The sequence below is a fragment of the Prosopis cineraria genome, unplaced genomic scaffold (genome assembly GCF_029017545.1).
Source record: "Prosopis cineraria cultivar Desert tree isolate PC_DT_omini unplaced genomic scaffold, ASM2901754v1 PC8, whole genome shotgun sequence".
NCBI lineage: Eukaryota > Viridiplantae > Streptophyta > Magnoliopsida > Fabales > Fabaceae > Prosopis > Prosopis cineraria.
Window position 1 is genome coordinate 14,486,288 of NW_026555339.1, and position 72,089 is coordinate 14,558,376.

A 72,089-nucleotide genomic window follows, 5' to 3' on the forward strand; every position below is an offset into this window, starting at 1 on the left:
GTCTTCACCCTAGTCCCTACAAAATGAAAGGGGAAAAAATATTAGTTGTATTTTTAAAAAATATATATATAAACTTTAAATAGAAAATTAAAGAAAAGATGCATCTATAATTGATTACCAGGTAACCTTTGAGCCACTCATTGCATCTCTAGTCATATTTATCATGGTTAGAACAACCACACCATTTGTCAAATTGTATAGAAATCTGAAGTAGGCATGTCTCCAAGAGCGATTGAAAAGTATTGACCCAAAAATCCCACAAAATCCTGTGATAAATCCCAATGACATGCACCAATAGAACTCTTTGGAAAGAATTGATTCATGCTCGTCTTCTTTAAATTTAGTTGGCTCTTAAGGTTTCTCCTCCTCTGGACATATTTTCTCAAGTGGCTTTCCATAAAGGTCAAGATTTCCTTCATAACTTGAGCTATTGAAACTTTGCAGTTGTGTGCCAATTGGAATTTTTCCAGAAAGGTTGTTCTTTGACAAATCCAACACTGAGAGACCATAAATCTGAGTAAGGCTAGAAGGAATTGGACCATAGAAATGATTTCTTGATAAATCAATAGAGTCTAATGATGTTAAGTGTCCAATCTCTAAAGGAATGTCTCCAGTCAATTGATTTTTTGATAAGTTCAGAGATACCATTCGAACTAAGTTTCTTAATTTAGTTGGAATCCCTCCCATAAATTGATTGCTTGAAAGGTCAATGCCTTTTAAAAGAATTGTTTTTCTAAAGGTTTGTTCCATACCTTTCCACATTAGCAACACACTCATCTTAGATGAAAATTCCACATAATCATCAATGCCAAATAAATCATCAAAAGGATATAAACCATCATTTAAAGCCATTTGTGTAAAGTTTCCAAAGCATCTAAGTATCTTTCCTAAAAGATTGTTCCATGAGAGATCCAAGAAATTAAGGCTTGACAGATTGGTATGTTTCTAGAGAAGTTATTATTTCAAAGTGATAAAATTTTTAGCTCATGTAAACTAATTCCAATCTATGAAGGTATTTGTCTAAAGAAATTGTTTTCCCCTACATCTAGAAGCTCTAAATTTGTGCAATTCCTCAAGGTAATAGGCAATTGTCCAGTAAACTTATTATTTCTCAATATCAGTTTTTCAAGACTCTTTAGAGAGCCAATATAAGTAGGAAGTTCTCCTAAAAAATTGTTATCACGTATGTCCAAAAAGACTAATGATTTAAATTGATCCCAGCAATTAGGAAGCTCTCCAAATAGTTTATTGTTAGACAAATCTAACATCTGCATAGAAGATGCCTTTGTTGAACATAAAAAATGGTGAACATCTGAAAAATTTTATCCGATACATCAAGAATGCCCGCTCTATGTAGAAATTGTGGAATTTCACCCTCAAAATGATTGGAGGCCACAGATATCCAAGCATTAGAGATGGATTTCAAGGGAACACTTGGTATTGTACCAGCAAAGTTATTGCATAAAATATTCAAGTAAACTAGCTTTGGTGTTAACAATGCCCAAAACCACTTGGAATTGGACTTGAAATTTCAGAGTTGGAAATATTAAGGGCAATGAAATTATTTTGAGTTTGCAACCATTTGGGAAAACCAGGACCTAACTTATAAGACCCCACATACATGGCTTGCAATTGAAATGATAGAATCCAGTTGTGGCTAAAGTTCAAAGCCAATACGTTGAAAGATAGGACTAAATTTTTTAAGCTAGGCATATTAGCAAAATGGAATTCAGTGAAAGTACCTTTCAAAGAGTTGGACCTAATATTTAAAGTCTCTAATGAAGAGGGAAATTGAAGATCTTCAGGTATTGACCCATTTAGCAAATTCTTTGAAATGTCAAATGTCTCTAAAGATGTGAATGCAGAAAGGTTAACTAGTGTGCCACTGATTTGGTTGTCCTGTAGGTTCAACTCTTGTAAAGAATATCTAGCACATCTAGAAAGAGATTAAAGGATTGTCAGAAGGTCTTCACTCAAATGGTTATACTCCAGGGATAATGAACATAAGGTACATAGATTCCCTAAGGATTTAAATCCACCCTTGAGGTGATTATCACTAAGGTCCAAATTAACAAAATTGGAGCCAAGATATGAGATCTAATGGAATATTGAAGATGATATGAATTTATTGCCAGATAGATCAATCACATGAAGAGAAGAGGAATTAAATTTTAAAGAAGGTATTGAAAGGATATACTGATATGAAAGGTCATTGTTAGTAGCATCAATTCTTTCAACCTCGGTAGCTCTCCAATCATTTGCAGCCACTTGTAAGAAGATTTGACATTGGTTATGTTCACTAACTTAAGATGGGTCAAACTTGTCAGACCAGAGAGCCACTCACCTCCACCACCATTCTTTTCATCAATTTTGATAGCACCATCATATGAACCAAGGAAAAGCTTTTGCAAGTTTGAAAGGTTCCCAAGTTGAAAAGGTATTACTCCTCCAAGCTTGTTAGATGAGAGATCAAGATATTGCAATCTTGAAAGATTTCCCAATTGATAAGGTACTACTCCTTCAAGTGAGTTGGATGAGAGATCAAGATATTACAATCATGAGAGATTCCCAAGTTGATAAGGTACTTCTCCTTCAAGTCTGTTGGATGAGAGATCAAGGTGTTGCAATCGTGAGAGATTACCAAGTTGATAAGGTATTTCTCCTTTAAAAAAATTATTTCCAGAGAGATCAAGATACTACAGTTGTGAGAGATTTTCAAGTTGACTCAGAATATTTCCACTTCCTAAAAAACAGTATTTAAGATCAAGGTACTATAGGTTGCTTAGAGAGCCAAAGAATTTGAGGATATTACTGTCTTCAAAATAATTGAAACTAAGGTTGAGATACATTAAGTATTGCAACTCCATCAACGATGCACTAATGTGACCTTGCAAAGACAATTGGTTTGGATCATCACGAGGAAGGTGGAGCATCATGACATGCCCTGTTTGGTTGCTGCAATGAACTCCCTCCTATTGACAACAATCTCTCTTGTGCTTCTGACTACCCCATGAAGACCATGCGTATGGGCCTGAGTCATCTGCCCTAAGGCCATCCTTAAATTGAAGCAAGGCTTGCCTCTCCCTCTCTATGCAATGAACCATTGTACTTGTAGATCTCCATGAATTAAGAGCAAGGACCCCATACTCAAGCACTATTATGGGTAACAGTATGAATTTGAGAAACCCAATGAATATCCTCATTGTTCTTTTCTCTTAGCAAGTCAATCTATCAATTGGTGATATGAGTATAGGGACTTGTGGGGAATCTATTTATAGAGAGTACAATATGTTATTTTAAAATTTATTTAAAAGTTGGGATCTTTTTTTGCCTTTGCATGGCAGACAATGCATGTTATATCACAGGAAAAAAAATTATTAACACTAAGATTTTCCAGAGTAACAACCAGTTGTAATTAAATGAATATATAATTATTTGCGTATTATTTTGAATTATGATCAATATAATTCTTTTGTTACTAGCTAGTATGCCTAGTTCAAATATTATGATGATTTCCATTAAATGACTATCTCAAATTGGATAACATTTGAAAAATTATCTTGCATTTAATTTACAATATTTTATGATTTTATCAAATTATATTGTAAAGTTATAAACCTAAAAATATGACTATATATGTAAGTGTATGTTTTATGCTTGTTCTATTTTGAAATTATATAAGTCAAAGTCCAAGTTGTCCCCCCTCGAAGCAAGGCACCAGTGTCTATCGCTTTTACCCCAGCCTTCACGGCCAATATAATTACCGTTTTTTATTCTGGTGTCTAAAAAAGCAGTTAGAAAAATGGAAAAGCACTATCATTAAGGCCCAGGCACTATCATTTTTTTTTACTTTTCATTCTACTTTCCAAAAGCAACTAGAAAAATGGCAAAGAATTGACACCAACATGGCTTGATTCCTAGCAATTTCCGGCCATACTTTGTTCAATTCAAGTCTCTGCATCAATAATCAATTATCACTTGAGTGTATGTTATTTTTATACAATTGAAATGGACTGCATATTCTAAAATGTGTAATATTTTCTTTCAAAAGTGAGAATTAGCATCTTCAATTTGGCTTCGGATAGTTATAGGCTGCTTGTTGAGACAATTATTCTTTCTCATGATATATCAACAAACTTGTGATATATTTACCTACGTTTAATCCGTGATTAAACAGGTATGACAAAAATCTTACCAAAGTATTGTGTCACTAAATCTAGTACCTCAAGTTTTTTTTCATGTAATATTTTTTATTATTACATTATGCATGCAATTCATTTCAATTTCCTCTCTTAGGAAAGAATAGAGAGAAATCAAATACAGGAGAGAAATATTTAATAAATTTAACGCATTTTATCTTTTGTTTTCACATAACAATATAAAATAATTTTGTTGCGTATAATAATTCTCGTTTTGGACATAATTCTATTCAAGATAAGTTTACGCATTAAGTATGGATCAGCAAGAATTTAAATATTAATTCGTTACATTGTAAGAAATTAACCCATTTTATTACACCCAACTCTTGTTAATAATTTCTTATGATTTTAATATCATATAATATAATTATTCTATAATAAAATTTCAAATATATGTAAAACTATTTCAACTAAACTTATGGCAAATTTCTCCCAGAATCCAATTTTTGTCACAAATTGGTTAGCATTTAAATTGTCTATATTATTTTATGGTTTAATCAAATTATCTTGCAATGCAAAAAACACAAAAACATGACTGCACACTTCAGTGTGTCTTATATTTGTTCTAATGTATACTTAGTTATAAAAGTCATGTCCCTCCAAACAAGGCAAAGAAAAGTAAGTGATTGACTTTTGTCCCAAGGTTCACGTCTCATCATCATTTTTCATTTTTTATATAAAAAAAATCGGTTAATTTGATTAAAAAAAAACTCATCATTTTCATTCTAATTTTTAAGAACATAATCAAGGATGAGCAAGTGACACCCATCAAAAAAATATTAAAAACTCAATCAGTCATTGACCTGATTAAGGAAATGGCTTAAGAGTTTGAGATCTAACCAAAGATTAACCCTTAATCAGATTAATCATGATTAAAATAATATAATATAATTTAAATATATTAAATATTCATATTTGACTATGAAAAATAGTAATATTTAACTAAAAAATTCTTTAAGTCTCAAGAAAATAAAAAATTCATCCATAAAATCTTATTTTCATCTCATACAAATATTAATTATAAGTTTCTAATAATAATAAAATGCAAACATTTAGAATATTAATTTAGAGATTTATATTTGATTTAGAGTTTAATATTCAAAAGATAAAAGGAAAAAAAAGAAAAATAAAATAAAATTTAATCTAATCCAGATCAACCCATTAAACCTGCTAAGTTGACTTAAAATTTATATATATTTTATGTTTATTCTAATGTAAACTTCATTATCAAAGTCATGTCCCTCGAAACAAGGCAAAGAAAAATACAGTGATTCACTTTTGCCCCAAATTTCACGTCTCATCATCATTTTCAGTTTTTTAATAAAAAAATTGGTGAATTTGATTCAAAAAAATTATCATTTTCATTCTAATTTATAAGAAGATGAGCAAGGATTATATATGATACTTATCAAGAAAGTACTAAAAAAAGAACTGGTCATTGTAGAGACAATAGTTAAAGGGTTAAAGACCCAACAAAAGGTTAATCTTAAATCTCATGATTAAAATAATATAATATAATTTAAATATATTAAATATTCATATTTGACCATAAAAAATAATAATATTTAAATAAAAAAGTATTCAAGTCGAAAAATTCATCCATCTCTTAAGAAAATGAAAAATTCGTCCATCAAATCTTTTACGTATCTTACAGAAACATTAATTATAAGTTTCTGATAATAATAAAATGAAAACATTAAAAATATTAATTCAAAGATTCAAATTTAATTTAGGGTTCAATATTCAAAAGAGAAAAGAAATAAAATTAAATATAATCTAATTTAGGTCAACCTATTAAACCTGTCAAGTTAACTAGATTTCCTATGTTGAAGCTGGGTTCATTGGGCTGAAATCGGCTCACAAAGTGACCAGTTCGGCCGGTTCACCGGTCAACCCAGTGGTCACTAATGTAGGTCCATTAGGTGGTTTTCTCATTAGATGGCAACATCTTGTATGTGTTATGAGAAAAGTAAAAAATTCCAGCAAGACAAAATTGTACCAACACTGAGGCAGCACCCAACAAAACAAGGAGACTGCAGATAGTCATTAATTAATTGAGCACAAGGGGAAAAATTCATGAAGATACTCAACCATTTTACTGTTACAAACTACTTAATTTGATGCTTAAATGGCAAATGCTTTAGAAGGCCACCTTTCTCGGAGGAATGACCACATTTTTGTTTCCAGGAAAAGCAGTTCGAGAAATGTCTACCAAAGCCTTGAAGCTATAAGGCTCATGCATGGAAATCTCTGACAAAACCTTCCTGTTAAGCTTGATATTCTCCTTCATCAGCCCGTGCATGAAGTTCCCATAGTTAACCTGTTCAGTAAAACCAAGGAGACAAGTGACCAAGGGTCAGAACATTGATTGACCACTCTAGATGGTTACTAAACTTCTGCAGATATATCTAATCCTGCTTTAAAATTGAATGAAATTTTAAATAAAGAAGTCAAAATTCCTCCTTATCAATGCAAAACCATGTTATCATGATTTAAACCAAGCCATGAGATAAGAGCAAGTCTATGTTTGTTCAATGTGCAACTAGTGAAGGAAAAAAGTACCAAACCATGGGCCTAACTGGACTTCCCAACTCCTACTCATACACAGTATAGATTTCATATTGGTTTGTCCAAGTCCAGTAGATATATGGCACTACCATTGACAGGCACAGAAGTGGCTGCCCTGTTTGTTAACAAGGAGGTAAGGCTAAAAGGTAACCCAAAATCAAAAGCTTCAGTGAGAGAAAAAATAAACCGATTTTGTAGGTGAGTTGTTTAAATTGGCTGGCTCCACAAATGAATAAAATTAAGCATACCAGCCAATGGACAAACTGAAGTTTAAACATTATGCATGACATTTTCCTCAGATTCGAGTTCTATAGAAATGCAAAATCTCTATACAATACCAGAACTCATCTGACTTTAGACAAGGGACTCAAATGATATCATGATAGCAAAATTGTTTACATAGGAATGCAACTTTTTTATTTTAATTAAATTCTTAAATTTAATGTTAGTGTTACGAAAATTAGATAAAGGAGGATAGGGTAGGCTTTCACTAAAAAATAGACAGCAAAAAATTATGAAATAGAAAAAATGACAGTAAAAATAGACAAGACAAATATCTTCAGTAAATAGTTTTCCAAAAAAAAAATTTATGACTGAGACAAGAATATACATAGTGACACCAAGATAGAACCACACATGAACACGGATATTCAATTAAAAGAGCCTCTAGCAGAAATAGGAAAGAGAAAAAAAGTTCAAGATTTTCAATCAAGTAGTAATTTGATAGCTTTACCACGCACATCTCTCCAATTAATGAAGAAAAGAAAAAATGGATGCCGAAAGGCAGACATCAATAAAATCAAACAATTCAGAAAAATGTTCGATTCACGTAATGACTGCATGCAAGCCAGACCATTTCAACTACTAAAAGCCACGAACAATTCAAATTCCTTCTGAGCCAACCATATTAGTTCCAAGATCCACAAATTCATTTTTGCTTGGACCTCCTTATTCTGTCATATCCTCCTCTTCACATCCTTAACATTTTTAAATCCACTAAAGGAAAATCCTCTAAAAAGAAAATTCTTTATTCTTAACCAATAGATGATCATATTATTGATAATAAATGGCATGCTACTGATGAAGAACATCCCCCTACAATCATTCTTTTGATCGAGGTTCATGTATCACATGTCTATCTAATGGTTAGAAGCTTGACACATGCCAGTAAAAAATTAAAATTAAAATTAAAATTAGGTAAAAGTGCACTTCTCTTCCTCTAATTAAAATTGGAGCTAAGATTTGAGATCCAATGGAATATTGAGGATGAGGTGAATTTATTGTCAGATAGATCAATCACGTGAAGAGAAGAGAAATTAAATTTTAAAGAGGGTATTGAAAGGATATGCTGATCTAAAAGGTCATTGTTGGGTAGCATCAATTCTTTCAACCTCGGTAGCTCTCCAATCATTTGCAGCCACTTGTAAGAAGATTTGACATTGGTTATGTTCACTAACTTAAGATGGGTCAAACTTGTGAGACCAGAGAGTCACTCACCTCCACCACCATTCTTTTCGTCAATTTTGATAGCACCATCATTTGAACCAAGGAAAAGCTTTTGCAAGTTTGAAAGGTTCCCAAGTTGAAAACGTATTACTCCTCCAAGGTTGTTATATGAGAGATCAAGATATTGCAATCTTGAAAGATTTCCCAATTGATAAGGCACGACTCCTTCAAGTTCATTAGATGAGAGATCAAGATGTTGCAATTGTGAGAGATTCCCAAGTTGATAAGGTACTTCTCCTTCAAGTCTGTTAGATGAGAGATCAAGGTGTTGCAATTGTGAGAGATTCCCAAGTTGATAAGGTATTACTCCTTCAAGTTGATTGGTTGAGAGATCAAGGTGTTGCAATCGTGAGAGATTCCCAAGTTGATAAGGTATTTCTCCTCTAAAAAAATAATTTTTCGAGAGATCAAGATACAGCAATTGTGAGAGATTCTCTAGTTGACTTGGAATATTTCCCTTTTTTAAGTTACATCTTTGAAGATCAAGGTACTTTAGGTTTCTTAGAGAGCCAAAGAATTCAGGGATATAGCCATCTTCAAAAGAATTGAAACTAAGGTTGAAATACATCAAGTATTGCAACTCCATCAATGATGCACTGATGTTACCTTTCAAAAGCGATTGGTTTGAATCATCATCACCAGCAAGTTGGAGCATCAAGACATGCCCTGTTTGGTTGCTGCAATAAACTCCCTCCCATTGACAGCAATCTCTCTTGTGCTTCTGACTGCCCCATAAAGACCATGCGTAAATGCCTGAGTCATCCGCCCCAAGGCCATCCTTAAACTGAAGCAAGGCTTGCCTCTCCCTCTCTATGCAATGAACCACTGTGCTTGTAGCTCTCCATGAATTAGGAGCAAGGACCCCATACTCAAGCACTAGTATGGCTAACAGTATGAATTTGAGAAACCCAATGAATATCCTCATTGTTCTTTTCTCTTGGCAAGTCAATCTATCAATTGGTGATACAAGTATAGGGACTTGTGGGGAATCTATTTATAGAGATTACAATATGTTATTTTAAAAGTTATTTAAAAGTTGGGATCTTTTTTTCCTTCGCGTGGCAAACAACGCATGTTATATCACAAAAAAAATTATCATTAGCAGTAATATTTTCCAAAGTAACAACCAGTTGTAATGAAATGAATATATGGTGATTTACATATTATTTTAAATTATGATCGATATAATGCTTTTGTTTACTAGCTGGTATGTCTAGTTCAAATATTATGATTATTGCCATTAAATGACTATCTTAAATTGGATAACCTTTGAAAAACTATCTTCAATTATATTGCAAAATTATAAACCTAAAAATAAATATGACTGTATATGTAAGTATATGTTTTATGCTTGTTCTATTGTGAAACTATATTAGTCAAAGTCCACGTTATGCCCCCTCAAAGCAAGGCACTAGTGTCTACCATTTTTTCCCAACCTTCACGGCTAATATAATTATCATTTTTTATTATGGTGTCTCATTAGAAAAATGGAAAAGCACTATGATTAAGGCCCAAGCACTATCATTTTTTACTTTTCATTCTACTTTGTAAAAGCAGTTGGAAAAATGGCAAAGGATTGACAGCAACACAGCTTGATTCCTGGCAAATTCTGGGCATGTGCTTTATTCAACTCTTTGCATGAATAATCAATTATATATTGCTTAGAGTGTATGTTATTTCTATACAATCTAAATGAACTAGATGTTCTAAAATGTGTAATTTTTTATTTTGAAAGTGAGAATTAGTTTCTTCAATTTAGCTTCGCATAGTTTGTTGAATGCCTTTGTTGCCAATAGTATTTAAGAAAATACACAGCCTTGTAATAGTGCATCTCATATTATCTTTCAAAATGTCTCAAATAGCCAATAGCCAATGGTAATATATAGTTGTTGCATCAATGAATGATTGCATGACAATCATGAGATTTCAAAATTAATACCTTCAAATCTTTCATTGGCATTATCATTTTCACATTAGAAGAATCCCTTTTGTGACATCTTAATAACATACAAATAACCACATAAGCTTAATGTTTTATGCTATTCAAATAATGTGTGTACAGCTAGAGGTAAGTAAGTCCTCTTTTTCTCTTCAGGTCATACAAATAAGTGTTTTCTTATTCTCATTTTGGTAAAGTCTAGCCTAGCATTGATTTCATCCCGCTATCTTCCAATTTATGTGCATAAGAGTACCAACAAGACTATTATAAACATCTTTTTTCACACGCATCACCTACATCATGATTGCAGTTCACATCAAGACTTTGCCAATATGGAATATCAAAGATTGATCATTTTTTTCACAAATTCTTTTTACTTGAAAATTTTCAATTCTTACCTAAAATTACATCAATTCTTTCAACCCATTGTAAAATCAGTTACCAGTTAATGCTTTCAAAGTAAATTCATGCTGTGAATTGTTAAAAACCTTTTTTAATCTACAATAAGGGTAGTAAGGGTAATAATGACTTTGAAGCCTCCTATGGTTAAAGTAAATTGTTTTCCTCCCATACTTAAGTTGTTAGAATATGCAGTTATTATAGAAAGCATCTATTTTTTTTTTTAATACTCTATACCCACCAGATGCAAGATTTTCTTCATCGCAATTACATTTCAAAAGTCATTATCACTCGGAAACATTGAATTGAAACGATCGAGAAGGGTAGGGGGAGAGAGAGATCAGAGAGAGAAAAAGATAAAGGAGGAAGAGAGAGAAAAAAGGAAGGGAAAGGCCGATACCAAAAAAAAAAAAAGGCTTTGGAAAAGCACTATCATTTTCTACTTTTCATTCTACTTTCTAAAAGCAGTTGGAAAAATGGCAAAGAATTGACAGCAACATGGCATGATTCCTAGCAATTTCCGGGCATACTTTGTTCAATTCAAGTCTCTGCACGAATAATCAATTATTGCTTAGAGTATATGTTATTTTTATATAATTGAAATGAACTGCATATTCTAAAATATGTAATATTTTCTTTCAAAAATGAGAATTAGTTTTTTTCAATTGAGCTTCGCATAGTTATAGGCTGCTTGTTGAGAAAATTATTCTTTCTTACAATATATCAACAAACTCGTAATATATAATTGCCTACGTTTAATTCTGATTAAACAAGTTTGACAAAAATCTTACCAGAGTATTGTGTCACTAAATCAAGTACCTCAAGTTTTCTCATGTAATATTTTTTTATTATTACATTATGCATGCAATTCATTTCAATTTCCTCTCTTACGAGAGAAGAATAGAGAGAAATCAAATATCCAAGAGAGAAAGATTCAATAAATTTAATGTGTTTTTATCTTTTTTTTTTACATAACAATATAAAATAATTTTAGTACATACAATAATTTCTTATTAGAGATTTATTCAAAGTAAGATTGAACACTAAATATGGACCAATAAGAATTTAAACCTTAATTCATTACGTTGTAAAAAAATAATCCATTTTTATTAAACCCAACCCTTATTAACAGTTTCTTACAATTTTAACATCACTATAATATAATTATTCTATGGTAAAATTTCAAATATATGTAAAACTATTTCAACTAAACTTATGGTAAATTTCTCGCAGAATCGAATTATTATCACACATTGGTTAACATTTAAATTCTTTATATGATTTAATCAAATTATCTTGTAATGTAAAAAACTTAAAAACATGACTGTATATTTCAGTATGTTTTATGCTTGTTCTAACGTAAACTTCATCGTCAAAGCCGTGTCCCTCAAAACAAGGCAAAGTACAGTGATTCACTTTTGCCCCAAGTTTCACAGCCCATCATCATGTTATTTTTTTTATATAAAAAAAATTAAGTGAATTAAATGCCAGAAACTTATCATTTTCATTATAGTTTCGAAGAAGATAATCAAGGATGAAATATGATACTTATCAACAAGGTAATAATTTAAGGGTTAAAAGACCCAACAAAAAGTAACCTTAAATCAAATCAGTCATAATTAAAATAATATAACATATTATAAAAAATAGTAATATTTAAATAAAAAAATCATTCGAGTCCCAAGAAAATGAAAATTTCCATCAAACCTTATACATGTCTTATACAAACATTAATTAAAAGTTTCTGACAATAACAAAATGAAAATATTAAAAATATTAATTCAAGGATTCAAATTTGATTTAGGGTTCAATATTCAAAAGAGAAAAGGAATAAAAAAATAAAATCTAATCTAATCTAACACAGGTCAACCCATTAAACCTGCCAGCTTAACTAAATTTCCTAGGTTGAAGCCGGGTCGACTGAACTGAAATCGGGTCACACCGGTCAATCCAGTGGTCACTAATGTAGGTCCATTAGGTGGTTCTCTCTTTAGATGGCAACAACTTGTATGTGTTATGAGAAAAGTAAAAAATCCCAGCAAGGCCAAATTGTACCAACACTGAGGCAGCATCCAACAAAACGAGCAGATCACAGATAGTAATTAATTAATTAAGTACAAGAGGAAAAATGCATGAAGATACTCAACCATTCTACTGTTACAAGCTAATTAATCTGGTGCTTAAATGGCAAACGATTTAGAAGGCCACCTTTCTCGGAGGAATGACCACATTTTTGTTTCCAGGAAAAGCAGTTCGAGAAATGTCTACCAAAGCCTTGAAGCTATAAGGCTCATGCATGGAAATCTCTGACAAAACCTTCCTGTTAAGCTGGATATTCTCCTTCATCAGCCCGTGCATGAAGTTCCCATAGTTAACCTGTCCAGCAAAACCAAGGAGACAAGTGACCAAGGGTCAGAACATTGATTGACCACTCTAGATGGTTACTAAACTTCTGCAGATATATCTAATCCTGCTTTAAAATTGAATGAAATTTTAAATAAAGAAGTCAAAATTCCTCCTTATCAATGCAAAACCATGTTATCATGATTTAAACCAAGCCATAAGATAAGAGCAAGTCGATGTTTGTTCAATGTGCAACTAGTGAAGGAAAAAAGTACCAAACCATGAGCCTAACTGGACTTCCCAACTCCTACTCATACACAGTATAGAGTTCATACTGGTTTGTCCAAGTCCAGTAGATATATGGCACAACCATTGACAGGCACAGAAGTGGCTGCCCTGTTTGTTAACGAGGAGGTAAGGCTACAAGGTAACCCAAAATCAAAAGCTTCAGCGAGAGAAAAAATAAACCGATTTTGCAGGTGAGTTGTTTAAATTGGCTGGCTCCACACATGAATAGAATTAAGCATACCAGCCAATGGACAAACTGAAGTTTAAACATTACGCATGACATTTTCCTCAGATTCGAGTTCTATAGAAATGCAAAATCTCTATAAAATACCAGAACTCATCTGACTTTAGACAAGGGACTCAAATGATATCATGATAGCAAAATTGTTTACGTAGGAATGCAACTTTTTTATTTTAATTAAATTCAAAAATTTAATGTTAGTGTTATGGAAATTAGATAAAGGAGGATAGGGTAGGCTTTCACTAAAAAGTAGACAGCAAAAAATTATGAAATAGAAACAATGACAGTAAAAATAGACAAGACAAATATCTTCAGTAAATATAGTTTTCCATAATTTTTTTTATGACTAAGACGAGAATATACATAGTGACACCAAGATAGAACCACACATGAACACAGATATTCAATTAAAAGAGGCTCTAGCAGAAATAGAAAAGAGAAACAAAGTTCAAGATTTTCAATCAAGTAGTAATTTGATAGCTTTACCACGCACATCTCTCCAATTAATGAAGAAAAGAAAAAATGGATGCCGAAAGGCAGACATCAATAAAATCAAACAATTCAGAACAATGTTCGATTCACGTAATGACTGCATGCAAGCCAGACCATTTCAACTACTAAAAGCCACGAACAATTCAAATTCCTTCTGAGCCAACCATATTAGTTCCAAGATCCACAAATTCATTTTTGCTTGGACCTCCTTCTTCTCTCATATCCTCCTCTTCACATCCTTAACATTTTTAAATCCACTAAAGGAAAAATCCTCTAAAAAGAAAATTCTTTATTCTTAACCAATAGATGATCATATTATCGATAATAAATGGCATGCTACAGATGAAGAACATCCCCCTGCAATCATTCTTTTGATCGAGGTGCATGTATACATGTCTATCAAATGGTTAGAAGCTTGACACACGCCAGTAAAAAATTAAAATTAGGTAAAAGTGCACTTTTTTTCCTCTAACTTCACAAAAGGTTTCAATTTGACCCTTTAATTTTATAAAGTCTCTTTTTAATCCCCTAACCCTAGCACATTAATCTAATTAACAAAAAATGTTGATGAAAGTCAGCCAGAAATGCTGAAATTGATTTTAAAAACTATGAAGTGTCTTTTGTGGCTTATTTTAATTTAAAAACTTCAAATGATTTGATTAAAAAATCAACAATTGAGAATGCTTTGTGAGCGGTTAAAATTGCCATGTCAGCATTTTCTTCCAATTAGATTAATGATGGTAAGGTTAGGGGACTAAATAGACGATTTATAAAATGAAGGATCAATTGGAAACCTAGAATAAAGTTAGATGATCAAAGGTGCACTTTTGGCTTAAAATTGAAACAAAATAATTTTAAAAAAGAAAACCCTGACTGAAGAGAAGAATGCACCACACAAGGTGGAATGCATTGATTTTACAAAACAAGTTGAAAACAGAAACTTAACTGCTACAAGTCTTGATATCAATCATTGGGATAAATCTAGTGGCTAATATGTGATGACTGCACCCTGCAAATACTGCAGGGGATCCACTCTACATTACAGAGTAGAGAATCCTTTTCTGATTCACCAACAACTAATGCTGGTAAATACATTTTCTGAAGAAACTAAGGTTCCAGATGAAGCAATCAAGAAGCAAGGAAAAATCGAGATCACTCAAGAGCAAATGATACTTTGAAATGGTTGGAACTTGGGAAACCATGGTCATTTCCTATCACGAAAAACCAAAGAAAAATTGATGACTAGAATAGTCTGTGGACAATAATCTGAGATGTGAAAAGGAGAAAATTGGCATAAATAAAAGAAAAGGGAGGCCAGTCCAGTAATATCAAAAAAAAAAAAAGTGGTGTGGAAACCCGAAAGGGGGGAACAAAGAAAGGGGAAAATGTCTTAAAACAACAAGATGAGAAAGATGGAAAAATCAATTAAACTAGCACTCCTACATGACCTTAAGGTACCCATGCAGCCTATTTAAAGGAGCCGTGCATTTAAAGTAAGACAGCAGTCAACTACCATGTGATACAATAACATTGAGAAGGAAGTCCCAAAGGCAATTATGATACTTAAAAAATCAATCCTTAACCTAGATTCATGAGATTATTCGATATATGCAAACACATTTTTGCAAGTCATAAGATATAAAAATAAAATGAATAAAGAAGACAACTAGATTAAGGAGTTACAGAAAGCTTCAAATTTTCATAATAACAACCCATTTGGATAAAATATTATACAGAAATCTGGTGCGTGGATATAGGGCAGAGACTAGTCTCTAATATGAGTAATAACTAAGAGGACTAATCCTCTGCAAACTAATAATTAGTAAGCGGGAAAAGAGGGAGTGATACATACACCATGAATGCGGGTGCCAGCATTAATCCGTTGGATCCAAAGGGAGCGCATGTCCCTCTTTTTGTTACGGCGATCTCTGTAGGAATATTGCAAGGCCTTCTCTACCCTTTCCCTAGCTATCCTTATGCAATTCTTGGCTCTTCCACGGAAGCCCTTTGCTAGCTTGAAGATTTTATCCTTGTTCATTTTCTTGTGTTAATCTAATCTGCAATCATAATTCCACTCATTCAACAGAAGATTATCAAAACGACAGTCCCAATTACCATAGTTGTATGATAGTTTTTAATACATCTGCACTTGGAATCAATAAATTAAGAACTGCTTTTAAAAACTTTTATTTCTCGAATCCATTATTAATTCTCAGAGACCACAAGCGGAATATGAGATATCTTCATATCAAAACAAATGAAAACAGTCACAATATGCTCAGAAGTCGAAGTGAGTGACCATAGGCGGACCTGTATTACACTCAGTGGGGGCATCTGCCGCCACTGAAATCTTTGGAATGTGCATAGTTGATATAATACCCGTTTAATTTTCAAGCCAAGTTATTTACAAGATCATACATCACAAATACCTCGAGAATTTTCTAAATTGATGATACTATAAAAAGATTAATAAACAGAAAGTTAATACACAACAAACCAACACTGCAACAACCAAAAAAAAAAAAATCCAAATCATACAAGTCGCTAGTAATCAAAATGAAGAGGGCAGAGGTATAATAGCCAATTGCACACCATGCAAGCAAAAAACTAGTACACAAAAAATAATAATAATAACAACAAATAAATAAACAATAAAAAATAAACTCAATCAGTACATATTCCCAATTCAAAAGCCTCAATATTCAAACGATTACACGACCAGATTCAAAGCCAAATTAAAATGAAAAAATTAAAACAAAGCAAGAAGAACAACGCCGGCAACAGATGACGCGGGGAACAAATTGGCTATTATAGACTCAAAGCCAGATTGAACAAATCAATCTCACCGGACCGAGAACAACCACGCAGGGTTCACAACGGTGGACGGCGTCCGACGGAGTGTGGAATGCTCGTCCCTCGGCGAAGCGAAGTGGATCGGCTACTCAAGAGATTCGGTTTTGTCGGGGTTTAGGCATAGGCCGAAAGTTTATTACTCAAATAACAAAAATAATTATCTCATCCATACAAAATTTAAAATAGTACTCTTTCAATTTTATTTATAAATTATTTTATATTAATTTTATTAATATCAATAAAAAAATATAAAAAATAAAAGTACTTGAAATTTTAAATATAAATTTTAAATAAAAAATAAAAAAAATAAATAATATAATATTTTTCTGTCTTCTTTCTCTTATATTTTAAGAATAATTTGTATATTTTAGTTTGAAACAAAATAATTACATCAACTGATGACTTATAAAATAGGTTAAATTTTATTTTTAAAAGGTGACTAATATATAAGGTCGGAGGAGTATTAAAAACAGTTTTCATTTTGATTCTTTTTCCTATTTCCATTCCTTTAAAAAAAATATTCAAACAATTAAAATGATTCTTAACCTTTTATCATATTGAAAAAAATAAAGTTTACTTAAAAAAAAGATGTAAAGTGGGTGGAAACATATTCTGCTACACAATTTTATGCTAATGCAAAATATATATGAATTGTGAAGATACTAATTTAAATTCTGTGTGTGTAAATATCTATTATCTTTGTATATTTTTATATCATATGTAAATATATTAAACATTTAATTTTTTATAAATATACAAACATAATAATTACACAAAACCAGAGAAGTTAATACTTAATACTCCCCCATTTAAAAATGTAAGATATTTTTAATCAAATCTCACCCCTAAATAAAGTACTCCTTCCATTTAAAAATATAAGATATTTTTGAGAAGTTGAAAGTTTAAAAATGTAAGAAATTTTTAGTTTTTCGATGTGTAATCATTATTTTTTTTCAAAAGTGCCCCTATTGATAATGACTTTATATTTATTGTAGGGTATTTAATAGGGATAAATATGAAAAAATAGGGTTAATTTAAAAGTAGGTAACTACTTTATTAAAGAGTAAAATTCAGTTAAAAATGCCTTACATTTTTAAATGGAGGGAGTAGTTATTTCTCTTTAAATAACCCTATCTTTATATATTTACTCCTATTTAAAAATATTTTACTCTCAAATAATATAAAAAAATTTATTCAATAAGGTTATCTTTTAGAAAATGATAATGATTATACCTTAAAAATTAAAAATGTCTTATATTTTTTAATATCTAACCCTTAAAAAATTGACTTATATTTTTTTAACAAAGAGAGTGAAAATTTTATATTTTACATTGTTATTTATTAAATTATATTAAATTAAATTCATTTTGAATTTAAATTTATAGTAATTTAAATAAAATTAAATTTAAAGATTAAAAAAACATGATAACACTAATTATTATAAAAAAGACTATATTTTTTATTTGCTACATGAAAAGAACTACGGCCAGTATTTGCTAAATCTGCCAAAACAACAAAATTTGACAAAACAAACTGCATGATTCCCCTAAGCCAAACTAATCATCTAACTTGCACCATCACCAAAAAGAATAATATAAATTTCATTAATATCACTTGAATATCAAGAATTCGTCGCACTCACATTAATTTTAGTTGATCAATCATATTTAAATTGTAAAATGTAATGTTTCCTCATCAAAACTCTCGTCCTCCAAACTCACTGTTCTTGGCAATTTTGTAAATTATCGTGGCCTCTATCTCATCATTTATCTCCTTCACATTATATAGGAAAAGATCTTTTTCCTTTTTTCTTTTTTGTTTTTTTACATACAAAAGCCAAGCCCAACTTTTTCATAAATTCAGACCCATGAAAAATTGACATATCAACATGCTAATCCCTTGGATTCAAGTTCCAATTTGGTCCCCGCTTCAAAACAGTTTGTTGGATATTATTGACACCTCAATGTTAAAAAAAAAAAATTGCAAATCTAAAAAAAAAAAATTCAATTTATGCATTCCATATTTTCGTTTTTGTTTTATCTCTTCATAAATATACTATTTAATAATTTATTTAGCCAGAGTAAATTCCCTTTTTTTCCCAGAGCTTTATAAATACAATAAAAACATTTATTTTTATAAACATAAAAAATCAGATTGGAATTTTTTGCCTTTTCCAAGAAAACAACGATTTCACAGCAAAAGGAAAATTGAACTGAGATGCCACCCAAAAAAAAATCAGAGATACAGCATTGAGAAAAAGCAATGGAGAACAAGGCAATACTGAAAACTACACAAAAATATAAAGAAATCTAGCACTTAAGTTTAACTAACAAAATTCCCCCAGGGAAAGCATTACACAGTTCACTTTTTCTCCTCGCTTAACTAGAAAGCCATTTCTACAGTTCCCTTCTCAATTTTGTTCTCTGATCCTCACTTTTCCTGCTCCAATAAATATTGAAAAAAGCAAATACACATTTCCCACCAGAATGTTGCTGAAAATAATCTTACCTTCCCTTTCCTTTCTTTCCATGTCCACCACCACCCTTTCCTTTTTTCCCATCTTTACCAAATTTCTTACCCTTCTTAGTAGACTGGCTCTTCAGATATGAAAGTCTGTTGGCTTTCTTCTGCCTTTCCTTTCGAATTTGATCAAGATCTTTGATCTCTGAACGCACATGAGCATTTGGCACTGAATGCTGCTTCTTGCCGCCTTTAAATTTCCGAGGACTGCCTCGGAAGTGCCCTGAATGAAGGAAAGAAACAAGAGTCAAATGACAAGAATTCTCTCTCTCAACATTCAACTTGTCAGCCTCAGCACTTCATAATACATGTGAATGAATGGACAGACAAGATCTAATGACACCAGCATAAAATTGATTATGGCAGTACTTTGTTTTTTGACATTTACAAAATAACAATCATTGATGGAGACTTGGTAGTATGAGATACTAAGCCCCACATTGAATAGTATGGGATGCTCAATAAAGTATATAAGTAAGTTGGTTCTTCCATTTCAATAGCCAGCTTTTGGGGTAGAGTTCCCTATCCCACTTAAGTACCCATCAATTGATATCAGAGCCTTGTTGTCGGCGGTTCCGGAAAGGAATACCCATAGAGGGTTTTGACTGGAAGAAGACCGAGTTAAGTGCTGTGGAGTGCAACCGTCAGGACATCGGCTTTTCATGGGGAGCCAATTGATGGAGACTTGGTAGTATGGGATACCAAACCCCACATTGAGTAGTATGGGATGCTCAATGGAATATATAAGTGAGTTAGTTCTTCCACTTCAACAGCTAGCTTTTGGAATAAGATTCTCCATCCTACTTAGGTATCCATCACATTACCAGCATGGAATGAATGAGATGTTCATTGGGTGAATAAAGTCTTCAAATAGACCTATTCGATCAAACCAACCATGATCGAACATAGAACAGAAGCACGTGAAACATGAAATCCACAGAAATCTAATAATGTGCTGACAAGTTTACTTATGATTTTATTGGTCACCTAATATTTCCTTGACAGGATCTATGTTAAGAATATTACAAAAATAACTTGCAAAAAATGCACCAATTGTAAAAAAAACTTCAGGATTTTACTGAAATAAATCTGAAACTAAGCAATAAGTCCAATTCATTCCAAAAATAATTATGCCCTCTTGCAGTGCCCCCCCCCCACCCAAACAGACGGAATAGCCAGTAAGTACAGGTATGATTGACATACAATTTGTGGTTGACCTATATTTAATGTAAATATTATTTATTAATAAAGGGGATACTGTGAGGAGTAAAAATAGGGATTTTGTAGATATCCTATTCCCGAATATCCTCTCCTGATTCCATCTCCTGATTTCTTGGAGATTTGATCATCTTCTCACATGTATAAATCAGTGTACATACTCTGGGATTCAATAATAAGAGTTTTTCGGTCTATTTGCTACATGGTATCAGAGCAACTAGCAGATATCGACGCCGAAAACTCTGAGACAGAAAGCACCGAAGACGAGACACAAGAGTTGCACCCGATTCACACTTCTCCAATGTCGAAGAGTGATGGGTCCTCGCAAATCGATCCAGATAAGGCCGGTAGTCCCCTCGGGTCGATCACTGGTCATGACGGATCATCGGTGCTCGTGGTTACCATGAAACTCAATGGCTCGAATTATCGGGTATGGGCACAGGCTATGCGACTTGCGATTGGAGGCCGAGGGAAGATGGGTTACCTCGATGGCTCATCAAAAATTCCAGAAGAGTCCAAACGCAGGAGCTACAGCGATGGCATACCGAAAATTCGTTGGTATCATCGTGGCTGATCAATGCCATGATTCCGGAAATTCAACAGAGCTTCATATTTCTTCCATCAGCTCATGAAATCTGGAAAGCTGTGCGAGATTCATACTCTGATGGGAAGGATTTGGCGCGAATATATGAGCTTAAAACAAAAGCATGGTCACTGCAGCAGGGAGAACGTGATGTCACGGCTTTCTGGCTGGAGCTGAATACCATCTGGCAGGAATTAGACTTGATGACAGAAGTGGAATGGTCTAGCAGTAATGATGCAATCCGTTATAAGGAGCAAGTCGAGAATGAACGGGTGTTTCAGTTTCTTGCAGGACTGAATCAATCTCTAGATGATGTACGGGGGCGCGTTCTGAGCCGTATGCCACTTCCATCCACTAGAGAAGTATTCTCAGAGGTACGTCGAGAGGCTTCAAGACGCAAGGTAATGACTCCTGGAGCTATTTCTGCACCAACTTCTTCCTTGGACACTGCTGCACTTGTGAGCAAGGGCAGTGATTCAAATCATAAGAACCAAAAGGGGAAGGTCACTTGTGAACATTGCAAGAAGATTGGGCATACCCGTGACACTTGTTGGGATATACATGGAAAGCCAGCCGATTGGAAGCCGAAAAAGGGCAAGCAACGAAGTTATCAAACTTCTCATGATGTACCGCCAGATAAACCAGACTCAATACCTGAAATTGATAAGGAGCAACTAGGTAAGCTACTTGAGATGCTTAGTGTGTTGCAGAAGAATGAGAAAAACCAGAAACTGAATCCTACTGCATCTGTGGCTCACAAAGGTAAATGTGCCTTACTTACTTCTAATAGTAACCCCAAATGGATTGTTGATACTGGGGCAACTGATCATATGACCTCAAATGTTAAACTATTCAATACCTATATTCCTAGCGCTGGGAATGAAACAGTAAGTACAGCTAATGGATCTTCCTCGTCAATAGCAGGAACAGGAAGTGTGGTTATTTCTAAAGTCATGAGACTGAATCATGTTTTACATGTACCTTACTTGGCTTGTAACTTATTGTCTATAAGTAAGTTGACTAAAGAGGCAAATTGCTGGGCTCATTTCTGTTCTACTCATTGTATTTTTCAGGACCTCTTATCGGGGAAGATGATTGGCAGTGCTAAGGAGCATAACGGTCTCTACTATCTCGATGAATCAACCGTGAGTAGTCTTTGGTCTCGAATCCAGTGTCACATTGCAAATAAAGACTTTAATGATCTTATGTTATGGCATAGGAGAATGGGTCATCCAAATTTTCAATACTTATGTCGTTTGTTTCCTGAATTTCAAGTTAATAAAATTTCTTCATTTCACTGTGCTGAGTGTGAACTTGCTAAACATCACAGATCTGTGTTCAAACCTGTTGAATATAAATCTACCCGTCCTTTTTCCATTATTCATAGTGACTTATGGGGTCCTACTCGTATTGCTAATCGTACAAATACTAAATGGTTCATTACATTTATTGATGACCATACTAGAATGTGTTGGGTCTACCTATTACAAGATAAATCTGCTGTGCCCTCTGTCTTTTCTCAATTTTATACAATGGTAAAAAACCAGTTTGACACCACAATCCAAGTCCTCCATACTGACAATGGCACTGAATACTTTAATAAAACCATGGATATGTTCCTCACAGAACATGGAATTGTCCATAAAAGTACCTGTCCTAACACTCCCCAACAAAATGGTATTGCGGAACGGAAAAACAAACACCTCTTAGAAGTTGCACGTGCCTTGCTCTTCACTTATAACGTTCCCAAATATTTCTGGGGAGATGCAATTCTTACCGCTACATATTTAATCAACCGCATGCCAAGTCGTGTCCTCTCATTTACCACACCTCTTGAGAAATTAAAAGAATCTCACTCCATTACTCATCTTGACACCAACCTACCACTTAAAATTTTTGGTTGTTCCACTTATGTTCACTCCCATCACTCCCAAAAGCTGGACCCTAAAGCCATCAAATGTATCTTTCTTGGTTATTCCTCTACACAAAAAGGGTATAAATGCTTTGATCCTCATACCAAGAAACTTTACATAAGCCGAGACGTTAGCTTTGTTGAGCATGAGTCCTTTTACCCAAACACTTCAAGTCAGGGGGAGAGGGGGAGTGACTTTCAGTTTTTGGAAAGTGAAAGTGAGAGGCAAAGGGGTAAAGAAATCACCACCATTCATGATTCTGATCCCTTCATTCTTGCACCAACAAACTCTCAAATAGAGTCTGAACTCTTAAACCCACAGTCCACCGAATTCAGGGTCCAATCTCCTAGGCCAGAAACTGAAGTAAAAAGTCTTTCAGATTGCACTGAAATTGCTGGAAATGCACTGGAAAAGACACCCATAGTCTACTCTAGGAAGAAATGGCGAGAAAGGGAGACTGTTATACCTGAAGCACAACCAAAATTCGAACCACAAGAGGCTCCTGAAGCTGGGAAAGCGGAGACAGACTTACCGATAGCCCTCAGAAAACAACCCAGAACTTGTACACAGCACCCCATCCAAAGGTTTGTGAGCTATCAGACTCTATCCTCACAATTCCGCACTTTTGTAACTAACCTTGATAAAGTGAAGATTCCCAATGATGTATATGAGGCCCTTAGCATACCAGATTGGAAGAATGCTGTGATAGAGGAGATGAATGCTTTAACAAAAAATGGCACATGGGAAGTTGTAGAGCTACCAAAAGGGAAGAGGGTTGTGGGCTGCAAGTGGGTGTTCACCCCAAAATATGATGCTGCTGGTAAGTTGGACAGATTAAAGGCACGGTTAGTGGCAAAAGGGTTCACCCAAACATATGGCTTGGACTACAAAGAAACTTTTGCCCCTGTAGCCAAGCTTAATACTATCAGAATCCTAATCTCTGTGGCTGTAAATCTGGATTGGCCTCTCCAGCAGCTAGATATTAAAAACGCCTTCCTAAATGGTGACCTTAAGGAAGAAGTCTTCATGACACTACCTCCAGGTTTTGAGGCGGGAAAGAACAATCAAGTGTGTAAGCTTAAGAAATCCTTGTATGGCCTAAAACAATCACCGCGGGCTTGGTTTGACAGATTCTCGGAAGTCTTGAAGAATGAAGGATATAAGCAGGGATTGTCTGATCACACAATGTTTGTAAAAATGGAAGGTGGTAAGAGGTGTATTCTCATTGTATATGTTGATGATATAATTGTCACAGGTGACTATGAGGAAGAGGTAGATAGAGTAAAGAAGGCTCTTGGAAAGGAATTTGAAGTGAAGGATCTTGGTAACTTGAAATACTTTCTGGGCATGGAGGTTGCAAGATCACAAAAAGGGATTTATATGTCTCAAAGAAAATATGTTCTCGACTTGCTTACTGAAACAGGAATGTTGGGATGTAAACCTGTAGAGACCCCTATTGTTGTGAAGAAGAAGGGGAAGAAATTAATAAAAGATATGGAAAATCAAGAAGATGAAGTTGAACCTGAGGAAAATGATTGTGAAGAAGAAGGAGAGAAGAATGAGCCTGTGGAAAAAGAAAGATACCAGAAGCTAGTTGGGAAACTGATTTATCTCTCTCATACTCGACCAGACATAACTTTTGCAGTAAGTGTGGCAAGCCAGTATATGTGTGACCCTAGAGAAAGGCATATGGAAGCTGTATACAGAATCCTAAGGTACTTGAAGGGGACACCAGGTAAAGGATTATTGTTCAAGAAGCAAAGTCTACGATCAATAGAAATCTACACAGATGCAGATTGGGGAGGAACATACAAGGATAAGAGATCAACGTCAGGCTACTGCTCATGTGTATGGGGAAACCTAGTTTCATGGAAGAGTCAAAAGCAAAGAGTGGTCTCAAGGAGTAGTGCAGAATCAGAACTAAGGGCGTTGGCCCAAGGTATATCAGAGGTACTATGGGTAAGGCGAGTACTAGATGAGATATACGTCAAGACTGATCTTCCACTGAAGTTGTACTGTGACAACAAGGCTGCCATAAGTATGGCGCTAAATCCAGTTCAACACGAAAGATCCAAACATGTGGAGATTGATAGACATTTTATAAGGGAAAAGGTTGAAGAAGGAATTGTGTGCCTTGTCTACATACCAACAAAGCTTCAAGCTGCTGATGTACTCACCAAAGGATTACACAAGCCAGCATTTGATAGTTGTATAAGCAAATTGGACATGATTAGCATCTATGATCCAACTTGAGGGGGAGTGTGGTTGACCTATATTTAATGTAAATATTATTTATTAATAAAGGGGATACTGTGAGGAGTAAAAATAGGGATTTTGTAGATATCCTATTCCCGAATATCCTCTCCTGATTCCATCTCCTGATTTCTTGGAGATTTGATCATCTTCTCACATGTATAAATCAGTGTACATACTCTGGGATTCAATAATAAGAGTTTTTCGGTCTATTTGCTACAATTTTTGTTCTCATTTCTCCATAGAATGCATCATGACATTAGATAAATCCAGTGACTGGATGGGAAAAATGAATTACATTCCATAGAAAATCATTACTCATAACTATCATATAATGAGAGCGAGCCAGTTCATGTTACTTCTGAAAACCTGTTAAACTAGCCTGATAGTAGGTTGATGGCCTTCCAATCATTTTGTGTTATATCATTGTAATATGGACAACATTAATTGCCGTTACTCTCAGTAAGTTAGATACTGTTAGTTAAGTGATTATAGCTGTTAGGGGGCTAGGTGAGACAATATAGGAATAAAAGGCTGTATATAGGAATACCTATGTAAATCAACCTACGTTTATCCAAAATGAGAGTCATTCAGCATGTAACGAAGGAAATTCTTTATCGGGCCTTAATCGTTCAATTTTTCCCTACCCGCTTATTTATTCTGTTATGGCACAGAGGAGGATTAATCAAAATATTTTTGGGATCAAGTCTGGTTCAGTTGCTTTCATTCATTCCAGCACTGAACAGTGAACAGTAATAGACTAATAGCTAGCAGCAGTTTCAGAGATTAATGCCTATGTTTCTCTGTTTAATTCTTAGAAGTTGCACCCATCTATCGTTGTACTTGACCCTTGAGGGCAAGGGTCTCTTGGGAGGAGGGTATTGTTATATCATTGTAATATTGACAAGGCTACTTGCGGTTATTATCAGTTAGTTAGTTACTGCCAGTTTAGTGATTGTACCCGTTATGGGGTTAGGTGAGACAATATAGGAATAACAGGCTATATATAGAACTACCGATGCAAATCAACCTATGCTTATCCAAAATGAGAATTATCTAGCATATTATTCAGTAATCCTCTTGTCTCTCTGTTTTCTCTAAGATCTCTCTTCTCCTCTGTTTCCTCTCTCCTTTCCCTCTCTTCCTTTTCTTTCCATATCACAATCATCTATCATTTTACCTTCACCTCATTCCATTCCACTGGCAATTAGAAAAAGCCAATGCCCTTTCTCAGTGAAAAAGTTACAGATAATAGCCTTAAAGTAAGCTGAAAAATATTTAGGTACACTTCACAGCAATAGCTGCAATAATCCTTCCTAGGGAAACAAGGCAAGACCAGCCCATGATCCTCCTTTGTATCTATAAGGATAATAGATGATCTCCACCATACAGGAACTCAAATAAACACGGAATATTAAGAGAAGCAAATTCATACCTGCTGAACTCGTGGGCCCATGAGAATCACCTTCATTGTCCATCCCCTTAAGACCTATCTTATTGTGTGAACGTTCTTTCCACTTCTTATAGATACCAGTCTTGGTGGCCTTCACTTTTGCACCACCCTCCGTTGTTATCTATAATCATGTATAGAATATAAACATGAGGCCTCGGGTCATATAAGAAGTTAAAAATAGACATATTTTAGAGTAAATGACCAAAGATAAGAAAAGGTGTTATATAGATAAGGTACCTTTCCATTTGCAGCAACACGCTCACCATTGTTTAGCTTAATGTACTTTTTACTTTTCTGCGAATAAAATGTATTCATGAGATAAAAAGGGACATTTTGAGTACAATGACAAAATCATTAACGCACAACTGTTTCACATACCTTATCCCAATGATACACTGACTTCTGTTTCTGAATGCCAGCACTGTCATCTGCAACTAGATCGAGGACAGCTGATTCCAATCTAAAATATTAAGTCACATTAGGGTGAGCATATAAATCAGAGATAAAAGGTAGGAAAGCAATAAATCACATCTATATTGAATTCCGAACAGAACATATAGAAAAGACAGATACGTCTTCCTGCTTTTTGCTACAGAAGCAACAGAGCAATTTCCAAATGAAATAATTTTAGATGGTGGACCACAATTATGGTGGACAACAAGATCTGGGCACAACATAAGGACATGCCTCTCTAAGATAACCCCTTCCCCTTGTTGCAAAACCCAAGGACATTACTGATCAGTAGAGTAAATACCTGTTTGAAGAAAAGTCTTCTTTAGCCCTGACTGAAAGACCTGCTTCCATGTGCTGACAAAGATATCAGATCACAACATATACAGTTAGCCAACTTTAATGTAAAAACTCAAAAGTGATGCAACCACGTAATAAAATGACATAATTGTACTCGTCATCCAGAGAATGCACAGGATACAGATAGTGTGATGTACATGATTTTGGGGTATTGAACTTATGTAGTATTCCTCATCCTTGAAACTTTGTGGCTTTCTCTTAGAACCAGACACTGCTGAAGCCAAAAGAACAGGATCACATATTAATAACCTTGATATATCAGCTGGGAGTAAGAAAGTCAATTCACTGTAGTTGAAGCATCCAGCATTCAGTGAGTAAAAGCATCAACAACCTTATCAAGCGACAAAACCAGCAACTTTACTATAACTATTTTTCAGTCATTAATCAAGTCTGTTCCTACCTGTAAACAACATTTTGATTTCACGTTTTAGGCAATAAGCAATTTCAAGGTGCTTGAGGTTGATTTCAAAGAAAAAAAAAAACAAAGCACCTCTAAAGCATCTTACACCCTAGGTTTTTTCTTTTTATTTTTCTAATGATAGAAGAAAAATACCATAAAATCCTAGCTACCTTTAAAAAACCCATATTAAGATTTACGAATAGAAGGCATGGTGCATTTTCTATAATGAAAGCAGAAATCATAGTCCGAAAGAAAGGCAAACTTTGGGGGGGGGGGCGTGACTTTGACCATTCCATATTTATACAAGCCAAGAAGACCAAATATCAAACTGAAAGAAAACTAAATGACTAACACAACAGGGACAAACCTTTTTTCCCTTTTTCCGCTGGAGTGATATCCAATTGAATTTCCTCCTGCAAGGAGCCAAGAAATACATCATTCAACGAAATAAGTACTGAAAAAAAATGCAGATATAGCATTATTCCACTGATACTAATTTGTTAGTACGAGCATGAAATAATAGAGTTCACCTCCAAAGAAAAGTAGTCAAATTGTAAGAAGCACAATTACAGCATTAATCACATTCATATACCTGTTTTGTCTTATTCTTAGAACGCTGCTCATGGACTAAATTTATAACATTCTCATGAATAGCTCTTTTTTTCTTCATCACATCAACCCATTGACTAGCAGGTCCCTGCAAGAAATCATATTTTTATGCAAGACAAAACAATGAAAAAAGCCAATTATGACCGTGTGCCATTATATCAAATAATTCAGGAAGATAGATTCAAGTTGGCAGTGAATTTTCCTTGAAGATAAAGCTGGAACCCTCAGGGACCCAACAGGCAATTGATGCAGAAGATGAATTGTACTGCATCATACTAACATCCATAGACACAATGAAATGCATAGGGTTAAAAAATATAATCATCTATTTTCACGTCCAAATGTTTAACAGATTTCCAAAAAAATTCTGATCGGAAATATACAAGGTGTGTCTCAACGTATTTATACATCAAGAGAAGTCATCAAGTCATCTTTGAGAGTAGTCTTCTTATCTCAAGACATTCAATAATGCCTCTAGCATGGGAAGTACAAGCATCAAATAAACATACAAGTCTATGCCGAAGACACATGCATGCAGGAATTTCATTATAGAGCTCAAACCATACATGATTCAAGCATGTTGATTCGTAATACTTTAATAAAAATTAAGCAATAAAAGAAAACTGAAGCCCTGGATGCTAAAATGAAAGGAGAAAAATGACAATGAAGCAATTTCAAATTTTAGCAAAGACTATACAGATATTCATATCAACCCAATGAAGCATTATCTGAATAAATAGATCAAGCAGAAGTTAGAGGAAAACAATTTTAACTAATATAATGAAGTCAATGCAATGCATAGCATATTTTAAAAATGAAAACCTTAAGTTTATCTAAACAACAACTTAAATAATAAAGTTATTGAATCAGACCAGAACAAGGATTTTTAAATTGAACAAAACCATGGCATGAAGAACACAAAATTACTTGTAGATGCTTTGATTTAGCTGCTTCACCTTCAGCCTCCAAAACAGTCTGCTTTGGCCTAATAGAAAAATAATTAAAATACTGCAATTTAACAGTCAATTAAAGAAATAATCTACCCATGACTCTACTTCTCAAATATAATATTGCGCTAACCTAAAATTTTTCAAGTTCTCTGAAAAAGCAAGTGCCATTAATTCCCCTGTTTCCAATACATTCTTGAAAATTGGATGCAACCCCTCACGTGGTAAATCTTTTACTCTTCTAATAGACTCCTTTGAAGGTAAAGGTTTTGTCTTTGAGTATAAACGAAATGCATTTTGGCAGGTCTTCTGCAATGATGTTAGTTCAGCAGAAGCATCAATGGTTTCCTGAACTCTGTCTGAAACAAGGTCTAAGACTTTCTGGGGAAAACGACCATAAACAGTTTCTCCCTTTGCTATTGCCTGGTCAATTTTGGAAAATGCTCCATGAATATCCTGCAGAACCTCTTCTTCAGTTGGAGCAGCTCTGATTGGTCTTGAGAGAAACAGATGAAGATCCAAAAGATATGGCATATCCTCCGAAGTCACAAAAGAAAAGGCGGCACCAGCTCGACCTGCTCTTGCAGCCCTTCCAACTCGATGAACAAATATTTTAGGCTTGGGAGGGAAGTCCCAATTGATAACATTATCAAGTAATGGAATATCTATGCCCCGAGCAGCAACATCTGTCACAATCAATAACATTGTCTTTCTTGCCCTGAACCTTGATATATGAATCTTGCGTGCATCTTGATCCATGTCACCATAACATACAGATGGCTCAATACCCTCTTCTTTAAACAATGTGTTAAGAAATTCCACGTGATGTTTTGTGGATACAAATATTAGTGTCTGCTGATCAGAACTAATTTGCTCCCTAATCAAATACAGTAATGCTGCATATTTTTCTTCCTGCCTCAAGGTGAAAAAAGCAACCTTCAGGTCAGGGCTGATTTTAGTTTCCAAATCCAGACGAACAAGCTGAGGATCACGCAAGCCAGCCTTTGCAAATTCAGCAAGTGCACTAGGTAATGTAGCACTGAAAAGCAAGGTTTGACGGTTCTCACCTAGCTGTGTAAGAATTTGATGCAACTGCTGAGCAAAACCCATGCCGAATAAACAATCTGCCTCGTCAAAAACAACATATTCCACAGTACGCAATGACATGTCATCAACTTCAGACAAATGGTGCATGAGCCTACCAGGTGTTGCAATTATGATGTCAGGATTTTGAGCTAATTCCTCAAACTGACTTTCCATACTGTCACCCCCAACTAATAAACTAACACGAAGATCTGAAACCCAAAAAAGAAAAAAGGAACAAATCATGTCATAAAACACCACAAAGACCAACTTTTCTATGTAACGATGACAAGTTGGATGATCTAAAGAATTTAATTTTCAACGGAGAAGAAACTATTAGAATTTAAGATATAAATTATGAGTTCTGACCTGTGAAGTGGCCAAGCTCTTTGGTGAACTTCAAAGTCTGAAGCGCCAAGTCTCTAGTAGGGGACAAAATGAGAGCTCTAACACCACCCTGAGGAAGATGCTGATTCAAACGCTCAAGCATGGGGACGAGAAAGGCAGCGGTTTTACCAGACCCAGTGCGAGCCATGGCAACGACGTCGGCACCAGAAAGAATGATCGGCATCGTTTTCCTCTGAATTGGAGTGGGCACCTTGTAACCTTTGCGTTTGATTCCTCTGTACACATTGGGGCTAAGACCCAAGGACTCAAATCCGCCAGACTTGGCCTTCTTTTGTTGCTTCTCCTTCCGTTTCAACTCTGCTTTCGAACTCACGAGAAGAGTACCTTCTCCTTTCGCCATTTTTCTGAACCCCAAGTTGTAAAATCGCTAAATTCCAAATTTGAAAGAATATTGACTCTGAAAGTGAAGTGTCAATGGAAACTGAAAAGAAGAAAACTTGGAGTCGACTGGAATTTGGAATAGGAAGAGGAGAAGAAGGGTGGGTGGCTACCGAGTTTCAGGGCCGCCAGCCTCCAGGGAGAGGGGGGCGCGATGATGAGGAAGATCATTTTATTCATTCTGTTCCTTAGTTTCTTCCAAAACGTCACCGTTTAAGAACTTTTCTCTTCTTTCCCTTTTTTTTTAAATATAGGGCCACAGGAAAATATGAAAAGAATAAAAAGTCAAGTCATATAAAAAAATTAAGTCTCCATCTCAAGAGAGCTTATTGTAGATAACAATATAAAAGTTGTCCCTATGTAAGAAAATCAACATACTTATTTATTTTTCAAAAACATGATCAAACATAATAATTCAATCACTCATGACAAAATTTTTAATTTTGTTAACGGTCACAGAAAAAGGTTAATTCTTATAAATTATATTGGATGAGCGACAAAACTTTTAAAAAATCAAAGTAGATGTCAGTTCTGGTGAGTTTAGTATTTCAACAAAGTTTGATTTCCTCCAAAATATTTAAGAGTTTGGCAATTGTGATTGAATGATATCCAAGATATTTAAAAAAACTTTCAATTCAATTCTCTTAATCGTCACGTATGAGGCCTCAATAAGCAAACCTCATTAATATTAGCTAAACCATCGATGTCGAGTTGGACCCCACCTACTTCAAGGGGTCTCATTTAACTTTAGATCTTTCACTTCCTTTTACTTAGATTAGTTGTAAGCTGGAGTTTGAGATCATTTAAAATTTATTGGGTGGAGTAAAAAACAATGTCAATTTTTGATGATTTTTTTCAATAAGCTGCATCTGCTTTTTCAAATGTTCCAAATGACTTGAGCAAAGAGTTTTTACTAAGGTATTTTTCCTATTTTTGAGTTTCTAGTATCACTTTTTACATTTTAAATTTTTCAATCCTACAAACATAGGGAGAAGAAAGTGTTAATCTTAAAAAACTTTTTCCCCCTTTTGCTAGATGATGATACTGGAGCTCGAAATTTGGAATTGGATAAGCAGCGTGCTCATCACCCATAATCTCAACCCTTCGTTTCTTTTTAAATGACTCTACCATTAACTTAAAATTATTTTTTAAATATTATTATATTATATTTATTAAAATACAAATTATAATATTAAATTTAGACTATCTAAAGTATATCTAGATGGTCAATTAATTAAAATAAAAAATTAATATTAAATTAAACCTTTCAGATTATTTTTGTAATGTCCTAAATACATTTACATAGTCAATTTATAAAAATTATTTAAAAATTAATATTAAACTAGATCATTTAAATTATGGACCAATTTGTTTAAGATTAAAAAATAAGCAATTTTTATATACTTTAAAGATTTTATGAAAATAATTTATTTTATAGAGATTTTAAAAAATAAAAAATTATTTTGTGTTTGGTTAAAATCACACAAAATCACTTTTTTATAAAATTCTTCCATCCATTTGAATTAAAATGTGTATTTGTATTTAGCATATTCTTTGCAAGTATCCCTTCAACAATTTTAAAAAATATTTCAGTGTTTTTTTATCATTCTCTCCGCACTTCTTTTGATACACAGATGTCTTGCATTTTCATTCCAAAAAAAACCTCTAAAAAAAGCCAAACTTCAAAGGTAAAAAGAAAGGTAGAAAAACCCACTCAGCCACTTTCATCACAGGAAATTGCATGGGTTTAGATTTGTGAAAGAGCAACCAGAGCAACCATCCATTAAAATATATAAAGTCATTAAAATATTTTTTTATATTCTAATTATTTTTAAAATTTTAAACAAACACCTAAAAACTTATTAAAAGTGATTATTTTTATAAAAAAAAGCTCTTTCTTAGTAAAAAAAAAAAAAACTAAAACAAACAACTCCTAAATCTATACTTGCCAGATTGGTGATAAATACATTTATTAAATATTTTTATATTTTTTACATATTTTTATTTTAATAAATATAAAATAAAAAACTTAAATTTAAACTATCCATATCTTGTTAGAAGTGATGAGTATGATGATATTTATCCTTTAGTAAGCATAAAAAGTAATCCATATTTAATATTATAATTTTTATATATTTTTATTTTGATAAATATAATATAAAAATATGTAAAAAAGATAATGAAAAATGAACGTAGGTAAGACAGACCAACAAGAAAAAAAATCTTATCAATTGTTCTTAACCATGGTAACTTAGAAAGACAATGAGCTGAGTGAATGCTTGAACAGAGAAGGAAGATGCCATCTTCTGCTTTTCTTCACTCTGGTTGCACAAAGACAGAAAAGAAACCGTGGCATCATTCTTCTCCCTATGCTCATCTAAATTTTTCAAGTTTTTTAATTTTATCTTTTCAAAACAACCCCTGCTATGCACACTTCACAATGCATGTTATTACCTTTATGATTTTTCTTTCTTTATTTATTACCTTAACTAGATAGGTAGCAGTAGTAAGAAGATAAATTAATCAATGTTATTAAAACCAAACCTAATTGAACGGTACAACAAATTGAATTGGGAATCAATCCTGAGTATGGTCCGGTCACCATAAAAAATTAGGAAATTTAAGAACTAGCCAAATCAGCCTCAAATTGGCTAAGAACCTATTGAGCCAATCATATTATTTTTTAATTTCTAATTTATATTTTTAAATTATAATTTATACTTATTTATACATAATAAGCATTATGAAATGAAAAAAATGTAAGAAATGTATATGAATTATATATGTATGTATATATTTCAAAGTTATAGATTACAAATTATATATATATATATATATATATCTTAGATGAGAATGATGTAATATTGACGGATATTACTCTTTTTTATTGTATATTATTTTATTTAAAATTTAAATATTTATTTTTGTTATTATATATAATTATTTTATCTTACTTTGAATATTTAATATTTAAAATATATTAATTTATTTATGATTAGTTATGAACCATGAAACAGTACTTTAATAATTCAATGATTGGTTTAGTTTTCATAACATTAGAAAACAACCTATAAAGACTTAGAAAAACCTTTTGACTCTGAATGTTTAAATTATAAAAAATTTTCCTTATTTTTTATTTTATATAAAATAATTACTGTTATATATATATATATATATCCTTTATAGTTTACATATTTCTATTTAATAAAACATTACTTTTAGTTTAATATTAATTAATATTTAAAATTTAAAATATATTAAAATATTTAATATAATCAAATCGATTCAACGGTCTGATCATTAATTCTTAAATTAACATTTCTTCTGGTTCAATGGTCAATCCCGTTTTTAAAACCTTGGCTCAATGTGATGATTAAAGTCCTTGTTAATGTCTTACTCATGTGGAGGCGTTCATTCAAAGCTCTGCAAGCAGTGAGCACTCTGACGCGCATCTTGCACGTGAGCTTCTAACACTCACCGAGTTCGATGAAAAAGGGGAAAAGGGATCAATCAACGGGACAAGCATGGTGGGAAAAGAAGGTAGGAATCAGAAATCAGAAGCTTCAAGCAAATATCATGAGCTATTTATAATTCTGTGACATCAGCGAATGAAGAGCAAGCCTGCGTGTAGCGACAAACGGACGAAGGCTTGCAAACGGGGAGAGGGAGATTCACGTTGCTGACGAGAAGAGTGAAGAAGGCGACGAAGAACCTAAGCCAGTCCAACGCCCCAACTATCCAAACAGTCTAATTAGCCTGACCAAACCATTCCCAATGTGACAGTTAATAGTAGTAAGGGTTTTCTTCACTTGAGCAAGTAGTTGGAATTCAAATCTTAATATTTATATATATATATATATATAAAGCAATATAGTTAAGAGAGGTTTATCATTTGCTTTCTTCATCTCAAGGGAGATAATTTCTGTTGTTAACGCAATTTACTCCTTATATTATAAAAAAAAACAAAGAAAAGAATCACACTTGCAGGTTACTGAGCTACATAATCATGGACGTCTAGATTGAACTCTTTCAACTCAACTTCAATTGAAAATTATTAACTATTAGATAGATTGCAACTTTTTTTCTTGGTGTGAAACCATTCGGTGTCTAAAGCCAACATTCTCGATTAATCCAAATTTGAGCTGGGCTAGGCTCAAATAAGGGGTAACTCTCTCAAGTATATTTTCTCCATTTATATCAAATCCGAGAATTGATGGTTAAGAGAATTTAAACATCTTGCCATTTATGCCAATGTGCGCTGATAGATAGGTTGTGTCTTAAAAAAAAGGAAAATATGTTATATTAAAATAAAAGGATTAAAATATGATAATATTGTGACAGAATTAAAGTGAAAAACTATAATTTAAAAAGAAATAATCCTCATGTAAAATGTTGATGTCAAAGTCAAGAAAACAATCAAGTGGGGAAGAAATATTCTTGCTTTTTTTTTTGAATTAAATGCCACAGATGCACCATGCTAATTGATAATATGAGTCATATCAGCGTATAAAAGATTACAACAACCAAACAGCGAGCTATCGTATATACGAACATATAAATTATTGGAATAGGTTTGATAAGATAACCAATTTGTACATTTGTTAGCCTTCTTGAAAACGTAATCGAACGTGATTGTCTATTCTCATATGGTGAGATCTCTAATTTTATTGATTGTTTTAAATAGAGGATGGGTAGTAGAAAACTCGTTCTGGATTGGTAAGAGCTTCTACAGAGTTACTGTAGATATTAATTTTATCAAACTTATTAACCCAGTAAATATTTAAACCTTCAACGGTGCCCATAAGCTCAGCTGCTATAATAGGATAATAACCAAAGTATTTGGAGTAATCTTTAATTAAATTACCTTGATTGTTTTGGACAAGACCTCCACATTCATTGTTACATGGTGAATACAGTTGAGCTTAAAGAAAGTTGAAAGGAGGTTATAATTTGTGTGAAAATTGGAGATCTATCATAAAACTAAAGAGAAGCAAATGAGATAAAAAAAAATTGAAACATCTCATATTTAACGCAACAAAGAATTTGTTTTTCACCCCTAGGCTATGTATTTTGAAAAAAAAATTGTAATTATTGTGACAGCAAATTTTTAATTTTTAGTCGCAATATTTCAATCAATTCTCCTTAGTGAAATTTCAAAGATATATTTTTGACGGCCATAGATTTACTAATAATAAAAAATGATATCAATCATCAATCTATATCGTTAGTATCGTCAACACCATCAAATTAAATATAAATTGTGTAAAAAAAGTTTTAAAAGATGGTTTAAGAATTTAGTTAATTATTAAATTATAAATATGCTCCCGATCTGTTATACATTGCTTCATTAGTTTAGTCATATTAAAATTATAAATTATAAATATGCTGTTTATTCATATTAAAATTAATTATTTTTAATTATTTATTTTCATATATAAACTCTATAGCTAAAATTAAAATTATGATATAATCATAATACCAAAAATCTTAGTAAAAACATACTTTTTTTCATTATTAATCTTCCCTGAAGCTAAAGTTAAAAAACTCGTGAGGAAAAATTAATTTGTTAATTCTTATAAATACTTTACCTTAATTTTTAAATTAGTCCCCATATTTTAAATTTTGTAATCAAATCTTAGCAAATCCATCAATAAAAAGTTGCTCCTCAATGTATCCCAGAAAAAAAGTTACTCCTCAATCTTTGCTTTCATTTGTAATTAAGTCATCGTTTTGTCCACCTCACATAGCAAAGTAAAGGAAAAAGAAAAAAATCATTGTATAAAATCCAGGTCAATTTATCCGATTAAATTAGTAAATCATCAAACTAATTTTTTGATCAGCTCAATAAAATATTTTATTTATGATCAGTTTGATCATGATTCAATTTTGACTATTAATAATTAAATTAATACTTTAATCGATTCAATAATTTATCTGATGTTCAGTACTTAAAAAAATGATATATGTGTGTGTTTGTGTGGGATGGAAATACTAAGATCAAATAATTACTTTTTCAAAAACATAATTATATATGATTAAACAATTTATGTCGCTTATCATCGCAAGATACAAATCTAATATACACACACACACAATAAAACAAAATCTTTTGTTATTGTTCACTTGTCTATGCCTAAATTTAGATATAGTGCATCATACAAGTTTAAAGTTGTTAGTCGAGAATAATTTTGTCGTTAATGATTACTAGTAATACAATAAGGTAACAACTAACAACCACCCTTAATAATATTTTCATCCTAAAAATATCAATATTTCAATAACTGCTCGGACAATCAAATGAAATAAGTGATATATAGATCAATCTGAATCTTGTGTGTGTGTGTGTGTATTTAGAATTAGAATCTCGTTTATCCTTTATATATTTTTTGCATTTGTATTCTCGTTAATATTCACCTCGAAATCAAGAATCTCATACTTGATTATCAAAAAAAGAATCTCATACGTTCAGATCACGTGACTAACTATATTATAATTAAGATTTAAATTAAATCAAATATTCAAATTTATATAAAGTATCTGATCGTCTAATACCTGCATTCTGTCACCTCTATTATTGAACAGAAATTTTTTGCTCTTTGAACCAGATATATTCTCCAAACTCGTGAGTTTTTCATCAAATTTGATCATCTTTCATTCCTGCATATTAGTTTAATTACTCTTCTTAATCACAATCGGAATGAGTTTTAGCTATGGTCTCAATGTATCATGTTTCTAATTATTGATTGAAATATTTATCTATGGTCTTTAATTTCTTCACCAAAGACTACTATATATTATTAATGTAGTTCCCAATTCCACAAAACCGATTTTTTTTTTTTTTCAATTCTGGCCACTCTGTTAGCTATATTTTGATCGGTTATAATCATATTACTTGTTAGATATAATATATATGAATTAGCACGGTTTTTGTGTGTCACATTGAACTTCTAGTTTTTTTCAAGGGTATACATGTTGTATATGATAGTGAAAGTTGACTAGTCAAGGATTGATTTGGCTTAACTAGATTTATCGAATTCGAATTCTTCAAAGAAATGCCTATAATTGCCAAATGTATTAATCTAGACCAAAAATTTGGGATACTATTTGAAGGTTATTGTTAACTTGTCGTGCTCCTTAATGCAGAGCTAAGACCTTTTGATTAGGAGTATAAAATTTCAAAACTGAAGGCAAGGGAAAAAAAAAGGTGCATTGCCATGTGATGGCCTTATTTTGTACATTTTTTTCATTAAAAAAAAAACACCACCAAATATAGTGCAAGTAGTTCAAATTAACAAGAATATGAATGTAAAATGTTAAAACTTTTAAGTTGATAATTTTTCTCAAATAAGGGCATGTATGACCCAAATAGAAATACTCAAATAATACTAGTTTTAATGAATATTTGTGATAGAAAGTTCGCGATTGCTTAACTTAACTCTAAGATTCAAATCTTTCGTGAAACAAAAAATAGAAATCCTTAACCTCTTTTTCATGGTTATAAACTTATAATGCCAAAACTTAAGAAGGTTGTCTTTATTTTGATCCTTACTAAATTTACCCCCTCGTGACTTTACAATGTCATTGACGGTTATATTAAATCTTTAAAATCCAATTTATTTAATTTTTTTATAGTGAAAGTTGGCATAGATTAATTATTATCTTTCTTGTTTCATTTTTTTTTTTCAGAAAAAGATGTTAAGATGTTTGGTGACACTTCTCTACTTATTAGTTATTGTTAGGGCAACAGTAAATACAGATTACCTAAACCCCCATTTACCAATCCCAGCAAGAATCAACAAATTGTTGTCAAAAATGACATTATCAGAGAAAATTGGACAAATGGTCCAAATAGATAGATATGTAGCGTCACCTAAAGTCATAAAACAATATAAAATAGGTAGCGTTTTGAGCGGGGGAGGAAGCGTTCCGTCGCCAAAAGCGACACCACAAGAATGGGTTGAGATGGTGAATGGGTTTCAAAAAGGTGCACTCTCAACAAGGCTGAAGATTCCTATACTTTATGGGATTGATGCTGTTCATGGACACAATAATGTTTATAAGGCCACTATTTTTCCTCACAATATTGGCCTTGGAGCTACCAGGTATATTGTTTTATTTTATTGTTGATGTGGATTAATTTCGATGACTTTAATATCCAATACTTCTCCAATAAAAAATATAAAATATTTTTAATTAAATCTCACTTACAATAAAGTAGTTATTTATCTTCAAATTAATATCGTCTTTTTATATTTACTCTTATTTAATAAGGTATTTCGTTCTAAAATATATATAAAGTGATTCATTAATTAGAGGCATTTAAAAAAAGACAATGATTATATTTTAAAATACTAAAAATATCTTATATTTTTAAACATCCAACTCTTCAAAAAATAACTTATATTTTTTTAATGGAGGAGTATTTAATTAAAAATTTAAAAATGTTACAGTATATGCATGATTTTGGAGTTTAAGATTGTTAATAATTAATCGATTGATTAACAGATCAAGCTCTCTCTTTTATGATTATCTTATTCTAAATATATATATATATATATATATGCTGTAAATTGGAAAGAGCAGGATTTTGCATGAAGATTATGCATAAATAGTTTTTTTTTTTTTTGTATTCTTCATTTCAATTTGTTTTGTTTGACAAATACTCATGCATCACATGGTTACTTCCTTTCCCTTTTTTTTAAAAAAAAATTGTGATTGTTTGGTATTAACATAATTATATATTTTACCTTTAAGTCTTTGACTTAACAAAATAATGTTTTAAAAAATGCACATTCCCTTAAATTTTCACATAAAAAAGAAATTAGATTATATGACAAAATTCTTAGTCTTGCCGTGTGAGTTTAACAATTATTTTTAACATTAATTTTTTCCCTGCAATCATTTAACAAAAAAAATGTTTTTATAATTAACACAGATTTTAAAAATATTAAAAATTATATACAATATATTTGAAGAAAATGAAGAAAAACATCTATATATCTATATATGTGATTATAAAATATATTTAGCCCACACTTGCTTTAAATCAAATTAAGATAAGACATGCAAATTTTTATATATTAGTTATTTATAATAAATTTTTATTATTAATATTCTAAAATTTACTTGTCTAATCAAATTAGACAAATTCAGGTAAAAAAAAATTGATTGAAATTGAAATATATGAATTTCATAATTGCAGGGATCCTGATCTTGTGAAGAGAATTGGAAATGCAACCGCGCTCGAGGTGAGAGCTACAGGAATCAACTACGTTTTCGCGCCCTGCATTGCGGTAAGCGAATTCTATTCTCTTCTATTCTCAAACTAAACAATCTTCGAATTTCTCTATGCTTTCGATTTCCTGATGATCTTCCATATACGGCGAGTTTCAGAAATTTTGATCCCAAAAGAGTTCCTCTTTTCTTTTTCATTTTGGTTGTTTCTTCGTTTCCTCGTAAAAAAAAAAAAAAAGGTTTGCAGAGATCCTCGATGGGGAAGGTGTTACGAAAGCTACAGCGAGGATCCCGAGATTGTGAAGAACATGACAGATATCATTTTAGGGCTTCAGGGAGAAATTCCTCCTGGTTTTCCCAAGGCCGTTCCTCATGTTGGTGGACAGTATGTGATACGATTTAATTATATGCTTTTTTTTTCCTCTCTTAACTAATAGATTCAATTTTCAAGGACTTGAATATTATATGCTGAAGAATTGTTTAATAAATATCAATCATTTATTGACATATCTGAATGTAATTAACGTGTTTTTGAATTTTTTGGGGGGGGTGTTGTGGGAAAAAGAAAGGGGAAAATCGCATTGAAGGAGCACCGAAGACGTTTAATTATAAAAAAGTGTCAAATAATTTTGAAATTGCTCTCAAATCCCTACGTAACATCTGACAAAAGATTGAATGCAAAAAGGACGAAAATGACCCTGCTTGTTATTTTCCACTATTATGCTTGTTGCTCACCTGCATACTTGTCAAAACAATAATACTCTTGTGATTCTCTAGCTATCATCATACTTGCTAGTTACAGTTGTTATTTTGGACATTCGTGCTTGTTAAAGCATCATGGTTACTTTTCATTTTCCATATTCATACTTATAAAAACAATACACTCACTTGTTATTTTTACCATGATGCTTGTTAAAACATTACATTTTTTATTTTTCCATGCTTGTAAGAAGTTGTGATTACTTTGTCATTTTTCACATGTATGCTTGTCGTAATAATACACTCACATGTTATTTTTCGCTACAATGTTCGATAAAATATTACATTTGGTATTTCTCAAATTGGTGCTTGTTAAACTGTTATGTTACTTGTCATTTTTTATATGCATGCTTGTCATTTAGAAGGGTTATTTTTGTCTTTTCTCATTCACTCCTTGTCAGCTGTCACATTAGGGAATTCAGAGCAATTTCAGAATATTTTGATCTTTTTTTTTTTTGTAATTAATGGTCTACAAAATTCCTTCAATGCAATTTTCCCAAAAAGAAATGAAGCATAGTACAGACTAAGCCGTACTGTAAATATGCAATGGTTCATGAAAATTGAAGTATAGCGTCTAACCAATACATATATTGGCTTGATTTATTTGTGAAAAAATTAATTATTTGGTTATTGTAATTTTAACTCAATTACAACTCAATTTTTAAATTTTAACTCGTTATAATTCAATCATTAAAATTTTGACTCTATTGTAACTTCCTAAAGTTTGATTGTTTTAGTCCTTGTATTTTTTTTGGTAGAAGTCTTTGTATTTTTTTAATTGTTTAAATATTAATCCCTATATATTAAAAAATAAAATTATGAAGATTAAAATTATTTTAAAATTTATTACTAATATTTTAAGTTATTAAACCTTTTTTAATCTTTTTAAATATTATAAATATTAAAAGTTTAAAATATCTTTAATTTTTATAATTTTATTTTTTAAAATATAGGAATTAATATTTAAGTGTTTGAAACTATAAGGACTGAGTTGTAATAAATAAAGTTTAGGAATTGAATAACAACCAAATTAAAGATATAAGAATTGAGTTACAATGAGTTAAAGTTTAAAAAATTGAGTTATAATTGAATCAAAATTATAAAGACTAAGCGATTAATTTTTTCTTTTTTTTCATTAGGGAATTAGGGTTTTTTGTTTTCCACTTTTACTCCTGGTGTTTGAATGTTAGTTTTCAATATCCTAAGAAGTCATTTACGTTATTTATTATTATTTGTATTTTGGATTTTTGGCTATATTGTTTGTAATCTTCTGTATGATGGGAAGATTTAGATAAAATTATATGCACAAATATATATATATATATATATATATTTGCAACTGACCATGTTCTTATCATTGAATTTTGTTTCTTTTGCTTAATAGGAAGAAGGTTGCAGCTTGTGCAAAACACTTCGTTGGTGATGGTGGCACTCAACGTGGAATCGATGAGGGCAATACAGTGATAGATTGGGACACATTGCTGAGAATTCACATGCCTGGTTATGTCGAAGCCATTCAAAAGGGTGTGTCCACAATCATGGTTTCCTACTCAAGCTTGAATGGACTCAAGATGCATGCTAATCATGATCTTGCTACTAATTATCTCAAGAACACTCTTAATTTCAAGGTATTATCATTTCTCTGACTCCTTTAAGGGTAGAAGGAAACATACAGGTGTTTGCAATATTAATCATATCACTAGTGTATCCAAATAAATTTCTTCTGATAAATTTGCAGGGATTTGTCATCTCTGATTGGGAAGCTCTTGATAGGATCACTGATCCTCCTCATGCAAATTACACGTACTCAGTTTTAGAAGGGATTAATGCTGGAATCGACATGGTAAGTGGAAATTCAGAAGCTCAGTGGCATTCAGACGTAATAATGTGGTTAAGAGATGTATGCTTTCAAGTCTGACCTTCATCTCATTTTTCAGGTCATGGTTCCGTATAACTACACAGAGTTCATCAACACTCTGACTTATCTTGTCAAGAATAATTGCATTCCCATGAGCCGTATTGATGATGCTGTTAGCAGAATATTGGGAGTAAAGTTTCATATGGGCCTTTTTGAGAAACCGATGGCTGATTATAGTCTTGCCTCCAACCTAGGAAAAGATGTTAGTTTCTGCATTTTTTTTCTATAGAATTTCTTCAGGTGTTTGTTATCTAATTCACCAATTAATACACAATAACATAAGATACCTTCTTGAATTATCATACCCACTCATTATGATTGTACATGAAGATCTGATGAGAACACCTAACATCTTTACTACAATACTTGTTTTAAACACTTATTTTACATTACATCAACAGGATCATAGAGAATTAGCAAGAGAAGCTGTGAGGAAGTCTTTAGTACTCTTGAAGAATGGCGAGGATGCAGATAGTCCTATCTTGCCTCTTCCTAAAAAGGGAGCTAAGATTTTGGTTACAGGTAGTCATGCTAATAACTTGGGTTATCAATGTGGTGGCTGGACCATTACTTGGCAGGGACAAAGTGGCAATAACATTACCGAGGGTATGTTCTTACTCTAATTTAATCAGTAAGATTTAATTGAACTTTTAGTCCCTTTAATTTACTCACTGAGGTAGTTTAGCCCTCTAATTCAATTTATTAGAGCTATTTAGTCCTTCCAATTTAATCTAATGCAATATAATGATTATAATCTATCTAATTATATACTCATCTCAATCTTATTTATAAGATAGAAAGAGAATTTTTTTTATCATATCTATGAGTTACATCATTAAATTTTTATCTCAAATTTTTCATTTTACTTTTCATTAAATGCTGGTGAAAGAAAATGTGTATATTTAACAGGGGCAAAGTTAAAAACTTATTAAATTTTTAGATATAATTAATGAATTTTAAGGTTTTTTTTTGTTCCAATAAAAAATATTGGAAATATCTTATAAACAGTACTAGAAGAATAAACAATAGTTAGATTTTCTTAACTCCTCAAAAGCAAAAATGTTAGCCCCTCATGAATCCCAAAAAAGAAGAAGAAGAACAGTTCTTGATGCAATGTTGGTCTACTTGGAATTATGTATTAAATGGAGCTTTAATTAATAATGTGGGAGGACAATATCCATTTAATTGAAACTAGAAGATAGATTTAATTTGCTTTCTTGAAACCTATATGAAACACCATTTCTTGTTTGATATAAATTTCAAACTTGTACCAAGAAAAATTTCTCTTCTGAAGCATATTGACATTTCATAACAAGATTTACTCCTGGTTTGGCAAACAGGGACCACAGTTCTCCAGGGAGTTATGAACACAATTCACTCTAGTACCAAAGTATTCTTCAACGAGAGCGCGAATGCAGACTTTGTTAAGCAAAATAAGTTTGATTACGCCATTCTTGTTGTTGGTGAGAAGCCATATGCAGAGATTGCAGGAGACAGCAGAAACTTGACTATTGCAGATCCTGGAGGCAGTGTGATCATTGATACCTGCCTCAACACTAAGTGTGTTGTGGTAGTAATTTCAGGGAGGCCAGTGGTGATTCAACCTTTTGTAAGGTTTGCAAATGCCATTGTTGCTGCTTGGCTTCCAGGAACTGAAGGCCAAGGAATTGCTGATGTTCTGTTCGGTGATTATGGTTTTACTGGGAAGCTGCCACAGACTTGGTTTAAGAGTCCCGATCAATTGCCCATGAATGTTGGTGATCCTCATTATGATCCTCTATTCCCATTTGGGTTTGGTCTTGAAACTCAACCAGTCCAAAGTTATTAGGAGGGAAAATATCAACGAAAGATCGTTAAAATGATTTAATATTGAATAAGAATTTTGATAGATTGGATACTTACCAAAATTTGCACTTTCACTTATTAATTGTTAATGTTTATTTATTACAAGTTCGTATCTAATATTAAGTCATTTTAGAAGTCCTTCATTGATCTTCTCCCAAGTTAGTTAGTCTTAGAATAGAATGGATTTGATATGTATGCAGATTTTTTGTAGGTTTTTTTCCCTTTGGCCAAAAAATTTTTGGTTTTTTTTTAGGATTATCTGTAGTTTATTTTTTCTAGTGTTTGGTAGGGGTTTTTTTTTTTTTTTTGGTAGGTTTAGAAATTAGGTTTTTGTGGAAAGCTTTCTTACTCGAGAGTGAGGAAAGATTAGGATTTATTTAGGAAAAATTGAGTGGCCAAGAGAAGTAAAATTTCTTATATTGGAAATGATATATTTTTAATGGCGAAAATTAAGTTGTTGGTTCTCATAATTTACACCAATTTTCAATCAAGCTTATATAATTTAAAAAATTTTTAATCCATCCCTAATATTATATTTGATTGCAAAAAGTCCAATTTTATATTTTCATCGGTTAGAAATTTAATCCGTAAGTTGATGAAGGTTAAGGGTGTTAGCTAATATGGCAAGTCAAATATAATGCTATTTTATATTTGGTGAAATGTTTTATAACACTTGATAAGATTAAAATTAATTCATTTAACCCAAAAAAAAAAAATCTTTCCTAAAAACATGAAATGTTCATATAAATTTTACTAGATTAATAAAAAAGAAACAATTTCAATGTTACCTTCATTATTTGGCTTACAAGAGCATGAAATTGTAGCAGTAAGGATGAAGATATTAAAATAGATGTGTTCATTTTACCAAAAAAAAATAAAATAAAAAAAATGGATGTGTTCATATAAAAAAATATGGTAATGATCATACATGGAAGAGATCAATGGATACACTAATTAGGAAGGGTAAGGGATAACCTCATAAAAAAAAAAAAAAAAGGAAACCGAATAAATTCATGAACCGAAACTTTTTGTTGTTTTTTAATAGGGCCATGTCATATTTTCAAGTTCAAAAAATGTTTATAAAATTTATACATTACTCATCAATAAAATCTGTGTTGGCAATAGGATTTAATCCCACCAATAGAACTTCTAGTTGATGATTTATAAGAAAAGTTGTTTTACTCAACCCAACCCAACTATTATTGGTAAAATTTTGATTTTAATATTATATATATATATATAACCTTTACTTTTATTTTTTGTGAACTCTAGGGTTAACTTGAATTTCCGTTGTAATTCTTAAATGAAGCTCATTAGTTTTTTTTTTTTTGGGCCACATGAAGCTCGATCGTCATTTCTAGTTTTTTTTGTAATTTTAAAATAAAAACAAAATAAATTAATCACTGGCCATGTGGGAAAAAAAATACCGATTAGATTTGTGCTGGACAACATATCACTGATCTGGCAATAATTACTACTTTTCCAAAAGTAATAATTACAATTTTCTCTTGGGATTCTACAAATTGTAAAAATCATGACAGCCATAGACGACATCAATTGGATCTATGCACGTTGCGTCGGTAGTTTCATCACACTTCTGTTTTATCAATGCATGAAAAAATAAAATGCATGAATTCAAACAAACCACAATAATCAAATAGATTTATCTGACACCATTAATAATTCAAATATAATTTAGGGTAAAAGAAATACTCCAATTCAAGACACCTTCAGAGATATTTTATCATCTCAAAATACATGATAATTTTATAATTTAATAAAAATAAAATTTTATTAATAATATTTTTTTAATATTATCCTTCAAGTAAAAATAGAAATTGAAATGATTGTAATGTCATGATTAAATATGGAAGGATACTTTAAGAAGTTTACAGGTTTATTTTTTAAAAAATAAATTTGTAAAGATAATTATAATGCTTTGGGTATATATAATCTTATCTTATTGCTTTATAATTTGGGATGAAATAATTGTACAAACACTGATTTCAATTTTAAATTCAGTCACTATATTTTATTTTACTTTAATCAAGTTTTTATAATTTAATTCATTAAATATTTTAATCCGATTAAAATTCTTTAACTTTTCTCTTAAGAGCATTTGTATTTTCAAGAAAAGATTATATAACTTCATAACATACTTTTGACCATCATATATAACTTTACAATTAAGTAAATAATTTTTATAACTCAATTTATTAGGCTATATCTTTTAAATTTTCGATACATAAAGAATTTTCATAAAAATGTGAACATTGTATTAAATCACTTTTTTTTTAAAATTTTTGGTCAAAAGTATTAAATCAAATTTTTTTATAAACTTCAAAAACAAAATAATTTCTTTTGAGAAAGTTAATTATTTATTACTAATTTTAACCTTCAAGGATTAACATATCTAATTAATCAAACTGCTTGATTAAAACAAAATAAATTATAATCTAACTTAAAATTGAAGAAAAATTATAAGGAGCTGGGGATTAAATTTTCTAAAACAAATCAAATAGTATTCAAGTTTTTCCCCGTCATGGCTACAGGATAACATAAACAAACTAAAAGGGGTATAGGTACCAAGAAAAGCAACTTCTGGGTTTATTCCATGCCCTACACAGACAAAAACGTTAGAGCATGAACACAAATAAACCATTATAATCAAATAAATCATATCCAACACCATTAAAAATTCAAGTAGAAATCGGAGTAAGAAATATAATTTGTACAGAAAATGATTTCCTTCATCAATATCAAACAGTATTCCAATTTTTCCCCAAGGGTAGCTACAAGATGTCTGCCTAATAGACTAATATAATGACAAATAAACAAATTTTGGAGCATATACAGAAATATATATATATATATATATATAAGAAGATAAAAGTAACTTCTGGGTTATTCTAGGACCTATGCAAGCATCAGATCAGTCAATACATATCGTACAAACCAAGTGCCGGTTCATGAATTTGAATGAACTGGGATCTACTTTACATCAGCCTCGGTGGAATCCATACTCTGATTCAAGTAATTCTGTATCAGATATTCATTGGAATCAGAAGCACCTGACAACAAAAATAGCACCTCAGAGTATGTATAATAGAGGCAAATCTTACATGCATACATACACATATATGCATTGATACAAGTATCTGATGCAAACATATATATATATATATACACATGTATACTCTTTGATTTATATTATAAAACATCTCTAATTACCTTATTGGAAATAAGAAAATGTGGTTAAGTTGTTAACTTTGTCTAAATTTAATAAACTTCTAATTTTACCCTAATTTAAATTAATTTTTTAAAATTTCCATTACATTATCTCTTATAGTTAATGAATTTAAATAAAGGAAATACAGAAAAAAAAAGAGTAATTAATGCCCTATCAAATGCCTTATGTTAAAAATTAAAGAATCCTTTTAGACCCTATAATAACAGCCAGATGTCTTTTCTGCATTGTGCCTGCTAGTTTGATCCATCTAGGTCTAGCAGAATACCACCCAACACCCAAATCAGACGTCTAACAAAAGAAAAGCGACTTGAAAACTTTTGATGGTTCTCTGACCTCATTCAGCATTGTGAGTCTGGTCGTGCTCAATAAACTCTAGCGCGTCTTCCTTGGACACGAGATTGACACGGCTGACCCTGTTCTTATGTGTCACTCCATATATCTGGTCAGCCACTTTCACAAGCTCTGGTCGGAATGTTGTTGTAATAAATTGAGTGTTAGCAAGGTCAGCCAAGCGTCGAATCATATCTGCTCAAGTTAAGAAATCCAAAAGGCACAATAGGAATATAAGATGCGAGAACCGAAATGCTGCTAAAAATATAGTAGAAGGCCCTACTTGTCTCTAATGCAATGTGTTATATAAATTCTTCAAGTATCAGTGTCAGCTCACAACTCAATGAATTTAATTCCAATCACTTTTCCATTTGAAATTGAACTTATCTTTAATTTACAAGTTTACTAATATAGATAAACCCACAGCCTTCATGACTTTCATGAACCAACAAAAGCTTGATTGGAAATAAATGTCAAACCCTAACCCAAAAAAAAAAAAAAAAATTATTAGCATGCAAAACACCTTTAAGGCGATTCCAGAGTCAAGAACCGCTATAATGTAGGTTAAAGAAATGGAGAAAACTTAAATGGATAAGGTACATTGATCCAGCTACATTAGAACTAGTCAATTTTAAATTTTAAAATTAAAATTAACATACCAATAATTAGTGCCAGGATAGGTGGTGTTCAAAAAAAAAAAAATTCCACCTATTATAATCTATCTATATATAATATAAAAATTCTATTAAGTCGCACTATTTATGAACCATGACTAGCTAGGCTAATTTCTCAAAACTCGGTGCAACACATAGGACCTTCACTAGTTTGATTGGAAAATGATACCTTAAATTTCTTAAATAAAATCACAACCCTAGAGGCCTTAATTATGAATCCTAAATAACAACTCAACCTAAAAGCTGAAACAGATAAAGAAGGGAGAGCCAAAGAAAATACTACAAAATTGTTGGCATGGAGTGTGAACAAAGCACAAAACAACCATTTCGGCCAAATATAACATTAGGGAGTAAGTAGTGAACTCTGGAGACTATGTCCAAGGGCACAATGTAATATGGCATTATATATTTAGATGTTTGATCATAACTTATGGAATTTGCAAAAAAGACAATGCAAAGCACTTATTTGACCTGAAGATAGTATACAATTTTAAAAAAAGGATACTTCCAACTGCAGTTCGGTACTGTGGATCCAGTGCTGCATCTATCTCATCAAAAAGATAGAAAGGAGCTGGATCACATCGCTGTATGGCAAAGATAAGCGTAAGGGCAACAACAGTTTTTTGACCCCCCGACAGCTGCTTCATAGATTGTGTCTCTCCTTGTCCAGTGAAAGAAACCTGTAATGCAAAAGATTGTCCATGATTATCAGAAGAAATGTTTGGAGTGATGCCCGACAAACTCCAACTAACAGACATCACGCTCCACATGAAAAAGGGGCAGGGGATGTAGACATGCATGCCTCGCAATCATATAATGGATCAGGACACATCTGTTTAGTTGGGCGATGATGTTTGCTTTGTCGAATGTAGATTTTTCCTTTTGCTAGGTTTGCCAAGAAATGAATGTAACTCCAATGGAAACCTGATTACATATGTATTGCCTATGTAAAAGAAAGGTGTTAAAGCTCAGAGAGGAGACAAAATGACCTGGCCCCATTTCTTACTAATAGCATCAAGAGCCTCATTGGGCCTCCTCTTAAGATTAGCTTGGCACAGGACAGTGTTGGGCTCATAAAACTCCAATCTGAATTCCAACCGGAAACTGTTGAAAGTCCTATGATACTAGAAATTTTAATATTTAATATCTAGGATTTAATACTCAATATGTAGTATTTTATTTTATCATTATTTATCCATTTGGTACTTTATCTAGTTTTTAATCATCTTATCTACTAGAGTTATTGGATTGATTTAACCTAGATTTATTAGAGCTAGAAGGGCAGGTTTTTTGCCTCAAAACTCTATTTATACCCCTGATTCTGAATAAAATTACACGAATTGCTGAGAAAAAGACAAAAACTCAGTCATTTTCATCAGAAACGAAGATAAATTAGCTATAAATAGTGATACATCGCAACAGCATATCTTTCACCGAGACTCTACAACAAAAGCAGAAGCATTCTGATAAAGAGGAAAGCATAAACGATTCAGCAAGAAGCCAAGCATGCACTTGCCTTTACTTTCACTCCAATATATTTTTCCACTCTCCCCTCTGGATCAGCTTCACGAGGACCATCCTCGTCTTCATCATCAGCAACAGGATCACCATCCTGTTGAAAAGAAATCAGAATGCGCAAACACCAACCAGAATAGAGGAAAAAATTTACACATAACTTATCCCAAAAATGAAGCAATACAAGCATAATCAAGCACCACAATATCATACATGAAAACCTACAAACGGAATCACTTTGACATTTAAGAAAATGTTAACATTATTATGAAGCACAAGACATACAGCACCATGTTCCCCTCCAAAATCCTAAGAACTCAATGTAGAAGCTATTAAGCAAAAGATATTGATTAATCATTACAAACCTTCTTCTTCATCATAACAAGATGACCATGGCCACCTTGCACAAGTTCAGAAAAGACTTCTCGAAAGTGCCTTGCAACACCTTTGAAAGTTCGTTCTATGGATTCATCCTTCCGTTGATCTAGAACTGATATTAATTCTCTAATTTTCTGCAAGTATTCAATGACAGAAATCAACTGAGTTAGTGTTGCTGGATAAATTATTATCACAGGATAAGGTGAGAGAGGAAAAGGCCCCACAGGCTAGATCAAGCTCAATATCAGAATACATTAAAACTGCAATATGCATCAGCAGACGACACTCCAGAAAACAAATAATGCAAAGTAAATAGATAGAACATATATAGGTGTTGTTAAGAAGACAAAATTCAGTGATGCAGAAAAGAAGCAATGTCAGATGCCAAGAATAAACAATCGTTTCAAATGCTGGAGATAATAAATTCTGCATCCAACAATGGATGCCAGGCAATATATATGCTCAACTATCAATGGAATTTCCTGAGAAACAGAACAGAAAATAAATACCTCATCTCCTGCATCTAGTTCAGCTTGTCTTTTCTGAAGTTCTTCTCGCTGTTCTGTGAAGTTTATGTATTGATCAAGTGCTTTTTTGTTCACGTGACTGAACTGCTGCAACTGCTCATTGCACCTGTGCAGCATCTTGTGCAGCTCTTTGATGTTTCGCCGCTTGTACCTATACATTTCAATACAGGAGGAAAAGAATAAAATGCTTTTGTTAGAGAAATTCAACATATACAGGTCATGACATATTGCACAATACAAGAAGCTTTAGAGTATTAACAGTTTCCCATTCCTTGGTAATAACCCACTAAAGGAAATTAATTGAACCGATAAGGCAATGAACTTTAGTAGCATAAAGCTACAGGGTAAATCATGTTGGCACTGTCCAAGCAAGAAAGGGAAATAACCATGCGTTTCAGACTCTGCAATAAGATGTTTGCTGTCAGTTTCATGAATACAAGGCATTTCAGCACAACTCGAAAATTTTGGCATGCCATATTGAAATCCTTGGAATCAGACAGAAGAATCATATTATAAAGATAAGCAAGTCTGTAGCTATGGCATTGAATGTTTAACAAGTAGTAGGTGCGAAACTTTAAGTAGCTTCTGACAAATCATTCTAGAAAAGAACTTCAGCTTTGCCTTTTGAGATGAAATGCAGCTAATTAAGGATAGTCCCCCAGAAAATATTTAGTTGGAGACTCTGCTATGTTATGGAACAGTCATCTCTTTTGGTTTTTCTAGATAATACTTTTGGGTTGCCTAACCCTCAAAATTCCTCTTGCAACCAAAAAGACCAAAAAAAGAAATGGGGAAAAATAAGAAACTATATGAGAAGACTTACGTCTCAAAAGCATCTGATGACAATGGGCCCAGTTCCCTGATTTTCTTGGTACATTCATCTTCTTTAGCAGAATATATATTTTTTTTGCTCAGCAATTGCTCTAATTCTTTAGCTTCTTCTTGAAGTTTCCTTCATAATCATCCTCCAAAGCCTGCAGCCATAAGTAATCATTAAAGGACCAGCCACAATCACCACCACCAAACAATTTAGGAGAGGCGCTACCTTCAATTTATTCATTTCATCTTTAATCTTTTTACTTTGCTTCATTCGATCATTTATACTATCAGAAACTCCTGGGGAAGATAACTTGGTCAGAAGGAATCAAGGAAATATAAATCGTACTTCAAGATATAAATAAGAGACAAAAGTGATTGAAGGCCTCACTTCTTAGCTGCTGTGTCGCATCTTCAACCAGTAGTCTAGCATCATTAAGTTCCTGTCCCTTCAATTCAGCATCAACAACCAGGGAGTCAGCTTCCACAGATGATATTACAGCCTCCAACTCTTGCTTCCTTCTCCTAAGGTTAGTTGTCAGATTAGTTTCCAGCTCTGCTTTTCTTGCTTCAGTCTGCAAAGTTGAAGTTAATATAGGACCAAGGACCACTAAAAAATTTCAAGCACCCGGAGGATTCAAACATTAACCTCAACACGATCACTCTTGCAAGCAACAAGCTTCTCTTTAAGTTCTTTGATTTCAGGATTCAAATCTGACAAGAGCTTCTTTTCCTCAGGTGTCAAGTGATCAATGAGCTCTGTGCCCATCTCGGCCCTTTTCATTCCCATGCTAGCTCTAAGCTGATCAATTTGATTCTGGACATCTACAAGTGACTTCTCCTACAAGCAATTAAGGCGAAGCTAAAAAAACAACTTGAAAAGCATTCCACAAGCATTGATAAACATAAGAGAAGATATAGGTATAAATATTCTAGAACTGTAGTAACACCTTATTTTCAAGTGCTTTAGAAACTAGCTGCTTCTGCTTTTTAGCATTAGCAATGTCCTGCTTAAGCTGATCCAGTTCTGATTTATCATGAGCCCGCTTAGCATCAAACTTCTGCTGCTCAGCAACAAGTTCAGTGATTTTCTGGTCTATCTGTAAGATTTAGTTCAGCAGAAACAACACTGATGGAAATCCCCTCTTGATATTGTCATCAGAAATGCCATTCACAAGAACTAACGTATAGATTAAATTTCACATACTCTGATAAATAGCTAATAACGGTACTGTCTCCTATCATAATAACAAAGCTAAATTGATCCATCAATCAATAAAGCAAAAAAGGGGACAACATAAATCATAGCTAATAAGCAGAGACATGAATCATTAGACTTCAGTGAAGGCTTCTGGTACCCCAACAAAGTGCTATAAAACACATTATATCAGTAAAATGAAATCCCAGTAAAGCTTCTCAATGTTAATTTCAGCTGTCACGTCAATTTCAAAAGAATTTTAGATTGTTATGGAGCAATGCCACTTATCAATTTTAAATGTTGTTTTCAAGAAAGTGATATCAACATGACCGAAGCCAAAATAAGTATCAAAAGGACCATAAATTAAATCTACACCAGGAAGAACACAACAATAACAAGCCTTATCCCACTAGATGGGGTGCATTAGGAAGAATAGCATCATAATTTTTTTTCCCCAAGACTCATCAATTTGCCCAGAGTCATCTAAACATCCCAACAAATACACGACACCACATCAAAACAAAAACATAAATAATAAAATCAAAATGAGAGAGACATCAAAGAAAGGTCATTCTGTATTTAACTCATGCAATCAGGTCAAAATATGGATTCAAATTTCTTCTAGTTTTTTTCATCAGTACGTTCTATATAGGCTTCTTATGCTCTCATTATAATTTGTGAGTACAATAAAGAAAGTTTAGTTTAATAAAAGATATATATCATAAACATGAAAGGATATCTTGAAGCTCAATTCTAACTTTCTCTAATTCCTCTCCTTCATGTGAATAGAGTCTGCATTCTGCTTAATAATATTCATAAGCTTCAATTTTGATCGCCTATGATCGTAAAATCCACCAGTCATACTACCTTTCTTGCTCACTTGATCACCTGAAGTAGGATAACCAACAACTTGTTAAGGTAAAAACAAGGTAAAATAACGAAGACAGGCCTTTTTAGGAGTTTAAACCCAACCTTCCAATGTTATGCAGTCCAGACCATCAGTACGAGCAACTCTTGATGCCACATCAAGATTTTTGCAGATAACTGTTCTTGCAAATACCTAGGAGAAATGTTGGAAGCAATGTCAAGGGAGATCTAACAACCAACATAGTCATATGGAGGCAACTGCATAATTAACTAAACAACAACAGTATACACAAATGTCCAATTCAAATTAAGGATACTAATTATTCCAAGAATTGAACAAGAAAAAGGCAAAGGAATAACACAAATTCAAGTACGAATGCAGCATATTTAGCACCACAAAAGCATGAAAAACGTAAAGATGCAAAAGCCTCTGAAGTGTATTGAAACGAGAAACATGCTGAAACAGTTTGACTACATAAATTGAATGTTCAACACAGCTTCCTCAAGTTACATTTAAAAAACAGACCAAGACCAGGGGCATCAACCAGATAGAATCTAAATAGAAGTATTGATGTTTAAAAAAGAAACAGTATTTTTAATGAAGCTAACCTGACTGAATGCTGAAGTATAGTCATGTTTAAAATTTAATTTCTTTAGAAGCGGTATCACATCAGAACTTGGAGGATAATTGATGTTTGGAGCCTTCACTCGATTAAGTGGAATAAAAGTAACACGCCCACCTTTCTGAGAATTAAGATGTCTAATTATCTGGGTTGACGTGTCATCAGTTTCAACAACCACATGAAACAAGCTGTTCAAGCAAGGATGGTAAATGGAAACATCAAAAAAGATGTAAAAAGAAGGCCAAAAAAAACAAGGTGTACAACAATCTGAAACCAGGAAAGATATGATGGCAAGAACAATTACAAGATCAATGAATAAAAAAGTAGAAGCAAACTTTCAATCCTGATCCCCAATTTTTCTACTGGGTGAAGCCAATATATTCACGTACCAGGAACAAAAATTAGGAGAATTGTCACTCACCTGTTTCCTGCAGTAACTTCAACTGCAGTGAAAAATTTTTCATCACAGTTCAACAACTCAATGATTGGACCATGAACTCCTGAAATTTTATACTCTTTGCAGATTTTCCGAACTGAATTCAACCCTCTTCTCACATCCTGAGGATTAAAAGAAATTTTCAATTTTGAGAACAAAAAATAACCATTTACCATGAATAAATCCATTTACACTACTATGACAGATCAACTATGAACTAGACAAAAGACAGTTTGTCAACAACTATCTCCAGAAACTAAACACTCTCAGGCGCTCAGTATTAGATGGAAAGGGTAGAGATGGAGACAGATGGAAATATCATGCATAAGTATAAGGACTCTGTCTCACTTCAAAAGTTCTGCCACGCCAATGAAATTTTATCTTTCATCATTTGAGTTTTAGAATGCTCCTGATATGAGTGAGATCACTATAATCAAGAACTAAACAGTTCCCATATATGCATGTCTAACAGAAAGTTGTGATAACATGCTCAAGTCAGTGTATTCAAGTAAGTGGTGATTTATTTATTCTAAGAATGTTGAGTGAATGGTATAGATTTAAACCTATTCAGGAGGGTATCTATATCATGAAAGATGCTATCTAGTCAGAAAATAACATGAACATGTCACGTCAGAGGCTTTGAGCAACTTGGATTCAGGTTTCTCCAATGAACTCCTCAGTCAAGCGATATATAGTCTAGGTTACTTATTCAACATTTCGATCTAAACTTGCAAAATGCTAAACAATAGAATACAGAAATAAGATGCTAAAATAAGGTTAAAAGATAGATTACTCCAGGAATCGCATGATCAAGGCTCTTTTCAGCCTTCTCAACTTCTGCTTTCAACTTGTCAATTGCAGAAGTAAGTCCATTCTCTCTGGCCCACAAAGACCTACAATACCTCAAATCATAAGAACTAGATTCTGGAGTCTGAACTGAGTAAAATTGTATTATAGAACATACTTCCGCTCATCATGCAACTTGTCTCTTTGTACTCTGTGATGATTAAAGCCATCACGTGATTCAGCAATGAGGGACTCCAAAGTTGTAATTTCTGATTTACGACTCTCAATGTATTCATCACAATTATGTAGTTCGCCATTTAGCCTATCAATTTCTTCTCTAAGTTTTTGCTCCTGTTTTGCCGGGAAAAAAAGGAGGGGGGTGGAGCAAGAAAGGTGACAGCCAATCAAGAGACGTATGAAGAAGTAAACCAATTTGAGAAGAAATAAATTATTTATCGAACTTATGCAGAAACAAATAATAAAAAATGTGTATTTAGCAGAGCATAAGATACTAATTATTAAGTATTAACATAAGAAAATACTAAAAGAAATATAGAAAGCAATGCTAAGGATCATTTAATACATCTGGGTTTAAGAGGAGAGAGCAAAATTAATTTAAACACAACAGAATAAACAAATGTAAAAACTAAGGTACAATCCCTTCCTACTTTTACTCTTCTACTAAAAAGGCAGTAGTAGAGTCTTCCTTAAATATATGCTTAGATGATGTACAAAGATAGCAGCAAGCTTTTGCTTATATGATCTCTTTAACTGTATGTTTCAATTTTAAATATTTTAATTTCTTCCAAGTGAATATCTTACCTGCTAGATTATTCCTTCATTCTCTTACAATCTTTCTTTCACCAAAACATATTAAAAGAATTTCAAACAACAAACAGAGAATGATTTTGTTATCACCCCAGAAATTGATAGAAAAAGAAAGATTAATGCCCAAGACTAAGATGATCGCTTTATGTATCAAAATAGTCTATTCAAGTGTCCATTAAAATATTAGAAACATTAAATACTCAAACAAATAAATGAACCCATGCCTGCCCCAAGTTTGAAGAAAGCACTCGTTCAAGATCATCAATCTCCTTTTGAAGCCATTTATCACGAGCAGCTTTACTAGAAAACTGAGTTGCACGTCCTTGCTTTTGGTAAAGGATACTCAGCTTCTTCTCACGCTCCATTATTCTGTTTGGGGGGGGGGAAGATTTTCATTAGAAATAAACTTTAGAGTACACCAATGCTTCCATCAATAGGTTAAAAATTTCATTGTATACAAGACCATGTATATACAAATACAAGCAATATGCATGTAATATATTAGGCAGTTAAGATATGCAAGATGCATGTGCATATATGTAAATTAGCATACAGGATAGAAGTAAACGTTAAATGATTGATGCTCCCATCATCATGGACCAGAGGCCCTTAAAGAAATTTGACATAACATGTCATAAATGATAAGAATTTTATATAACAAAAGGGAGACAAAAAAAATACAGGAGAAAATAAATAAATGTACATCACAAAGAGAGTGTTGCAGACAATAAACTGAATTGAAGCATAAAGAAGACAACTGAGACAAGTACAATTACAGCATACCGCTTGGTAATGTCTTTCTCTTGTATGACTTGATTCTCATATAAAGGACTGATTTTGTCAAGCTCATCCATTGAGTCCTGAATTTCTCTCTCAAGTATTTCTAGTTGTCTTACAGCATCTGCCTGAATGCACAAAACGCAGAAATGGATAAGATAGAGAACCATCACATTCAAAAAATTCATAATTTATCATAATAATACTTTGGCTCGGATATTTCCAGAGATCTTCTCTTGTAGGTCTTTTGCATCAAGCTCAAGCTCTGTGTGCTTCTTTAATGCCTCAGTTCTTCTCTTCTCCATAATTTCTTTCTCTTTATTTAAACTTTGAAGTTCTTTTGTGATGTCTTTCAATGTATTTTCTAAATCTCTGGACTTCTCATTTGCATCAAGCACATCATTGTACTTCTTGGTTGATAACTCAGAAACCTTTACTCGAGCTTCTTCTATCTAAAAAATTCAAGCATCAGAAACATGACATTTCACAATTCTAAAAGAGCACAAAAGAAAAGAGAAAGAAAAAAGCATACAACAGTATATTATTAGCATCATGTTTGAGAACATCAATGAAGATCAACAGAAGAAAAAGGTAATTCACTAATAGATTACAAATAATTGCATCCAACATTATTTTATTTGAATTAAACCACAGTACTGAAAACACTGAAAGAACGCTTGTGACCAAATTAGCTAACAAATGAAACTTCCAGATGTCAAGTTATTATCCTAAGTAAGACACGTACAAACAATCAGTATATAAACACAACAGGTAAATTATTACCAGTTGTCAAGGACCATTTCAAGTGAAAAACATAAGCCGTTAAGTAAAGACGAAAGATTAGTTTTATTCAATCTTTAAATACACCCGAGCATAAATGTCCTTTGGGCCTGAAGCATGACGGAAGCACAAGTCCACCATAACTTACACTAAAATTTAATTAAATAATGAAAGGGGGGGTTGAAGGATGAACCCTTGACTATTTGATCATAGGGGCCCAAACATCATGCTTAGGGTCATTCAATACCAAAGCTTAAGCTGTCAGGTAAAGATCCCAGATTGACTTGATTAATATATTCCAATCTTCTATAATCCTTACAACAGGAATTGAATGGCAAGTACAGATTTTCCCCAATTTAAACACAAATAGAGGTTTCCAGGAATTTTGGATAATATATGCCAGTCTAGGATGAAAGTAGTATTGAAACAATAGTAATGGGAAGTAATTGATTAAGCGATTTGACTTCTAGTAACTGTACTAATGCAGCCAAGGTATGCCTTGTCACATAATTGCATGCAAACCACCATATGGCATTTCATTTAAAAAAAATGAAACGGAATTTTACTGAAAAGAAAAGGATAAGCACAATGATGGCCTATGCCATGTCATGACAAATGATACTAATCAGAGCTCAACAACACAACATTAAAACACAAATACATAGACAAGGCACTCAACTTTATGTAACAACATGATTTGATGTGTATATGTTCTCTGAACGAAACAATTGAGGTTAGGATGACGGTCTATACTTAAATATAAAATACACAATTTGCAACATCCGCTTTTCAAAATTTGTCCATAAAAAAATGTTCAAAATTTAACGCGTAAGATCATATCTCATCAAATCACTTAAATTTTTTTGCCATCTTGTTCTCTTGTTCTGTTTCTTGCTAAAAAAATGTAAGGATAGACGTTGGCAGTCACAGCCAAATAGAATAGGTCTGTTAAACATCCAAAACCTATTCTTTCATCATAAGCTCACAGGCTATTTCATCTTCGCATTTCCTCTACCAGAATATATTAACCATTCTTTAGAGAAAAAGGAAATTCAATGGTCTCTCTAGGACCTGGAAGACATAAATTACCAAATTTAGATAAAAGACCATGACTTTATACATTCAACTTATATGCTGAAGAATCCAGGCTTTATCTTAACAATGCCATTCACCCCACCAAAAGCATTCAAGTACATTAATGACACCAATAAAATCCCGATGCAGTTTTCCAAGTCCTCAGAATGAAAACATCTTAAAGAAAACACTAATATTCAAATCTCATCAAATTAATATAAACCAAAAAAGATGCTACAAAAATATCATGCCTCCATGAGAATTAGTTTGAATATTTTGTTTCCATATCTCAACAGATATCAAATTGATTTAGAATAAGCATTAAAACTTATGAACAAAAATGATGTAACTTAACCCAAAATTTCTTACAATTGACAATTTAATTATTAAAGAAAAGAGAAAAATAACAAATAGTGATAGGGGAAGAAAGCAAGTAAGATCAATAAATGCTGTAGTATTTAACAAAGATAACCTCTGCCAGTTTTTGCTGAGCATCTTGAATTTCTTTATTATAAATAGCATATTCTAAGGATTTTCTCTGCTTATCAAGCTGCTGATATTTTCTAAGTTCCTCTTTCTCCTCATCTAGCTCCTTCAGCCTTTCATCTAAATACTGCACCACTTGAATGATCTGCCTTCTTTTATTTCCTGTTTAACAGGAAAACATACATAATCATCAAAAGAATGATTAATAAATATTGAAAATCATTCCCCCAATGAAAGACTTACCAGTTTCCTGCATTATTTTCAAACTTTCACGACGCCTCTCCTCATAAACTCGAGTACCCCCAATTTCCTTCAGTAAATCCAGTCGTTCAGAGTCTTTCATCAAAGTTAGTGATGCTATCTGTGCAAAAGTATGAGAGAACAAATTTACAACTCAAGTCTTCAAAATCTATCAATACAACAATATTCAACTCCATCCCAAGTTTAAACAAAATGCACCCATACCTTTCCTTGCTGTACAACATAGTAAGGATTTGAGCGAGAGAAACCAGCACTTTCAAGTAAATTCATAACTTCAGTTTTCCTGCAGATCATTTATCATGTTTCTTTAGGGCCCAGGGCTTGAATTAGAATCAGAAAGCATAATGTATAATCTACCACTATCTGAAAATAGAATATACGAATAAAGAAAATGCCCTAATTTAAGAATCTAAACTCACGTTATGTGTTTTCCATCTAGAAAATACTCATCCTTTTTCAGACCAATAGTCCGGCGTAAACGCACTTCCTCTTTGTCAACCTGCCCAGAGGTTAGAATATGGGTTAAGATAGTTAAAAGACAAGAATGACATAAATGAATGGGTATAATTTACAATGAGGGGGAATGACACAGGTCCTCCCAAAAATCAATTTAATGAAAGTTAGGTTCCAAAAATTTTTGCTAAAAGATAAGTTACGAATGTTGATTCAGACAGGTGCAAATATGGGAATCTCATGAACCTCATATGCAAATTAGGCATTCAGGTCTCATAGGTTACTTCCAATTGTTTGCAAATAAGAATCCCAAATTTCCAATTATCTAAAACAGCTCATCTTTCAACAAACATTTTTGGGATCCAACTATCATTAAATTGAACTTATAAGACCTAAATGCCATCCCCTTATAATAACATTACAAAATGAAACTGCAAAGTGATTTAAACAAATTAAATCTAAGGAAAATAAAAACCGTCCTAACAATGCCCCCTAATATAAAAAAACATTAGCCTTTAAATGTTACCGGTATACGATTGTCTGAATTATCAAATACAATCTCCACAAATGCAGATAAAACTTGGTGTCCAGCTCCCTCCTGTGTAAAGATAATGGATCACTTAAGCTTAATTGAAATCCTATAAATGATGAGTAATGGTAAAAAAACACAACTTGAAAAAGAGATATGAATCGGATCATACATGGAGTAGTGCATGCCTATCTTCACTGCGTAGGTTATGAAACAGATCGCTCAACACAAAACGAATTGCTAGAAACAAGAGAAAATAAGGAAAGAAAGTTTTCAATCAGAGGTGAGAGATCTAATTTCAGTTACTTCCACCAAAAAAAAAAAATGTCCCCAAAAGAATGGATGAAATGCGAAAGGTGGGGAGTATTCAGCTTACCATGGAAAAAGTTTGTCTTTCCAGATCCATTAGCACCAACTGTAAAGAACTCAATTAGATATTTACTTTACTAATTTATACCATTAATATAAGTCACTAGAAAGGTAAAAGGTGCAAAATGGAAAAAGATATTCGAGAATAATTCTCACATTTAATGATATGTGATGAAGAAAGAAGATGAGATAAAGTACAAGTAATGAAACTGATTAAAAATAAGTGAACAAAGACTCAAGGTTTGCAGAGATCCCCGATGGGAAAGGTGTTACGAAAGCTACAGCGAGGATCCTGAGATTGTGAAGAATATGACAGATATCATTCTAGGGCGTCAAGAAGAGATTCCTCCCAGGGCGTTCCTCATGTTGGTGGACTGTGTGTGATACGATTTACCTGCTTTTTCTCGTACCTAAATTGTTCGATTATCACCTAATAGATTCAAGGACTACAATATTATGCCTAAGAATTGTTTAATAATTATCAGTCATCACTGATATATCTGAATGCTATTTATGGGTGTTTGAATAGTGGACCAATGAAGGGAGGGGGTGGGAACTGGGAAAATGAAATGAAGCATACTACCTTAGGTCCGATTTAGGAGGGGGTGGGAAAAAGAAATGAAGCATACTCCCTTAGGTCCTATTTATAAAGCACTAAAGGGGGGGGTTTGTGATCCTTTTAATAAGAGATGACATTAATTATTTATTACAAGCGTTGCCAAATATATGAGTGTGTGTGTGTCTGTAGAGATACATGCACGCATGTAAAAATAACAAAGATAACTAAAAGGTTCGTTCAAAATTGCCTTAATTTCCTACTTAGTTGAGCTTATCATGACATTTCTCCATCCCATGTCCACATCACGCATCATGAACTATTATCTTGCAACAACAGAGAAAAAACAATTCAAAGGTTTTAGATAGGAACAATACCAACACAGTTAACTTTAGGGCTGAAAGGCTCTGTGGCAACTTGCTCTCTGTAACTCTTAAAGCCTTCAATTATAACCTAGATCAAATGCCCAAGAAAACATCCACAAAAAAAAAATTAGCTACGAATCAGTTTACAATATGAGCCATATAAAGTAGTATGAAAGACCAAAAAATTGACTAAAATGACAAGGTTCAATTCATACAAAAATTCTTCACACCCCTACTAGGTTTGGCCGTGTGCTTATAGCAGCAATTGACACGCAGAACAGTGATTGTGTGCCAGACCTCCCTCTTCAACTAATTCTGACTAATAACAGATAAAGCAAATGCTCCTAATGTAAAACAACAAAACACGGGGAAAATACAGATATGCCACCAAAATGCCATCAAACTACAGTTTCAACCCTGATACATCTGCTTGAGTTTCACTTAGCAAAACCAGAGACTTCTACTCTCTAGTATTGACGCTTACATTACAATTAAACCATGCCACTAAAAGATTTATAAACCCCTGTGTAGACAGATCGTTGAAAAGATGGTCAACAAATTCTTGTCACATCATTTTTATAGTAGGTTGGGGTAGATGCATGAGCAGAACAAGAATTGATTGAGAAAATTGCATGACAAAATATACATAGGACACCTAGAAGAGAGTCCGTCTGTGTAAAATATAAGAAGTGAATCATATTATGTTTTTTAAAACATCAAATTTCAAATCCACTAACTGAAACCACATCAGTGGAAAAAAGAAAATAAACCAAGAATGCATTTCACAGCAAAATTACCTGCTTTATGTGCATCTTGAACTTGAAAGTATCATAACCCAACCTATAGAAGAAGCAATTAAAAAATCCATCAGCACCGTTTTTAAAAAACGCATAAGAAACAATTCAGAGTATCAGGAACCACAGCAACAAGCAAGGTTTGGTGGGATTTAGAAGCTTCCTTGCTGATGAGGAACACTCTCTAACATAGGCGGAACTACAGCACACTCAGTGGGGGCATAATGCCCCCACTGAAATCTTTGAAATATGCAGAGTTGATATAATAGCCCTAAGATTCGAACCTTCTTCACTGCTTGCCGGAAACAACCACGGAAGGTTGACAACGGGGGCCAGCGTCTGACGGAGTGTGAAATGCGTGTTCGTCGACGGAGAGAGATGGCTCCGCTAGACACGCGATAGTGTTCTATTGGGGTTACAATTAATTTTCAAAGCTCTTCGTACGCAGCTGTTCGTTTCGTTTTTTTATACTCAAGTCCTCTATATTCAAATATCAAATATTATTCTTTACCAAAAATATTTATTTCCCCCACTCAAAGTATGAACATTTTCCAACTAATATTGATTCAAAAAATAAATAATTTAATACGTGTAAAAAAATTATTTTTTCCTAATATTTATTAATTTTAATATAAATATAAATATATTTTCACTCATTATAAAATACATTAATAATTAAAAGTTAGAATTACACATAAAAAAATAATATATATTTTTATGAGAATAAAAACTTTATTAGTATGTAGATTTTTTTTTTAAAAACTACTTATATTTTAATCCGGAAGAAGTATCAAATATTATTAAAATTAAATCTTCCATGTTAGATGTAGTTAGGCTAAAATATAATAAACTCTCTTAAATTAAGAAAGTTGCACTGAACTCTTTTATATTTAAAAATTTAAAACTCCCTTATATTTAAAATTTTAAAATTAATCTCCCTAGTATTTTACTTTTTTAGTGCATATTTTCTTACTATTATTTCTTAGTTATCTTAACAACAGAAATTGTCATATTATATTTAAAAAAAAAGACACATAGCAACTTAAGCGAATAAAATTTTTAAAAGGCTATTAATAGCTGTTGTATGTTTTATAAACTGTTACATAATTTTTCTTTATATATTATGGCAACTTCTATTAGTAGGATAGTTGAGACAAAACAGTGAGAGACTATGGTAAAAAATAAGAAGTTAGAAAGGTTAATTTTAAATTTAAATAAATATAATTTTTTATCCATGTATTTTACTCATGTTTGTTTTTGTCCTTATACTATTTTTAATGTTTTACATTTCTACACTTTTATTTTTCATTATTTTGAATCCTTCCAAAATCTTTATACTTTACTCATAGAGGGACCAAAAATAATAAAAAATAAAATTGTAGAAACCTAAAATATCAAAAAGATATAAAGACTAAAAGTAAAATGTAAGTAAAGTGTAGAAAGCAAAAATTATGTTTACATTTTAAATTTCTAAAAGTGAGGGGAATGTTGTGCAGTTACCTCAAAATTTATGAGAATTTTATATACTTTAACATTTTATTTAAATAAGTGATAAAGTGCAAATATATTCAAAAAAAAATTAAAGAATCTTTTGTATCCTCGTGTGAACAATGATACATGAATATCTAAAAGCTTTGTAAAATATATCAACAATCTCATATTCATTAAAATATCATGATGTTGAACCTTATGCTCTGAGGAAAGAACTTAACAAATTAGGAAATATTAGCCTCTTTTTTAAAATTAGAGGATACTCATGGGCCATTGTTAACTTAAGGGTATGAGAAGTTCCTTCAAAAAAAAAAATTGTGTATTTTTACACCATTGTCCTTTAAATAAATGGGTGTGCTAAATTTTTTTCTCGTCTTCATTCTTTTTCTCATACCCATTCCTTCAAAAAAAAAATCAAGTGATTAAAATATAATTAACAAATTATCCCCTAAATTTTATGTTCAATAGCACTATAGATTATAAACTCATTTGTTGTACCAATTATTCCTTTAACTTTTGAAAATAATGTAATATGACTTGTACCATTAATAAAAGTTATCTTTGACTATTAATTGATCAAAATATAACACAGAAGTACATCAAAAATTATATAAAAGGATCAAAAATTACAATAAATGATTCAAAAATTACATACAAAGATCCAAAATTTACAAAAAAATTTGGTCCCTTTTTGGTCTGGTCAAAGATAAGTTTTGTTAATAATAGAACCAAATTATACCATTTTCAAAAGTTAAAAGAATAATTTACATAATAATAAGTTTAAGGTTTATTGTGCTACTAAATCTAAAATTCAGGAATAATTTACTCATTTACCCAATAATTAAAATAGACCTTAGTCTTTTCTATGTTGGATCGGATAAGAGATGAAAAGTTGACTTAGAAAGGTAAAGTGAAAACAAATTCTAACACATTATTTGATACTAACTCAAAATCTATATGAGTGATGTATATAAAATTTCAAAGAGTAAATATCAATAATAATAACATATATTGTTTTGCACAATTTCAAAGCAAAACAATTGCTGCTTGGACTTATATAATTATAAAATTTTTCAATGGACCCATAAGATTGCAATATGTTATTCTATTATTTATAACTACATGTTCAGATTTTGATAGCAATGTATTTAAATTATAACATGTAAATTTCTTGCAGTTCATCATTTGCCCAAAATCCATTTGCTGACTTGTGAAATTTCACATACGTTGTTGTTAATTGTAGAACCTTTTGAAATATTAAAGGTAACTAGGTGTTAATCACTTGATAGTTAGCAATCCTAATTTGTTTATAAAGGACACAACTTTGAATTAAAAAGCATAAAGTTTAACTCGGTCATCACTTCATTGTTAATCCCTATTGTTTGGGGTTGGTTCACCCTCAACATAAGGTTATGTGGGCTTTCAAATCATGCTAGTTGGGTTTGATTCTTATTGTCATTTGTAAATGATTAATGAAAGTTTATCATTTCCGTATTAATACTCTTCTCTTCGTACTGTAATTAACATGATATTAAATCCATGTTTACCTTTCCTTTCATGCAAACCAAGTATTGATTTCTCCTTAGTGAAAGGCATGTGAACAATAGGGAAGTCCCATTAGTCTCTCACCCTCTTGAAAAAGATGACGACATATCGGACAAATGGAATCAAGATTATCTCTTAGAATGGTTGGATCCACCTTGAAGATTTTGTTATTGTGGGTTCAAAGTGTTTCGATTGAATCAAATAAATTGAAGGGTGATTTGCATCATTCACACTTGGGTGTTAAAGGACATCTCTTCTTGCAACATGAACAAAAAACATAGACATGATGTGGATAATCTTTATAAAGTACTATTTTAGTCCTCCAAGGTAGTGGCAGAAATTTCAAAATCAACTCAATTTTCCATCAAACTTGGTCCCTATCTCATGGTTAGTCCCCATTGTTTAGGGTTGGTTTGTCCACAAATAGGGTTATGCTGTTTTTGTAAATCACACTAGTTGGGTTTGATTATCATTGTCATTCATAGATGATTAATGAAAGTTTATCTTTTCCTTACTAACAACTTTCTCTTTATACCATACTTAACATGGTATTAGAGACAAGTTTTCCTTTTCTTTCATTCAAACCAAGTAGCAACTTCTCCTTCGTGAAAGACATGCGAAAAGTGGGGTAGTTTAATTAGTCGCTCACCCTCATGAAAGGGAGGGCGTAGATAATCATTGAAAAGTACCATTTCAATCCTCCACAATGATGAAAATTTTAGAATTAGGTCAATTCTCCACCAAATTTGGCTCTTACTTTATGGTTAATTTTCATTGTTTGGGATTGGTTCACCCTCAAGATAGAGTTATGTTGTTTTATAAATCATGCTAATTGGGTTTGATTCTCATTATCATGTGTAGATGATTAATGAAAATTTATCTTTTCTTTTATTAATGTTCTTCTCCCAATACTATATTTAACGTGGTATTATAATCATTAATAAAAATTAGTTATCTTCTACCTTTTCTTTAATTTAAATTTTGCATAAGAAAAAATAAAAAACATAAAAAATATTCTGATTTTTTAATTTTTCATAGAAAATTTTATTTTTATTTTTTAGAATAAATAAAATCATGTTAAAATGAATTATTATTATTTTTAAACAAAAATTTGTATCAAAATTAAAAAAGGAAAATTAATCTGTAAGTCATTTTAGTTTTTCTCAATTTTAAATTAAATTCATATAGTTTATTTTATTTTAATCAAAACTTTACAGCTTGATCAATTAAATATGTTAGTCCCTTGAAAGTTAAAATTTTGGATAAATGATTAACTTTTTCAAAATAAAAATACTTTTAAAATTTATAGAATATTTGATTTAATACTTTTACACAAAAAATTATTTAATAAAATGTTTATATTTTAATAAATTTTTAATGAAAATTTCACTTGTATAAAAGTTATTTAGAAGACATGATCTAATTATATAAATTTTGAATTATAAAAATTATGTAATTAATCCTAAAATTATATAATGTTTTAATTAACATATAAAAGTCCTCAATTTCATTTTTTAAAATGAAAAATTAAAGGATTTTAACAACCAAGGACTAATATATTTAATCAATTAAATTATAAGAGCTTGGTCAAAATAAATTAAAGTACAGATACCCAATTCAAAATCAAGTAAAATTATAAGGACCTGAGGATTAATTTTTCCATTAAAAGAAAATAAACAAGCCTAAAACTAGCTTCATTTTTTTTTTGAAAAAAAACTAACTTCTTTTAAGCAAGTTTGTTATCTTAGTAGAGTTGCCAACATTATTAGAAAAGCTTGGTCAACTTGCCTCTGTCGAGCCAAGTATTTGGGCACATCGAGCTAGGTGTCAAACCCTGCACTACTTGACCCAAGCATGTCCCTTTTTTAAGAGTTATCATGAACTATATTATTTTTATGATCTTTTGAAATGCTATCATTGCAATTTTTTTAATATCTTTCAACTCAACACTTAAAATTTGCTTTTAACTTAATATTATGTAAAAATAATTGATAGTGATTGATCATATGTAATTTTTAAAAAACATTACCTTTGATTCTAATATAAGTTTTATAAAGAATATATTTTAAAAGGAAAAATATAACTTTAAATCCCTACATTTTACTTAAGTTTTGATATAGGGACCTAGAACACCAAAAACAAAAGTATGGGGATTTAGAATACTAAAAAAAGTGTAGGAACCTATAACAAAACTCGAGCAAAGTTTAGGGATCTAAAGTTATGTTTTTTAAATAATAATAATTATTATATTTTTTTGAAAGAAATTTTTTAATATATTTTTCAAAAAAATTATTTATAAAATTTTTTAGGTCAATTAGACCAAATCCAATCCGAACACTTGGGTACCAGGCTGGGATGATATCGACCTGATCAAACCCATGTGTGACTAGAGTCAGGAATAAGAGCCGGGCTTGACGGGCCGCCCGTTTAAGCCCGTTTTAATAAGGGTTCGGGCTTGAAAATTTGATATTTTTTGAGATAATCGGGCTTTGAGGCCCGGCCCTTTTAAGCCCTAAAAAAGGGCTCGGGCCCGAGTGGCCCGTGAAGCCCGTTTTACTATTCACAAAGTATTGTTTTTACCTCTTTTCAGATAATGTGCAAACATTGATTTGTACCCACAATTGGTTGAATAGTTTTGTGCCATTTTATGATAATTTTTATATTTTATCTTGTGATATATGTAAAGATATATATTTGATAATAAAACAATTTAATTAATAATTATTGTAGGTGATGATGAAGAAGTTGCAGAAATAATTGATATTGAGCCTCCGCCTCCATCTTCCACAAGTGGACTAACATCTGAGGGTTTTAATATTTTATTTATGGATGATAATGAGAGAGATCTTGATTAGGATTGATAATGATGTTTGCCTTCATCTTATTTGAACTTTTAAATTTTTTATTTATTTTTTAAATTATGTAAGACTTTGGTTTGATATATGTTAAATTTTAAAATATTCTAAATAAATTTTAATGTTGAATTTTATTTTATTTTATTTTATTCTTATCCGGGCTTACGGGCCCAGCCCTCAGCCTTTTGAATGAGGGCCGGGCTTCAATTTTAGGGTAAAATTAAAATAATCGGGCTTTAGGATCTAGGCTCATAAGGGCCGAGCTCATATAGGCTAGGCCCGCCTGTTTACCAACTCTATGTGTGACCCTAATTTCAAGTAACCTCTTTCCCCAGTGAGAGCACAAAGGATACGAAGGAAGACTAGAGGAAGGATGAAGAAGGCGGCAAAAATTGAAAAACCTTTCAATATTTTGTTTTCGCACAAAATTGGGAAATGATAACACGTGAATTATTTTTTTATTTTTCAAATTCAACATGATGATTTATTAATTGATTTAAAAAATGTTATCAATAATTCGATAAATTGTTTTCCTCTCTTAATTTAAAATACACTAGCTTCCTTTCTCATTAACAATTTTGGTCTGTTCATAAAAAAATTGAAATATTTTATTATATTAAAGGACTGAACTAGGTTGAACCCATATTTAGTTCACTAAAAATAATAATAATAATAATAATAATAATAATAATAATAATAAATAATGCTGAAGCATAAACAATTTAAACAATACATTCAAATTTTTGCCATATACAACCAGAGATAAATATTAATCTCACATTTCAAATCTCACCCTTTATGTATATAGCAATTTAATTAGAAAAAATCTACTATTTACTTTCAGTATCTAAAGGAAGATAATCTTTGTTTTCAACAAAACCTACTCATTAATCTTGCATCATTGTTGCATGAGTAATGTGCCCAAAAAAATGGCAATCGGACTTGATTCAGGCAGGATACATACTAGCCAACCAATTTCTATTGCTTGCATTTCTTATACTTCACAAACATTGTTCAAAATAGGAGATAAACAGAAGTGGCCTAACAACTTAACTCAATGAAGTAAAAATATACAATGAAACATACACACAATATTTATGTCTGAGATTCAGCTAAACTCAGCCAAGTCTAAGGGCTTGAAGTATTTCCCATCTAGGAGATAGGTTCCAACGCTGAGCCTCACTGCCCACACATCTTTGGGTTTCCTTGATACAATTCTGCAGATGAGCGACAATCTCAATAATTCTAAGTAAACAGTAAAATCAAATGTTACAGTTTAAAATGTCATCTCCTGGATGCTGTATTAATCTCTCTGAACTCATCTATATATCCATAAATAAAATAAAATATAACATGTAATACAATTCATATTCATACAACTCATTTTTTAGGCTCCATGCGTTGCACAAAACCTACTCTAGTAATTATTAAATGTTGATCACTAATTAATGTTTGAGTATGGTATTATTACACATTTTATGCTATCAATGGCAATTTAGGACATCAAATAAAACAAAATCATGTAACCAAAATTTTCAAAAATAAAAGTGAAAGAAATTGCGGGAGTTATGATATCCATACTTGGTATTACAAATGAAATTTGTCAAAAGAATAAAAAAGCACACAAGAAGTAGCATTTTATCAAAGTCAACAAAGCAAGGGGCATGGTGGGAAAATCCAGTCGGCCTTTGAGTGAAATACAATACCAAATTTTGTCATTTCCTATTACACTTGGTATGGTGTCAAATACTTGGATTACATATATCTACCAAAGAATTCAATCTTTGAAGTGCATCTTACAACTTGGGAACTCAATACCTGAACTTTGAATGTGAATTTGGCATATATCAATGTGCACCAGGTACAAATCTTATATCAAAAATACAGATTTAATTTCAACAATTAAAAAAACCTCTCCCTTTTTTTTGTGTCCAATCTCATCTAAAAAAAAAAATTTCGTATGAGCTGAAAGATAAAAAAATTGATGTTATTTTATTTTGTGTCATGTAATGTTAAAACTTAAAACATTAAAATTTAATTAAAAAAATTGTAAAATTTGAGCCATCCAATCCAAATTAAGTCCCAATATGAGGTGTGCAAATTACATGAGATCCAAATTAGAAGAGGAAGAGTTGAGAATACCTTCCAACATCACCAGGCTTGACCAAGCCAGAATTAGCCCTTAAACAAGGAACAGAAGCTGCAGTCTTTATCACCTTGGGAGCCTCTATAACAATAATGGGAGACCCTATCTGCAACTTCTTTGAACCTTTTGCTGCCACATCGTTTCCAGCTGATAATTGGTCTTCTGAAGATTCACACCTTATCGAAACTGCATTTGGTCTCTGATTTCCATAATTTAAGCTG

The 72,089-nt window shown here is 32.2% G+C and overlaps 7 protein-coding genes across 9 annotated transcripts in view; 2 read left to right on the top strand and 5 right to left on the bottom strand.

Annotated features, from left to right (window-relative positions):
• Positions 1-6,233: 6,233 nt before the first annotated feature.
• Positions 6,234-9,218, bottom strand: LOC129318715 (receptor-like protein 37). Its single transcript, XM_054963632.1, has 2 exons — positions 8,265-9,218; positions 6,234-6,519 (listed from the first exon to the last, which is right to left on the bottom strand). The coding sequence occupies exons 1-2, from the start codon at positions 9,196-9,198 to the stop codon at positions 6,515-6,517; spliced, it is 939 nt and encodes a 312-aa protein (XP_054819607.1). The 5' UTR covers positions 9,199-9,218; the 3' UTR covers positions 6,234-6,514.
• Positions 9,219-12,364: 3,146 nt separating this feature from the next.
• LOC129318717 (uncharacterized) lies at positions 12,365-16,960 on the bottom strand. 2 transcript variants are annotated; one of them, XM_054963634.1, is made up of 3 exons: positions 16,822-16,960; positions 15,828-16,032; positions 12,365-12,987 (listed from the first exon to the last, which is right to left on the bottom strand). In XM_054963634.1, exons 2-3 carry the CDS (start codon positions 16,011-16,013, stop codon positions 12,808-12,810), a joined length of 366 nt encoding a protein of 121 aa, XP_054819609.1. In that variant the 5' UTR covers positions 16,014-16,032; positions 16,822-16,960; the 3' UTR covers positions 12,365-12,807. The 2 variants fall into 2 exon arrangements, with proteins under 2 accessions (XP_054819609.1, XP_054819608.1); XM_054963633.1 differs by having other exon boundaries at positions 15,828-16,027; positions 16,822-16,950.
• Positions 16,961-19,128: 2,168 nt separating this feature from the next.
• LOC129318727 (putative DEAD-box ATP-dependent RNA helicase 29) lies at positions 19,129-31,559 on the bottom strand. 2 transcript variants are annotated; one of them, XM_054963656.1, is made up of 11 exons: positions 30,987-31,559; positions 29,668-30,829; positions 29,515-29,572; positions 28,571-28,675; positions 28,346-28,391; positions 27,716-27,789; positions 27,523-27,575; positions 27,147-27,228; positions 27,006-27,062; positions 26,751-26,889; positions 19,129-19,571 (listed from the first exon to the last, which is right to left on the bottom strand). In XM_054963656.1, exons 1-11 carry the CDS (start codon positions 31,363-31,365, stop codon positions 19,333-19,335), a joined length of 2,394 nt encoding a protein of 797 aa, XP_054819631.1. In that variant the 5' UTR covers positions 31,366-31,559; the 3' UTR covers positions 19,129-19,332. The 2 variants fall into 2 exon arrangements, with proteins under 2 accessions (XP_054819631.1, XP_054819629.1); XM_054963654.1 differs by having other exon boundaries at positions 27,716-27,792.
• Positions 20,565-22,393, top strand: LOC129318728 (uncharacterized). Its single transcript, XM_054963657.1, has 2 exons — positions 20,565-21,911; positions 22,223-22,393. The coding sequence occupies exons 1-2, from the start codon at positions 20,999-21,001 to the stop codon at positions 22,255-22,257; spliced, it is 948 nt and encodes a 315-aa protein (XP_054819632.1). The 5' UTR covers positions 20,565-20,998; the 3' UTR covers positions 22,258-22,393.
• On the top strand, positions 31,440-45,312 carry LOC129317356 (uncharacterized). Its single transcript, XM_054961694.1, has 9 exons — positions 31,440-31,586; positions 39,090-39,505; positions 40,606-40,696; positions 40,877-41,022; positions 42,781-43,024; positions 43,135-43,239; positions 43,334-43,516; positions 43,716-43,920; positions 44,655-45,312. The coding sequence occupies exons 1-9, from the start codon at positions 31,440-31,442 to the stop codon at positions 45,140-45,142; spliced, it is 2,025 nt and encodes a 674-aa protein (XP_054817669.1). The 3' UTR covers positions 45,143-45,312.
• A 2,538-nt stretch (positions 45,313-47,850) lies between these two features.
• LOC129318122 (structural maintenance of chromosomes protein 3-like) lies at positions 47,851-64,258 on the bottom strand. Its single transcript, XM_054962707.1, is given in 32 exon segments — positions 47,851-48,230; positions 48,743-48,934; positions 49,919-50,093; positions 50,930-51,025; positions 51,294-51,440; positions 51,816-51,984; positions 52,657-52,789; positions 52,792-52,807; positions 52,879-52,949; positions 53,041-53,224; positions 53,299-53,490; positions 53,600-53,778; positions 54,575-54,622; positions 54,625-54,735; positions 54,820-54,907; positions 55,324-55,525; positions 55,759-55,895; positions 56,567-56,666; positions 56,738-56,910; positions 57,612-57,756; positions 58,171-58,292; positions 58,371-58,616; positions 60,491-60,666; positions 60,748-60,865; positions 60,970-61,048; positions 61,185-61,264; positions 61,745-61,816; positions 61,920-61,987; positions 62,124-62,162; positions 63,050-63,125; positions 63,835-63,877; positions 64,116-64,258. Coding segments are annotated over 30 exon segments (3,648 nt in total). The 5' UTR covers positions 63,850-63,877; positions 64,116-64,258; the 3' UTR covers positions 47,851-48,230; position 48,743.
• Positions 64,259-70,683: 6,425 nt separating this feature from the next.
• LOC129318849 (protein CHLORORESPIRATORY REDUCTION 42, chloroplastic-like) overlaps positions 70,684-72,089 on the bottom strand; it is a 2,929-nt gene continuing 1,523 nt past the window's right edge. Inside the window, exons 2-3 of the mRNA XM_054963824.1 lie at positions 71,865-72,089; positions 70,684-70,939 (exon numbers count right to left, since the gene is read on the bottom strand). The exon at positions 71,865-72,089 is cut by the window's right edge and continues 107 nt beyond it. Of these exons, the coding sequence (XP_054819799.1) occupies positions 70,831-70,939; positions 71,865-72,089 (334 nt within the window). The 3' untranslated portion in view covers positions 70,684-70,830. The remainder of the gene's footprint in view (positions 70,940-71,864) is intronic.

Excerpts from the sequence above, each read along its gene's own strand:
- LOC129318728 (XM_054963657.1), top strand. The coding sequence starts at position 20,999 with ATGGGCACAGGCTATGCGACTTGCGATTGGAGGCCGAGGGAAGATGGG. Across the intron at positions 21,912-22,222 it reads TGCATCTGTGGCTCACAAAG|GACCTCTTATCGGGGAAGAT; the intron begins GTAAATGTGCCT and ends TGTATTTTTCAG.
- LOC129317356 (XM_054961694.1), top strand. The coding sequence starts at position 31,440 with ATGGAAACTGAAAAGAAGAAAACTTGGAGTCGACTGGAATTTGGAATA. Across the intron at positions 39,506-40,605 it reads ATTGGCCTTGGAGCTACCAG|GGATCCTGATCTTGTGAAGA; the intron begins GTATATTGTTTT and ends TCATAATTGCAG. Across the intron at positions 43,517-43,715 it reads CCTCCAACCTAGGAAAAGAT|GATCATAGAGAATTAGCAAG; the intron begins GTTAGTTTCTGC and ends TTACATCAACAG.
- LOC129318715 (XM_054963632.1), bottom strand. The coding sequence starts at position 9,198 with ATGAGGATATTCATTGGGTTTCTCAAATTCATACTGTTAGCCATACTA.
- LOC129318717 (XM_054963634.1), bottom strand. The coding sequence starts at position 16,013 with ATGAACAAGGATAAAATCTTCAAGCTAGCAAAGGGCTTCCGTGGAAGA. Across the intron at positions 12,988-15,827 it reads CTGGCACCCGCATTCATGGT|GTTAACTATGGGAACTTCAT; the intron begins GTATGTATCACT and ends TTTGCTGGACAG.
- LOC129318727 (XM_054963654.1), bottom strand. The coding sequence starts at position 31,365 with ATGGCGAAAGGAGAAGGTACTCTTCTCGTGAGTTCGAAAGCAGAGTTG. Across the intron at positions 30,830-30,986 it reads AGAGCTTGGCCACTTCACAG|ATCTTCGTGTTAGTTTATTA; the intron begins GTCAGAACTCAT and ends TTTGGGTTTCAG. Across the intron at positions 28,392-28,570 it reads CTAAGAATAAGACAAAACAG|GAGGAAATTCAATTGGATAT; the intron begins GTATATGAATGT and ends GGCTCCTTGCAG.